The 72,089-nt window shown below is 38.4% G+C and overlaps 1 protein-coding gene across 1 annotated transcript; it reads right to left on the bottom strand.

Moving 5' to 3' along the window:
- Positions 1 to 51,511: 51,511 nt before the first annotated feature.
- On the bottom strand, positions 51,512 to 51,880 carry LOC308423395 (endogenous retrovirus group K member 7 Pro protein-like; the record flags this gene model as incomplete). The annotated part of the gene is made up of 1 exon (XM_080920110.1): positions 51,512 to 51,880. The coding sequence occupies one exon, from the start codon at positions 51,878 to 51,880 to the stop codon at positions 51,512 to 51,514; it is 369 nt and encodes a 122-aa protein (XP_080776236.1).
- Positions 51,881 to 72,089: the final 20,209 nt, after the last annotated feature.

Raw genomic sequence — 72,089 nt, 5'->3', positions numbered from 1 at the left:
CCTCTCTACCACTGCCCTATTCTGGGTCATCAAGCTTCCACAGGACCAAGGGCTTCTCCTCCCATTGATAACAGATAAGGCCGCCCTCTCCTACATATGTTGTTGGAGCTATGGATCTCTCCATGTATGTACTCTTTGGTTGGTAGTTTATTCCCTGGGAGTTCTAAAGGGTCTGGTTGGTTGGTATTGTTGTTTTCTTGTTGGGTTGCAAACTCCTTCAGCTCCTTCAGTCTCCCCTCCCCCCACTCCTCCATTGGGGGCCCAGGGCTCAGTCTGATGATTGGTTGTATCTGCATCTGTATTAGTCAGGTGCTGGCAGAGCCTCTCAGAGGACAGCTAGACCATCCTGTCAGCAAATGCTTCTTTGCATCAGCTATAGTGCTGGGGTTTGGTATCTGCAGATGGGATGGTAGGGTGGTGTCTGGATGGCCTTTCAGATTCAGCTCCTTTTTTTGTTTTGTTCCTGCATTTCCTTTAGACAGGAGTAATTCAGGGTTAAAAATTTTGAGATGTGTGGGTGGATCCAGGCTGTGCCTATGTACTGGATGTGGTCTCTATAGATTCTATCTCCCCTTTGTAGCTATGGGGGGGGGGGGGTTGGTTGAGGAAGTGGGAGTAGCCACTAAAAAGTCCCAAACTCCAGAGAAGAGAAAGGTTCCCAGGACCCAATTGGGATGACTTTAGGCAAAATACTGTGGTCACACTGTCTTGTCCTAAGCCTTTCTTTTTTTCTTGTCAGTGTGCTCACTAGTTATAGTAGCAGACTTTCTCCCAATTGCACAATCACTCTATCTCAGAGGCTGGTTGGTTCCTGATCTTTATCTACATGCTAGCTAATGACTGCCCTCAGTCTATCGAGCATACAATGTTATTGATTCAATTTCTTATCCTAGGGTTCTGGCATTTGTATTTGTTGTTTGTTTATGAAATAATTTATTTCTTAGGTAGAGTTATGCAACTGTCCCATGAATCCTGCTAGCCCTTCTTCTTCCTTCTGAGCTAATATTATTAAAATACAGAGCCAAATAAAGGGTTCTTTTTGACTTGCCTTCTTTGATGCATCTTCTTCAGAAATGGAAGATGCTCTCACTACTGTTTCCTGATAATCTTGTCTTTTATGAGATCACGAGGCATTGTCTGTACGTGGTTCTTGGTAGCACCACTTGAGTGGGTTGCTCTGGTGAGCCTGTTCTGTACCATGTACTTACCTGGTACACAGGTGGGACCCCTGGGACTTTGACTCTTACAGTAGTGTCTAAAAATGGACACAGACAGCAGAGGAGAAGCTCACCAAGTACCACTGAGATGCAATCAGTGTTGAACTTTGGGAAGGTAAAGACAGGAAGTAGCCTCAAAATGCTCATATAAGGGGAAGCAACAAGTTAATTGTTATAATTAGGGATGGAAAGTGTTTTAATTGACAGGTATAAAATTGCTAGGAAAGCAGATATTAGTGATTGATTGATTCTGCCTGAGGGGCACAGTGACATTTGCAATGCTTATAATCCTGAACGCAAAGCATTTAACAGAGAAACTTCGCTCTTCTGTGCAGGTCGCATCTCTGCAGAACTCTGTAGTCCTCTTTGAAAAGAGATAGTGCTCTGTCAAAATACGTAGATCTGGTTATTGATCGGCATGCATCTCAGAGTTAACTAAATATATCAGTGTCTGGGTGGCTCATGTGTAGTCTGCAGTTTGGCTTATAGGCCTTGAATTATTCACTTGGTTCATGTTTCAACTGGATTCATTTCTTTCTCCATGAATTTTCCAGAGAAAGACAAATGATGCTGTGCTGAGTGTGCATGAAAAAATGGCCCAGCTTCCTCAATTCATCTTGTCCGAGGCACATTGGTGGAAGGCTTGTCATCTGTTTTTAGCAAAATTATCTGTAAAACCATCGTTTGAAAATGTCCCCATCCTAACTATTTATGTGAAAAACCAGGTCCAGAAAAAAGAATGAAAATTCCACAGGGTGCTTTGTTAATGGATGATAATCTCTTGCACCTCTTAGAAGAATTCAAGTATCCTTTCATATATGATAAATAAAAATTGCTAGGTGTATACATATTAGAGAATAATATTATCATTTGAGGCAGTGCTAAATGTTCACAGTACTTTTAATGTCTGTGATAGTAAGCGATATTCATTCCTCCCAATATTCTGCCACATCCCCAAATGTAAGAAAAACAGCATAATAAATTGCAACCCTCAGAATCCACGATAAAGGCAATTTGATGCTGAATCCCACAATGTTGTCAAAAGCATAGATATGTCTCATTCCAGCTGTATTTTTATTACATGCATGTATTTGGATTTGTGCAGAATCGTACAAGTCAGATTGTTATAATTTTTTTTCATATGGCCTTTCGTGCACTCTATGGAGAACCAGACCAGATGGAGGACATTTGGTTCCCATCAACTCCCTTCTCCCCTTACTTCCACCCATTGATTTAAACTGATCTTTCATTCCTTTAACAATCTGCTGGTTTTATTTTGCTCAGAGAGAAAAGCCACTAAACCATTATGAGCTCTAAGTGATGGGCTGTAAGACAGGGTCTCTCAAAACCAAGCCTATAGGTTGCATGTTGATCTCATTCATCAGTGGCCTGCTGTACACCATGAAGCCAACTCTTGACAATCTGTTTCCTTTCATCGCATTTGTAGGGTACTTACAGCACGGGTTCTTTCTCTTGTGGTCTATAAAGAACAAATAGAAAGATTTTCTTTGCTGCCCTGTTATTAGGATGATTTTTTGCCCCCTAGCCTGGAATTTGCTTTTCAAAGAGTATGGATGTTTTATATGAGAAACGCTTGTTTGGAGATTTTCTGAGATTAAACTTCAGTGGATAGCCTTTTTAAAGTGATATCAAGAATTTCCTGTAAAGACTGTAGATAGGCCAACACGATTATGTACTAACCACTGAATGGGTGTGTGCATATCAGGGGGTTAAGGGACAGATATCAAAGACTTTCCATATTGAAGAATTTCAAGACTGGGAAAGGATATAATGACAGCTTCATCTGAGCTTCGAGTTTCCTGTTACTATAAATCTTTCTCCTTCCTTGTCTGGCCCATCTGGATTTCTTCAGAGAAAACACTGAAAGAAGCAATACAAATGTTATCCCTCTCTCTGCAGGAATGCTAATCAACATGTGTATTGTGACAGAGAGCCAGGCAAGCATCCGTTCTAACCAGGGGGTCAATTATCATTTGCTACAAGAATGGAAAATAACCTTGCACTGGAGAAATTTTATAACAGAGACAGAATCTGTCAAGCAAATGGGATTTTAATTTCAGTCAACATTCTGTCATTTAAAAGTGGAATTATGAGTAAATGCATAGTTAAAAGGTAGCTTCCACTTAAAGTGCCTTAAGTAATGTAGGTGACTTCTGTTAAATGACAGCTTCCTTCATAATGCAGTGAAAGGATTATATAAGGCTGTCAGTGCTTCTGTTTTTAAATGATTGCATAGTGATGCTTTCTTATAGCTCATTTATTTCTTTGATAGAACTTGGTAAGTTAGAACTTTTTTTTTTTTTTTTTTTTTTTTTTGTAAATTCTTATCTTGCCCAGGTTTAACATTCATGACAGCACTCCATCTCTTGCCTTGTACTTAAATCCAGGGCTCAAATTTTCTATGAAAACTACTTACAAAAGCTTCAGTTTGTGGAATTATAATTGGATCCAACCTCAATTTAGCCAACATTAATTGTAATATTTAAAGATCATGGAGCTACTTCTGGTGTTTTTTTTTAATACTCTTTCTTTTATGGTCGTAGAAAAGTGTTTTTAAGTGGTGTGCCCAAGTGTTTCTTCCTTCTGCATTCTCTGTCTTGTATTGTAGTAGAACAGGACACTACTCTTCTGCCTGGGTAAGTTCTAATTTATCTACACTATCTTGAACTGACCCAGGCTTCCTAATGTATGGTCCTCAACTCATCACTTTGATGAGCACCCTTGGCTTGAAGCCTGCATTCATTTCACAATGTGCAGTGGAATGTTTTGTTATTGGTAATTCTACATCCTGTCTCTGTACTTTAAAGTCATGAACAGCCCTCTATTAGGCTAACTGGAAATATGAACATTCAAGTAATTATACCTCACAGCAAAGATAATGTAGCTGGCATGTTTTGAATTACAGTTCTGCCCAATGTGTATGTGTATAATTTAATTGCTAACTGACCAGATTAATCTTGGAGTCTTAGAATGAGTATTTCAATTAAAATGGGAAATAACAAAAAGCCAGGGCACTTTTTTTTCCTTACTTGAAAATTCTTGGTTGTCAAGGGGGACTACCACAAATGATGCTCAACAGATGTCTAACTTAGGAAAGTTGCTCTGGCACTAGAGAGAGCCAATACAAATATATAAGTGCTTGTTATTGTAACTTTCTTTATAAATAAGACTATTTTCTTTTAATTACATCTTATTTCATTAAAAGATATACTGCTTTTAAAAAATATAAAAGACATAGTTAGGATCCAACACTTCTGGTCTCTGTGGGGCACCTGCACTTAAATGCCCATTCCCATCCCTCATACAGTACACATAATTAAAAATATAAATAAATATAAAAATTAAACCATTTTAATAGCACCAGCCACACAATTGGTATTAAGAAAATTAAGTGGTAAACTCAAGTGCATTAATTATATCATTAAATTAGCACGTGGTATATGACTGAGGTGCATTACTCTAGCAATGGCTTTTCTCTTTAATGGATTATAATAATAGCTTGTAATCCAGACACTGCATGTTATTCTGATATCTCACACTATTGCTCCATGGCATAAACCAAATCAATATAGTGAGACCAACAAAGGACAACCATTTCCATAAAAATGGAATCATGTCTCTATCTCTCTCTTTGTGTGTGTGTGTGTGTGTGTGTGTGTGTGTGTGTGTGTGTGTGTGTGTGTGTGTTTGGAATGTCACATTTGAAATCCAGATAAACTGCACTATAGAAAGCAGGGTTGCTTGGTTGCACGTGCTGAAAACAATCTGCAGTGTGTATGAGTGCTCATGTCAGCTTAGTAATTACCACAACTGAGATAAAGCCTGTGCTAAATGTCACCTGCCGCTGACGAGCACAGGAAGCCAAGCACAGCTAAATGAGTCGGTTACTCTGAGAGTGCCTGTCTCCCTTTGCAGGCTAAAAGCATTAAAAATAGACACAATGCATGAAAAACATCAGAAGCCTATTGATAATGAAAGCCTAACTGGAATTCTCCATCACCCGTTTGGAAGGACAGTGGGAAGATGGCTTGCAGATGCAGTCAGGTAGAAGAGGAGGCTGTAAAGCGTTAACAAACATTTCCAAGACTGGCAGTGTCTAGTTTCTGCCACAAATTGCTCATTAGTCAGTTCAGCGCAGCTTCCCACAGTCTAAAATGATACCCCAAAGATAGCTGAGCATTTTATTGACAACAACCAACCAATAACACTGCAGAAATGTTTTTCATTGTCTGCATATAAAGCCCATGGACACAAAATGAATTTTTAAACTCTTTTAATAGATAGGAATTTGCTGGTTTTGGTAAATGTTAAGGTGGAAGCTAGGTTAAAAATGCCAGCATAAAAAATTGCAATATTTTATTTTTTCCTCTTTAAAGGCTATTTCTCTTAGTCATAATTTGAACCATTTTTCTATAACAGTCTGATTACCAAGAGACTCCTCTCCTGCTTGCCAATTCTATCTCAACTCTTAGGTGGAGATGCCACTCAAACAAAAGGTTGGGGATGGTTGTGCATCTCTCTCAAAGTTGTTCATAGAGCTAGGAAAGTGTGCTTACCAGCCACAGGTATAACCACACGGAAGGAATGACATGGAACTGTCACATGCTTAAAGGGGAATCCCCTCCCCCAACTGCAGTGGACACTCTCATCCTCCTGATGAATTGTCAATGTTCAGCCTTTGTCCTGAGAATCTTTTCACACACCATAGGTGGCTTCAGCTATGGAGATGTGCTTCCCAGATCTCAGGTTAGGCTGTCAAAATGAATACTTCGAATTCTACATTAGGATTTTAAACCTAAAACTATTAAAGTCCTCAGACAGCAGGAGCAGCCACGTTGTTAGAAGATATCTGATAACAAGAATAACAAGCAAGAGACATATGTGAATTAAGAGTTTATCTTTAGTGCTCTCTCTGTTGAGCTGGTCTTGCCGGGGCCGTGGGGATATTGGAGACATGCTGGCGGTGGCTACATGCATCTGTTCTCACAGTAGGAGGACACTTAATAATTGAACAAAAGAATTATAAGCTATTAATAATCTGTCATTTATTGAACTATTATCAATCAGGTACTTGTTGGGGAGTCTATGTCTTTTGGTTCCTATCCCTGTCACCAGACGGCACCAGACCTTTGCCTCCAGGATTGAACTATAGACTTTATGTCTTCATCATGAAGACCTGTTGGGGAAAACTCAGTAATGATCCCAACCTAGCAAGTAAATTTATCCCAAGCAGCATGCATTTTCATTTTAATCAGTCACTTATGAATTGGTACACACAAGGACCATTAATTTTAGACAAGTTCTTTTTGGTTGGATGCTTAATGGAAGTGAGTTGTATATCTTCCAAAGTCGAGATCACAATCTATATTCACCTGGTTTTGTATACTCATGAGCTGAGAATGGCTTTAATTTTTTTATGTGATTGCAAAAATATTAAAGGGAATTCTGTCTGAACCCAAACATAATACAGATTCAAATTCCAGTGTTTATGAATGTAGTTTTTGAAGACACAGTCATTTCATTTACATATCATTTATAGTTGTGTCTGCGTCACAGTGGCGGATTGAATAGATGCGACATAGATCATATTATCTGTGAAGCATAAAATGATTTATTACTTCAATGTTTTAGGGAAAATTTCTGACAACTTCTTATATAAAGGGGTGGTATTTTTGAATGTTTTTTTCCCCCAAAGTACATTTATCGGGATCGATAGCAGTAAATAGAAACCTTCGATCATACTCTAAGTATAGGGTAGTTTATTTATTATGAAATTGGGATACTATATAGGAGGCCATTGAAATGGTTACATGTGTTTCATATTTCTAACTATAAATATTTTAATCACGAACTCAGAAGTTGCAATTGATTTTTACTGGAAACTATGTCTAGAATGTTCAGGTGTTTTAATAGGAAGAAATGGAAGGCTGATCTTGTTCTTTTTGAAGTGCCTGGACACCTTCTCTCAGCTTTGGTTATGACAAACTCTGAAGGATTATTTATTTCATCTTGTGACATTATTTAGATAGGTTTTTAAGACATTGCAATATATGGAACTAGAAAAGAGTATGTTGAGTGAGGTAACCCACATCCAGAAAGACAAAAGCTGTGTCTTCACACTCTTCTGTCATTCCTAGCTCCAAATCTTCAGATTTGGATATAGAATCTGGAGTAACCATGGAAACCAGTAAAATAAAAGTGGACCATCGGATAGAAGGAGCTTAGAGAGGTGAACATTTAGGATATGGTAATATGAAAGGGGAAATTGGATAATGCTGAGGAGTTTTAAACTGGAGAGAGAGGAGAGAAATAAATATAAAAGAAAGAAGAGATGAGGGTAAATAACACATTAGATATTTGAAAACCCTTAGAGTCATATTATTTTACATTCACCTAAAGATATACATTATATATATGTATATATTATGTGTATATATATGTGTGTACATATATATCTTTTATATCTTCTATATACCCATGTACTTAACATATACATCACATCTATTCATATGTAAAACATATCTCTCAGATATATATATATATATAAATGTATCTACATCTAACAATCTATCAAAATCTCTAGGATAAGGCATGAAAAACACTTTCTCTATGGATGAGCCCTATAATCGGTTATCCAATAGTAACTGGTTAACTCTGAAATTACATTATGTACAAGTCACATTAAACAGACTCAACCAAATGTATTTATGCATTTATGTATAAATGCATATAAAATACAAAATAAAATTCAAAGAGGCAATAAATTTGAATGGGAGTAAAGTAAAGGGGGAAGATTAGACAGGTTGTAGAAAAGGAATTGAAGGGGTGATAGCATCATATTTTAATAACTAAAAAGATCTTTTAAAATTTATAATATAAAACTTACCATAGATTTATTTTTCTATCATATTAAAAATAGAAAAGGTAAGTTCTTAGGGATTAAGCAACTAATAGGGCTATTGAGTCTTATTAAAAATTAAAGAAAATATTTATGTGTATGGGTGTTTGCTCGGCTTTGCCAATGTTCCTGTTGTATGCCTGGTGCTCTAAGAGGCCAGAAGAGTATGTCAGTAACTTTCAGTCTCTACATTCTATTACTAGTGAGGGCTGTGTATTGGTGATGGTAAATAACTGCATGTTATTTTTTCTTTCTATCTTCATTTTAAATTGAACAACTTTATTTTAAAAAACAAAGATAAATGTAAAGATTTTAAGCATTTATGCATAAAAGTATATGAATGCATTTTTGTCAGTACTTGATTTTTTAAAGGTTTGATAGTATGCATTAAAATCTTACTGGTTACAATGAGCATAAAGTACATGTAAAACAAGATGTAACCTAGAAATAGTCAAAGTTTTCTTGATGTGTAAAGCATAATGGTTTTTCATTTTCTTTCTTTTTTTTTTTAGCCTTTGTTTTTTTCTTGAACTTCATATAGTTTGTGAGTTGCTTCTGGAGTGTTCAAAGCTTTCTAAGGTTAGTATCTAATTATCAGTGACTGCATATTATGTCTGTTCTTTTGTGACTGGGTTACCTAACTCAGGATGATATTCTCTAGTTGCATCCATTTTCTTAAGAATTTCATAAAGTCATTGTTTCTGATAGCTGAGTAGTACTCCATTGTATAAATGTACCACAATTTTTGTATCCATTCATCTACTGAAGGACATCTGTATTCTTTTCAGCTTCTGACTATTATAAATAGTGTTGCTATGAAAATTGTGGTGCATGTATCTTTGTTGTATGTTGGAGCATCTCTGGGGTAAATGTCCAGAAGTGGAATAACTGGCTCTTCAGGTAGTACTATGTCCAATTTTCTGAGGAATCACCAGACTGATTTCCAGAGTGGTTGTACCAGTTCACAACCCCACCAACAGTGGAGAAGTATTCCCCTTTCTCCACATCCTCACTAGCATCTGCTGTCATCTGAATTTTTGATTTTAGCCATTCTGGTTGGTGTAAGGTGGAATCTCAGGGTTGTTTTGATTTGCATTTCCCAGATGGCTAAGGATGTCGAGCACTTCTTAGATGTGTCTCAGCCATTTCATATTCCTCAAATGAGAAGTTTTTGTTTAGCTCTGTACCCCATTTTTTAATAGGGTTGTTTGATTCTCTGGTGTCTAACTTCTTGAGTTCTTTGTATACCTTGGATATTACGCCTCTATCAGATGTGGGGTTGGTAAAGATCTTTTCCCAATCTGTTGGCTGCCTTTTTGTTTTCTTGAAAGTATCCTTAGCCTTACAGAAACTTAGCAATCTCACTATGTCCCATTTGTCAATATTTGACCTTAGAGCATGAGCCACTATTGTTTTGTTCAGAAAGTTTTCTCCTGTGCCTATGTGTTCTAAGGTTTTCCGTATTTTCTCATCTAATAGTTTCAGTGTATCTGGTTTAATGTAGAGATCTTTGATCCACTTACACTTGAGTTTTGTACAAGGAGAAAAGAAAGGGTCTATTTTCATTCTTTTGCATGCTGAGTGCCAGTTGGACCAACACCATTTGTTGAAGAGGCTGTGTTTTTTTCATTGAATGTTTACAGTTGTCAAAAATCAAGTGACCATATATGTGAGGGCTCATTTCTGGATCTTCTATTCGATTCCATTGATCCACATGGCTATTTCTGTACCAGTACCATGCAGTTTTTAGCACAGTTGCCTTGTAATATATCTTGAGGTCAAGGATGGTGAATCCCGCACATATTTTCTTTTTGTTTAGGATGGATTTTGCTATTCTAGGTCTATTGTTATTCCATATGAAATTGCACATTGCTCTTTCTAACTCTATGAAAATTGGGTTGAAATTTTGATGGGGATTGCATTGAATCTGTAGATTGCTTTTGGTAGGATGGCCATTTTTACAATGTTGATCCTTCCAATCTATGAGCATGGGAGATCTTTTCATTTTCTGAGATCTGCCTCTATTTCCTTCTTTAGATATTTGAAGTTCTTGTCATACAGGACCTTCACTTACTTAGTTAGAGTCACACCAAGGTATTTCATATTGTTTGTGACTATTGTGAAGGGTATCTTTTCCCTAATTTTTTTCTCTGCATGTTTGTCCTTTGAGTAGAGGAAGGCTACTGATTTGTTTGAGTTAATTTAATATTCAGCCACTTTGCTGAACTTGTTCATTATCTGTAGAAGTTCTCTGGTGGAATTTTTGGGGTAACTTACATACACTATCATGTCATCTGCAAACAATGATGTTTTTACTTCTTCCTTTCCAATTTGTATCCCTTTGATTTTCTTTTGCTGTCTAATTACTCCAGCCAGGACTTCCAGTACTATGTTGAATAGGTAGGGAGTGAGTGGGCAGCCTTTTCGAGTCCCTGATTTTTAGTGGGATTGCTTCAAGTTTTTCACTGTAAAGTTTGATGTTGGCTATTGGTTTGCTTTATATTGCTTTTATTACATTTAGGTATGGGCCTTGGATTCCTGTTCTTTCCAAGACTTTTAACATGAAGTGGTGCTGATTTTTGTCAAATGCTTTCTCAGCATCTAGTGAGATGACCATGTGGTATTTTTCTTTGAGTTTTTTTATATGGTGGATTACATTGATGGATTTCCTTATATTAAATTATCCCTGCATCCCAGGGATGAAGCCTACTTGATCATGGTGAATGATCATTTTGATGTGTTCTTGGATTCGGTTTGCAAGGACTTTGTTGAGTATTTTTGCATCAATATTCATAAGTGAGATTGGTCTGAGGTTCTCTTTCCTTGTAGGGTCTTTGTGTGGTTTAGGAACAAAGGTTATTGTGGCCTCAAAAAATGAGTTAGGTAGTGTTCCATCTGATTTTATTTTGTGGAATAGTTTGCAGAGTATTGGTATTAGATTGTCAATAAATATCTGATAGAATTCTACTCTGAACCCATCCTGACTTGGGCTTTTGATGGTTGGAAGGCATTTGATGACTGCTTCTATTTCTTTAGGTGTTTTGGGGTTATTTAGATTGTTTACCTGGTCCTGGTTCAACTTTAGTATCTGCTATCTGTCTAGGAATTCATCCATTTCCTCCAGATTTTCCAGCTTTGTTGAGTATAGGCTTTTGTTGTAGGATCTGATGATTTCTTGAATTTCTTCAGTTTCAGTCATTATTTCTTCACTTTTATTTCTGAATTTGTTAATTTGTATACTCTCTCTTTGCCATCTAGTTAGTCTGGCTAAGGGTTTATCAATCTTGTTAATTTTCTTAAAGAACAAAATCTTGTTTTTGTTGATTCTTTCAATGGTTCTTTTTGTTTCTATTTGGTCTATTTCTGCCATAAGTTTGATTATTTCTTGCCGTCTACTCCTCTTGGGTGTATCTGCTTCCTTTTGTTCTAAAGCTTTCAGCTCTGGTGTCAAGTTGCTGATGTATGCTCTCTCCAGTTTCTTTTTGGAAGCACTCAGATTTATGAGTCTTCCTCTCAGTACTGCTTTTATTGCATCCCATAGGTTTGGGTATGTTGTGTTTTCGTTTTCATTAAATTCTAGAAAGTCCTTAATTTCTGTCTTTATTTCTTCTTTGACCATGCTATTGTTTAATAGAGCATTGATTAGTTTCCATGTGTATATGGGCTTTTTGTTGTCTTTGTTGTTATTAAAGACCAGCCTTAGATCATGGTGATCTGATAGGATGCATGGGAGTATTTCAATCTTCATATATCTATTGATATATTGTTTTGTGACCGATTATATGTTCAATTTTGGTGATGGTGCGGTGAGGTGCTGAGAAGAAGGTGTATTTTTTTGTTTTAGGTGAAATGTTCTGTTGATGTCTATTAATTCCAATTGGTTCATAACCTCTGCTATTTTCACTGTGTCCTTGTTCAGTTTCTGTTTCCATGATCTGTGCATTGATGAGAGTGGGGTGTTGAGGTCTCCCCCTATTATTGTGTGGGGTGCAGTGTATTTTTTGAGCTTTAGTAGGTTTTTTTTTTATGAATATGGGTGCTCTCATATTCGGAGCATATATGTTAAGGTTTGAGAGTTCCTCCTGACAAATTTTACCTGTCATGAGTAAAAAGTGTCCTTCCTTATCTTTTTTGATAACTTTTGGTTGAAAATCTACTTTATTCAATATTAGAATGGCCACTCCAGCTTGCTTCTTGCGGCTGTTTGCTTGGAAGGTTTTTTCCCCAACCTTTTACTCTGAGATAGTGTCTGTCTTTATCTCTGAGATGAGTTTCCTGTATGCAGCAAAATGCTGGATTCTGTTTATGTATCTAGTCTGATAGCCTATATCTTTTTATTGGGCAATTGAGTCTATTTATGTTAACAGATATTAAGGAGTAGTGGTTGCTGTTTCCAACTATTTTTGCTTTTAGAGGTAGAATTGTGCCTGTGTGTCTTTCATCTTTTGGTTTTCTTGCTTAGGTATTTTCTTGTTTATACGAGGATGTAGTTTCCCTCTTTGTATTGGGTTTTCCATCTATAATTCATTGTAGTGATGGGTTTGTTTTCAGATATTGTGTAAATTTAGCTTTGTCTTGGAATATCTCAGTCTCTCCATCTATGGTGATTGAGAGTTTTGCTGGGTATAGCAACTTGGGCTGACACTTTGCATGATGTCTGTCCAGGATCTTCCAGCTTTCATATTCTTTGTTGAGAAGTCAGGTGTGATTCTGATTGGCCTGCCTGTATATGTTACATGACTGTTTTCCTTTACTGCTTTTAGTATTCTTTTATTGCTTTGGGCACTTGGTGTTTTGACGATTATGTGTTAGGAGGAATTTTTTTTCTGGTCCCCTCTGGAGTTCTGTAGCCTTCTTTTATTCTCATTGTCATCTCATCCTTAAGGGTAGGAAAGTTTTCTTTTATGATTTTTTGAAGATATTTACTGTGCCTCTTAGTTGATATTCTTTGCCCTCTTCTATTCCTATTATCCTTAGGTTTGGTCTTCTCATTTTGTCCTGCATCTTCTGGACATTTTGGATTAGGAGCTTTTTGCCTTTTGCATCTTCTCTGACTGTTTTGTCTGTTTTCAATGTTATCTTCAGCCCCCGAGATTCTTTCTTCCATCTCTTATAGTCTGTTGGAGATGCTTGCATCTATGACTTCTGATTTCTTTTTTAGGTTTTCTACCTCCAGGGTTGTCTCTTTTAGTGTTTTCTTAATTGTTTCCATTTCCATTTTAAATTCCTTCTTCAATTTCTTCATCTCTCTGGTTCCTTTTTCCTCTAGTTCTTTGATTTCTTTGTGTATTTTTCTTGTTTCCTCTTTAAAAGCTTCCATTTCTTTATGCTTTTCTTTCTGTTCTTGTTTAAGGATCTCTATCATCATCTTGAGGTATGATTTCGGGTCTGAGTCTTCTTTTTCTGTAGTGTTTGGCATTCTGCTGTTTGCTGTGATGGGAGAGCTGGATTCTGCTGTTGCCAGTTTGTCTTGGTTTCCCTTGGGTATGTTCTTTTGCTTTCCTCTTGCCATCTTGTTGTCTGTGATTATACGTGGTCTTGTTGTCAGTGATTGGTTCCCGTCTCTCCCATGTACCTGGCCTGTGTCCCTAAATCTCTGCTTTTCCTGGTGGCTAATGGCCTAAGCATTTATTCTGCATGCACGGACCCTCTGGTTAGAAACCAAGTCCCTAAGGCAGAGTTCCTGTTCCCCTGAACCAATAGTGGGGGGGGGTGTGCTTTTCCAGACCTCTCTGCTCCCTGGCTACTCGCAGTGCAGTCTCACCAGGCCTGTGTCCCCTGATCCCCATGTTATTTTTCCATATCCAGTTACTTAGTCTTTGTCTTTTAATTGGGGAATAAAGAGTGCTTATATTTAAGGTAGTAATTATAAGTAATTATGTGACTCTTTTCAAACTTTTAAATAGCTTCTTTACAATTAATCATCAAGAAAGTCATCTCTGGATTTAACATTACGTCAACTTGTATAGATTGTAGATGGATATGCTACCTCAAAAATACAAAAAATATAGAAATATATTTGTGTACACTTTTACTGCTACAGATAAGCCATGCTCTTTACTAGAGATAACGAATTTATCAGCTCTAGATAATTGATCAACCTCTTTCCTGGATCTTTGTGTCTTTTACAACTTTAATGTGAATATTGTAATATTCTATGCACTCTTTATAGCATGAAATTTTTGTTTCACTGCACATCTCACATTTAAGACAACTAATAAATGTTCTTAAATATATTTAATAATCTTTCTATACAAGGATGAAATTACTTTTATTTTTCTTATTACAAACATTTCAATAACATACACCTTTGCGTCTATCCCCTAGCATGTATCAATCATTGTTTCATTAGGAACATTGATTCATTATTTCATTCATCTCTGGAGGTAGAGGTGCAGGTAACACTCATTTTAATTTTAATATATACTTTGTATGGTTTTCAAAATATTAAAAATACTGTATTAGTGTGAAAGTAATTTATGAATGCTCATATTCTTCAGAGTATTTTAATTTATCCAAAGTAATATGTAAAAAATATCCACTGCTTGTTTCTAAAAGGCTAAATATACTCAGTATGCTTCATTAAAAATTGAGGTTTTCTTTCTGAATTATCTGATTATATAGGTTTGTCTATTTTTCTGTTGAGCTTATTTTTTTTCTACTGAAATTAATATACTTGTTATCACTGTGGTTCACAGTTGATTTTTGTGCCCTGGTACTTTGCTGAAATTGTTGATTGTTTTAGAAAGTTTCTGGTAGACATTTTGGGATCTCTTATGGCTTATATATTATCAAGAAATAGGGGTAATTCGACTTATTTTCCTGTTTGAAGCCCTATTAATTTCCTCTTTTTCCTTATTGTTCTGGCTATTGCTTTCGGCACTATATTGAAAAGTAGGCGGGACAGTGGACAGCTGTCTTGTTTCTGATTTTAACGGGTTTGCTTTGAGACTCTCTAAATTCAGAATAAGGTTAACTATGTTTTAAAAAATCTTATATAGTCTTTATTATGTTGAAGTATCCATTCAGTCTTATTTTCTCTTGGACTTTTATTATGAAGGCTTGTTGGGTTTGTTAAAGGGCTTGTTAGCATCTACTGACATTGTTCAAGCTTGATCTAGTCTGAAAGCCTCCTTGTGGTCTAAATTTTGTGTTGCTAGAAAATACTATGCCGTCTGCCAAAGGAATAAAGCAGTTAATAGTCATATCCAGCTACAATGCCTATGAACCACAGTGATATTCAGCATGGCAAGTATCTGCCAAGGTGACATAAATGGCACTCACATGTTGGTGGTATCTAATTTGACTTCAGTCCCAGTCAACAGTAGGGATTTTGTGCCTGATAGCAAATATTCCCAGGACTAGTGAGGCTATGAGCCTTAGAAAAAAATTGCTTTGCTAAGCACAATTCCTTATTGTATTCTAAATCACATCCTTATATCCAGTGATAGCTACTACTAAGGAAGCTTCTCTTTAAAGCAAGTTGAGAGAATTACAGAAAGTCACAGGTAAACCCAATGCAGGGATCAATGAATTGTGGGGATCTCAGCCCCAACAAGGAATACATCTACATCACAGTTCCTGCATCCATGGCTTAAGGAATATCATGAAAGACTGTAAGAGCTGGAATACCAGGAAGACTGCTGTGGTATTGGTCTGTCTTAAAAATGCCTGTGTAAACAAGCAGAAACAGTGGCCACAATATCATATCCATAGATATGATAAGAGGGATGTTTTTAAAGGGGGGTTAATCCCTAGAGAAGGAACTACATGTGACTAAAGACTATTGGGAAAAGGAGAATTTGCCTCTCCTTAGATGAGCAAGCACCCTTATTGATTATCCAACACAAAGTGGTCAGCCCTGAAACCATATACACAGAGCCAATAAAAATGGACTTAGCAGTTGGTATTTATACACATGTGTATACTAATACATGCATGTATGCACATAAGTATATGTGTATGTAACAATGAGGGTCACTAGACAGTAGGCTATGAATTTTGGAGTAAAGGTCTTGAGTAGGGTTGGGGAGAGGGTACTTGGAAGGGATTGGAGAAAAGAAAAAAAGGGACAAAATGTGATGATGCTATTTTAATTAAAATATGTTAAAAATAAAAATAAACACAATGAAATGGAAACAAAATGCATGATATTGCTGAAATACGTTCTTATTTGGACCAAAGCTTCACTAGGTCTGTTCTGTATTTGTTGGAGTACTAATTAAGTAAAAGTAGTTCTCATCAATACAGTAGGGTCAATTATGATATTGAAGGCTATTCATCTCTCATGTGTCTTTATTGACTGTTTAAGCCCACCTCTACCCCTAGTGCACCAAGGAAAAGAGCAATGTCTCCTCTTGCTTGAAGACAATAGACTTCCTTTCATCATAGGAAATCACTTTAAAATTCGGTGCTGTTCCCATTATTCCTAACCCTCTGTAAAGGAGAGGTAGATGTGAAGAGTTAGCTCCTTGCAGGACCCAGGAGCCCAAATGCAAAATCAAACCTGGAGAGAAGGGAAGGTCTGATAATGCAAACGAACTTTTGTTGGTTTACAAAAACAGAGATGCAAGAAACGTGTGTGAAAATAAATTCTTGAACTTCATATTCAAGAAGCAAGAAAAATCTATTTTAGATAAGGTTGAGTTTAATACTATACACAAACAACTAACAATTCCAGAAAATAGATGGAGGAGGTATTTGTTCTGCTTGGAGATTGGACCCTTGGCTCAACTGTCTTCACTCTGAAGGAGATTGTCAGGTATAGTTTTTTAAAATAAATATTTGACAACCTAATAGGATATTTTATATCATAATTAATATTTTGCTTAACTATTTGGCCATACACTTTTGAGTGTTTAATGAAAACACTTATTGAAGTTATGGACACAGTATTTTGAAAATGTAAGCCCCATTATTCTTGGTAAGGAAAGATTAAGAGATTGCTTGCATAATGGAGTTTAAGTTTAAGGACTGGAGGGATCTCAGCAGTTAAGAACAAGTCCTGCTCTTGCATAGGGCCTGAGTTCATTTCCCAGCATCCACACTGCATAAAATACAACTGCCTGTACCTCCAAAGGGAACAGATCCCTGTACGTCTATGGTTACCCTCACTCATGTGCACACATTCACACTTGTATAAGTGTAGTTTAAAGTCAGATTAAATCTATAAAAAAATGTAAGTGTAAGGCATACCCACTCTTCAGTTATCATTCATTAGGTTACATTTTCTTCATGTTCTGACAAAAATAAATAAAACTGTTTTAGTGTTCAGGGGTTTGTCTTAACAGTTACTTTCTAAGACTTATGCTGTACTGCTTTATGTATTATATTTGGTAAATAAATTACATTTATTAGAATAGCTGATAAAAATTCCGTCATGGATGGGGGAAGGGCTCAGAAGTCTTTACTCTTGGCCCAGGACCTATTGGCACTTGGCAGCTGCTTGGGAGAGAAAGTCGGTTTACTTCAGGGATGTGAACTCTGGTAATTAACCAGGCTCTAATGGAAGGCTCTTCACTCATAGGCAGAGCACCAGTTGGGTTCATGTGGGGCAACACATATATGGAATGAAAGCAGTAGGGCAATATATATATATATATATATGGGATCTGGGAGAAGTTGGGTGGGAGCAGTAGAGAATGGATGAGATCAAAATTCAATTTATACATAAAGGAAATTCTCAGCAAATAAATAAAAATTGTGTATTATGAAAGAATCTTTAGATTCAAACAAAATACTAATGTTTCTTTTATTCTCAAAGTAGGTTAAATTTGTTTTTTTACCAACTTTGTGAAAGCCGACTTCCTTGACTATATATACTCGTAGTGTGTTCATTTTGAAAATAAATTGATATATGATTGTAACAGTTTAATTTTGAAACATCACCGAAATGTCTTTCTTCCACTTTGCTATATTGAAGAAGCAAGAACTGCTTGTGGGATGTATCATGTTTCCCCTCTCACCTCCAAGAAGGCCTTGTTAATTATACATGGACAAGGTCACAGACATTTGTGTAAAGAGCCATGCTGGCTTTCTTCATTGTGGACATACTGGGGAGAAACACCAGGACTTACATGGGCTGCATGATTTGATAGAAATTGAATATTCAGGGTATGGCAAAGATCAAGGAGCATATTAGTTAATAGTTAATTTAACAATGTAACTTTTAAAAACAAAGAAGACAAGTTACTATGAATGGCAAAACCAACCTAGTAAATTGCAGGAACTGAATCCCTAATTGCACCTAATGGGAACCATAGATGAATTGAGAAACAATAAAGTAGCTGCTGCATCCTACTCTTCAGATTATGATTTACACAAAATAGACTTTTGTGTTAAGCCCATTTCCAGAAGACATAGCTAGAGCCCCAATTTTGTATGTTTCTTTGGTGTCTGAAGACAGAGCTAGAGTCATGTCTGAAGGGTCTTGGGTGTTTTACATCACATTCTAATGGCCTCATCAAGGACTTAAGACATATATTTATCTTTCTATTTTCATCTCGTAGAAGACTAAATAAAGTCTAATGTATCTATGAAAGAACTGGCCTTTTGACAGATCCTATGCAGTTAATAAAGGTGGCATATAGTACCTAAATTCAGGAGTGGATAGATATACTGGAAGACTTTGTCTCACTTCCAGTGACTTTCCCTTGGTGAATTGGGATCTAAATTCAATATGAAAAATTATAAAGGAAATATTTAAGAAATCAAAAAATCAAATAGCAAATAGAACCATCTACATGAGTGGGGAGAGTGAATGATCTTGGAAAATAAATTCAAGTTGTTCTGCAGTGTAATGAGCCTATTTGGTGTGCTTACAAGTTTCAACTTAGCCTACTTGTAGTAGTTTTGTGGTGTGTGTGTGTGTGTGTGTGTGTGTGTGTGTGTGTATGTGTGTGTGTGTGACATTTTTTTAAACTAATTCAAGTAGTTGGGTACAGGTACAAAGGAGGCAGAAAATATAAACTTACTTAAGGTTTTCGTTTATTTGATACAATAAGAAGAAAAGTAGGAGAAACAAAGAACTGAGGGTACATTTAGTCGACACATTTTGATCTCTGGTTAGGAAATTTAAGTTTCATGTGCAGGGAAATAAGTACATAAGGAAGTGAGAGAAAAAGATTAGGTAGCAGTAACTGTAATTCTTAGACAGTAATGATTGGTGTGGTTGGAAATACCATGAGTATGACTTGGAAAAAGGAGAGAGTTAAGAGATTGAAATGGCAGTTTGAGAGAAGAGGGGTTAATGTTTGATAGTGACAGTGATCCAGGTTGTGATTGCTGGCTATAGAAAAATGACATTAGATCCAAAATACATATAAAAGAAGGTCAATGATTATAAGGAGCACTTGTTTGCTTTTAGAAACACCAGTAATTGTGGGAAAATTGATTTATTATCTAAACTGGAATACTTTTGAGTGTATACTACAGACCTACACAAAGTGATCATGAAGCAAGTAACATTGGGACTACAGCTATGTAAGAAGGTGGCGGTGCTCATGAGGAGCAGATGGTATGATATTAATGAGAAGAGAGGCCTTCAGGTGAGCAGAGGAACCAAATGCAAAGCCCAACATTGGCTTTTGATCTGGTGAGCAGACTGGCTTGAGATTCGAAAGAGAAGCAAGGAGGATGGCCACTTTATTTCTGAGATCAGTAATGCAAAGCTTTTTAGAAACAGTGAGTAGCTGCCATTTGAAAGGGTGAACGGAAGGCACTGACCTTATATATAAGCTAGATTTTGCAAGAAGTCATTGTGAATGTTTGGAGGAGCTACAGATAGAGCAAGGCTTTTAGTTATATTCATTGGAGTGTTCTTGGAAGTGGGAAGAGAAGAGATGAGGGCAGAGAATCACTGGGGATTTTGAGCACTGGAAGAAACCCTCAGACATTTGTTTGATTGATGATGGAAATGAACAGTGATGCAGTATTTGTTGTGTGCAATAGTGGAAATGATTTGGTAATGAACTAAAAGGACCATGCTGAATGGTGAGGCTTCTGCATAACTTTGGATTATGTAGTGGCAGTCCTTGGGGATTTAGTATACACTGTGTCCATCTACCCTGTCCCGGGTAGCCCACAGCCACTAACTGGTATTTTATTTTCCAGATTTGGTGATTTAAAATGTGATAATGTCAAATATAAGGGGAAATGAAAAATGCATGACAGTGTAGTTTGATAGTGATTTGTCTTTAAGACTCATGACATGACCCTTCCGTACCTATTCAATATAGTACTAGAAGTCCTAGACAGAGCAATTAGACAACAAAAGAAGGTCAAAGGGAGAGAAATTTGGAAAGGATAAAGTCAAATATATCACTATTTGCAGATAATATGATAGAATACTTAAGTGAATGCAAAAATTTCACCACCGAAACCCTACAGGGGATAAACGACTTCAGCAAAGTGGCTGGATATAAAATTAACTCAAACAAATCAGTAGCCTGACAGGAGATTCTATATAACTATTTCCTTTTGTGTCTTCTGTCATTAACTGTAACAAAGTACGGAGGCAGATGAAACTTCTAGGTGCATTATGGGAAACACCTTGCTGCCTTACACAGAAGGTTGACTCAGGTTATTGTTTGACTCAGAAGGAGACCTCATTCTTTTATGGGAAAAAAGGAGCCTAGGGCTAGTTGCATGCTAAAGATCCTGAAGCAAATCCTTTTATAATATGTAAATAAATGAAAATCATTTGCTCTCTGTCACTTGTTTCTCTCCATTTTTCATATCTACCCATGAGGTTCCTGGCATACATTAAAACAACCTAAATAACTGGAACTGCAATTAAGTGTACCTGGGGGAAAATCTTGCATATCTGTGGCAAGCATCCCCCAATAGGATATTTATGTATTTATTTAAATGTAAACCCCATGCCAAATTATGAGGAAGCTCAAATTTATAAAAGAATTTTATTTTTTCATTTTTTTCCCTGTTTGTTTTGAAAAACAAATCAAGTAAAAATAATGAGATTTTGAGTGATGTGTAAGATTTTTCTTTTTCTTGAAGAATGTTTAACGCCTTAGCAAGGTGTATGGTGAACACACACCCAATGTCATTTTGAAGTACCACTGTTTCTGCCTTTGCTAGGCTAGGATCTAATTGTCCTTCAAAGTCAGGTATTTATCATTCTTTCAAAGTTCCAGGAATGAGTTCCTTTTTGGTCAAAGCTTTTCATGGCTCCCACTTCACAGTGTTCCCTCTCATACACATTGAAATTAGGTCCTAGTTCTCCTTTATGTAGTAAATGCTATTCATTTTATGTGATCTGTGAGGGATGCTCGAAACTGTTAGTTTAATTAAAATGTACAGAACACAGCTTCACTCTTTCTCTCCTTATCAGTTCTTTGTTGCATAGATACAATTGTCCATTGCAGTGGCAATTTTACCTGTGCAAATCCTGTTTCATATTGCAAAACTCTTCTTAGAAGTAGAGGTAACTTAAGTGCAGAGAGAAGAACACATTGCTACAATATACATGAGCTAATGTTCAAATGTATCCTGGGTAAAACAAAGGGAACCAGAAGGCTTTGAAAGTCTCAGTAAAGCTGCAAGTAGTGGACCACAGATAATGGTGTCCTCATTACCCTCCTTAAATGCCCTCAATTGCTACTTCTCTTTCAAGTCCATACAAAAAGGCATCTCCCTCTAAAATAACTCTATACCTAGCATTACACTGTTTTCACAATGACTTTTATCAAGACCAGCCACTACTTCATTTTGATTCCTAATGATGTCTTCACAGGTTATCTTCAAGTGGCAGCCCAACAATGATACCCCCCCCCCGTGTATTCATGTCTATGCAAAACTAATATACTCTATAGGTAAGATCTAGCTATCACAGGCACATCTCCAACTGACCTCCATTGACATTTGCTTCTAGAGAAAGAATAGGGATAAGGAATCCAGGCGAAAAGCTCTGCCTGAAATGTCAAGGATAACAGGCTAAGATGTGACAAAACAATCATGAACGTTTTTCACAAATTTACAAATGAACCAAGTAATCCTCCTTTTCTCAACTCTGTGTTTATAACTGAGTGAGATCATATGACTGAGGAATCACGTTAGGAAAGTGAATAGGTTCTTATTTCAGATCAAGACAGTCTTGACTGGGTCTTCACGTTGTCTGATGGTTTTACTTAATTCCTCTAAAACTCAGGGCTTGAGAAAAAGATCCATATTTCTTTTTAATGATGATGAGCAAGTCTGGAGGGGATGATAGTGAGAGGCAAGACGCAGATGTAAAAATGAGTACTACGTGATGAGTTGTCATGCTGTGTACTTGCTTCATGATCAGCTGTGAGATGGTGCAGTAGGTCACTCAGCAGACAATCATTCAAGCCAGTTTTGATGGCTGTATACTAATATCTGTAGCTCAAGGAGCTGTGAAATGAAAGGGGGTGGAATGTTGCAATAAGTTCTTTGTTTCCAAATTTCTGTGCATGGGGGGTACATTTTCTTCTCATTTTATACATATTTTCATATATACGCATGTAGATGTGTATGTGTACACAGAACTGTTGAAGTTGTTTATATGATATTTACTTTGGCAAGTCATATACCGCTGGAAATTTAACTACTTTTTCTAGATTTTTAGGAATATAAAAATTCAAGCTATTTCCTCATAATTTTCTGGACTTAATTGCTATTTGTTATCATGTTCTTCTTTCATGTCTAACTTTATTAATTTAGATCTTCTCTCATTTGCTTTATTTAGCTAAGGCTTTGTCCAAGCTTATTAATCTTTCCAAAGAACATTGCTTTATTTAATTCATTTTTCTTGTATCATTCTTCCAATCTTCATTTTATTAATTTATCCCATGACTATCCTTTTTTTTTTCCATACTGACTTTGGGTTTTACTTATTCATATTTTATAATACTTTTTGTGTGTTATCAGTAAGTCATTGAAATAACTTTGCTTTTTTAATGGAAGCACACATAGCTATAAATGTTGTCTTAACTTCCTTTAGTGCTCTGATAAGACATGCTCATGTCTTTCTTTGATTCTAGGAATATTTAGTTCCTTCAACGGTATCTTCTCATTCAAGTCTTACAAGATCCATGAATATATATAATTTTTGTAGATTCTTCAAGTTTTATTCTACTATGACATGATTAGATACAAGGGGTTATTTATTTTCTTTATATATATCTTGAGGGATTTGATTTTCACCCTAACATATGACCTGCTTTTTAGGAAATTTTTATGAACTGCTGTGAAGACTATTTACTCCACTGCTGTTAGATGGAATATTCTATAGATTTACATTAATTCCCTTTGATCTGTGACATAGTTTGGCTCTAAAATTTATTTTCATTTAAATCTAGATGATCTCTGTTGTTGAGAGGAGGGTATTTGAGCCACACACAAATGTTGCACAGACATAAATGCTGTATCTCAGCCTCTGCTGTTTGTGTCTAACAGTCTTTCATGAAACTGAGTGTCCCAACATTTAGTGCATTTTTATATTTATACTTACAATCCTAGTTTCGATGACTTCTTTTCTTTATTAATATGTAGTGACTTTTCATATGTTGGCTTGAATGATACATTATCAGTTGTGAGTATAGCTATTTCTGCTTGGTTTTGGCTCCTACTTGCTTGGTTTATCTTTTTGCCTTTGTGTCTGTTCATGTTGTTAGGGAGATGGATTTTTATAGACCACAAATGTGGTCTTGCTTTAGAAACCAAAGCAAAACAACAATAACAACAGCAAAACTCAGGAAGTGAATCTGTCTTGATCAGAGTGAACGTGTCACTTACATGGCACATTATTATTGACAGGGGTTTTCTGATTCCTGTGAGTTCTATTTTTGTGGTGGTTCAGCACTTGTTTATTCAGGGGTTTAAAGGTTTATTGAACAACCATCTCAGGAGTCCAACCTGCTATCAGTGGGAACTGCTACAAGCTGTCAGAGTACTGTACACAGCAAAAGAAGCCAAACAATAATTTATATCGCAATTGTTCTGAAATATACAAGAGTTGATTCCCAACTGACAGCTTCCTTTTCATAAAAAAATAGAGGAAGTTCCTAAATGTGCAGGTTTTTCTGTCCCACCTAGAGATGCTGGGCTTCCAGTTATCGTCCCCGTGCCCTGACTCTTCAGCACTTTCATGCTGAAGTCCCCAGCTATTTCCTGTGAAGTCACCCAGTTTCTGTACCTGCTGGAGTTACTGCAAATGAAAATAATGTTTGCAACTTTTTCTCTCACCCTCCTGAATCATTTTCATCTTTTATAAATATAAGGCATGTCCTTAATATTTCAGTAACATTTTTGAATTTTATACAATTCAAATTTTATTTTATACAATTCAAATTTTATACAATTCAAATTTTATACAATTCAAATTTTATTTATACAATTCAAATTTTATTCAATTCAATTTGTACAGTTATGGGTTTTGCTTTTTAATATCCATGCTTCTCCACACTTATTCAGGACATGGTGGTGTGTTGTTATTATGCCCCGTGGTTTTTGATGTAAACCTATAGAATTTCTTCATTTTCTTGAACTTTGGTTGTGTTTTAGATTTGTTAACTCTAGATAAATAGAAGTAATTGTTTAATAAATGTTAAATGAATTCCTTGAGTTGGTGAATGGTCCTATGAATGAGAGAGATGTTCTTTCACGGAGTTTCTTTCTCACATTTAGATACAACATAATGAGCACAGTAATGGCCTGAACCCCTTAACTGTTCATCTTGTTTCAGATTCTGTCTGAAGCACACCTGATGGAGAGAGAACCCAGAAGTCCATGAGGGAGTGAGAGTAGAATGGGTGGGTTGGTCTTCCACAGTGGCGGTTGTTGAAGAGGATGTGTTTAATGGTGCTACTTGACACTCAACATATAGTACCTTTGAAAACTGTCTACCATGGGTCCATTGATATGCATAATATGTTATATGTATAATGAGCAACAGAGATTGTCAAATCCAATTGTGATTTTTGACACAATGATATTGCTATAAGGGGCTCATAAGAGGAAAAAATGTCTTGCAATATAAACCAAATTAGGATTAAAATAATTTATTTGCTTCCTCTGTTTCACAATTATTATTAGTAGACATTGTTATTAACCCCTTTTTCTTTTAAGAAGATTAAAATGGGACTAGAGAGATGGTTTGGCACTTAAGAGTGCTCACTCATCTTGCAAAGGATTTGAATTTGGGTCCCAGAACATAAGTAAGGCCCATCACAACGATCTTTAAGTTCTATTCCACTGGACCTAGCATCCTTTTCTGGCCTTCACAGGTACCCATATAAAAGTGCATACAGATGCACACTTAAGCGGGTGTGCATGTGCACATACACACACACGCACACACACACACACACACACACACACAAAGAAAGAGAGAGAGAGACAGATAGAGAGACAGAACATAAAATAAATCTTTAACAACGAATTAAAATAATATCGTGTTTCTTTTAGGAAATTACTTTTTTAAAAACCTGTTTCCCTACCACAAACTATTTAAGAAACTATTTTTTCTCAGATTTGAGGAAACTCTTAGGAATATTAATTTAAATATAGCAATACTATAGGAGCAACCTTGATTTTGCACTAATGTATTTTTAAAAGTAAATCAAGTTTGAGTCAAATGAATTTGCAATATGTAACAATTTTAAATTAATTTAAATTTAATGATTTATAAATTATTTAAGTTTATTAAATTAGATAACTTATGAGTTATTTAAAATGTAATTAAAGTTTTAAGCATTGCAGTTATAAAATTAAATGTGTTTTATCACTTTATTATTACTATTAAGAGTTAATTAACCATAATGATTATTTTTATATCACTTTACCAAAGAAATCCCTTTTGGTGATATTCTTATCATATTTAAAAGTTACAGAAGTTGGATGGGGTAATTAATGCCCACCTGAATGGCATTCCACATTTTGGGAATCTACAGCAGGAGAATTATGACTTTGAGGCCAGCCTGGGTTATACAGTCAGGTGATGTAATGTCCCAATAAATCAAAACCAGGAAAAAGAGCAGAGTCTTAACAAATAGTAATTTTGATGACACTGGTTCACAGTATTACTCTCCCCAATACACACAGATGTAGTTTAAGATCTACCACCAGTGGTTGTCTTTACTCTATGTCTTTCATGTTAGAGGCAAGTCAATTTCAAAACTATTAATCAATCGGGGAATTAGTATGTTTCTTCAATGGGAAAGACACCATTAGCTTTTCATTCTAGGCCTTACACACAGGGATCAGGCTGAACTTTAGACATTGTTCATTTCAGATTCTCTCTCTGTTTTTATAGGTAGATTACCTTTTATGGTCCAATGGTTCTTTAAAAGACTATAAACACTCTGTATATTTGCAGCTTTCTTGATAACAAAGCCAAAAGAGCTATGACAGACCTCTGACTGAAGCTTCTAATAACCCTAGTAATCTGTAAGTCATTAGAAGAACTGAATTTTGTTGCCGTCACTTTGAAATGTTATTTTTGGTTAGTATTACATGCAAATATAATGAGATTCTTTGATAATCATTTTATGAAAACAAGACTTACTGGAAATTTGACCTGAATAGGCTAAAGAGACTTTGCACATACTATTATGGGTAAAATTCTTACAGAGCGTCCTTTCTTGCTCTGACTAACTACTGGCTTTTGCCTTAAAATCATTCTTCTGGGACATTTCATTATAAGATTGATTTTAACTACAGTCACCATGCCACACTCTTTTTGATTTCATAGGGCCTCTGACTCTATTTACTTTCAGGAGTGGAATTTGAACCAGATGTGTGGACTGCTGATGGAGAATGTTTTATAGGCCACTTAGAACCTCCATTAATATTTCATTGTTTGTCATTAGTATCCTTATGGCCTTTAGGGAAGGAATAGGAGGAGGCACTGACCGTGGAGCATCTTTATGTTGGGTAGAGACTTTGGGAATGTTCCTTGGCTTGTGTGTGTGCATGTGTGGATGTGTGTGTATGTAAAACCTCAGATCTATACATTTCTCGGTGAGTAATAAGAGATTAGCAAGTTAAATCGAAATCAATGTGTTGCATTGCAGCAGAATCTGGAGAGGAAACTACTGATTCAGCACAAATACCACTTTTGGAATCTGCCGAGAAGAGAATTTGCAATGACCACTTCAGTGTTACAGTCCCATTAGCATAGATCTGTCCTGGAAGAATTGGAGTCCAAGTACATTGCCTGTGGGCTGATCTGCTGTTACCACGAGTCTCACTTTTCTGGGCAGCTGGCTGGTTGCTTTGTGGATGTCGGCTGGGATGTCAGCCAGCTGGAACACAAAGCCATGGTTCTGTGTGCTTGTCTGGATAATAGACGCAAAGCACCCTCTCATTCCCTCTGAAAGCAATTCCATAGTAAATGAAATAATGCTCAATTCATTTGCCCCCACCCCATTGCTCATCAGCAAACAGCAATAATGTGTGAAAATGATGTTGCTCCATTGATGCTCTGGAAAAATACTTTCGTGAATTAGAATTCAGTCAGCATTTGGATTTTCTCTCCTCCTGTGCTTTAAAATCCAGCCAGCTGCAAGAACTTTGCATAACACTCCCGTGGACCATTCACAGGTGGTAACTGATGCTGTATGTCACCCTCATATGTCGAGGTTTGTCTGTCCAAGTCAGCTTGAATTTGATAATATCCTGTCAATTAAACTAAACCCTGCTCCCAACGCCAAATATCACAAGTGCCTCAGGCACCTGTGAAAAAACCCCCGGCACACAGCCTGGGACGGATAGTTAGGTGTTCAATTGCTTGATTTATACACATGCGTGTTTCTGAAATTACAGCTGCAGGGTTTTGTGGTCTCTGCGGGGTGTGAACAGCCTTGCTGGCAAGCCCATTATGCCTTTACTTTGGAAATTTGGCTCCCAACACAAAGTCCCCCTCCCATTACTGATGCTGAACAAAGTCCGTGGAGTCACTATTCCATTTGCCTGCCGCAATGGTTCCTAAAGACAATTAATTCACTTTGCTCTCCTAATTGGGAATCGCTGATTCATCTCACAAATCCAGCCATCTTCAAATCTCACTATACAAATGGCAGCCAATGACACTGCGGATGAGGTTCAAATTGGCATGAGGAAGTCAGACTCTTGGGCCCCATCACCGACTCTACTTCTTGTAAACTTGCTCCAGGGAACACGTTTCTTTCCACAGAATCCTACTTTCTCTGTGGGAGGGTTGGAAATGGAGGAATTCATTCCAAAGGAGGTTCTGTTTCACTTTTGGCTTTTCAGCTTTTCTAAAAACAACGCTTTTCTTGAAATTTCGTGTATACTTTTACCCTTTTGGCTTATCTGTGGAAAAGCTTATTATTGTAGCAGCAACACCAGAGACCTTAGCACCAGGCTGTCTGTGTGAGTAATTAAATGTAAGGTGGATTTGCAGTTCAGGGGATTTGCCTATGGGAGGGTGGCAGCCACGGTCCTCTTCCCTTTGACTCACTTCCGCTTCAGACATGAAGCTTTGTATCAGGGTGAAGAGAACATGTAAAGTCAAATATTTATAAGCAAACATGGACTGAGAAGGTTGGTGGATTGGGAAAAGACAGGACATTGAAGAATTCTGCTGTCCAAGAGGAGGAAAATGTTTCGAACATGTGTAATTTTGTAGCTTTGCTACTATTAGATGCTGCTATTATTAGATATCCTGTTCCGGAGGAAATTAAGCAAGGTCATTTCAGTAACACTTAGAGAACTCACACTTTCTACAGAGCCCCCATTTTCTCCGGGGACTAATAGAAACTCAATGTGGGAAGAAAACCCGCTCTTTTCCTCTCTCCTCGGAATCATTTCAGAGGCTCATAATGGCTGGAGATTGAAAAGGCCCATTCAGCTTTCAGCTGCAGCCTCTGGGGACCAGGATAGCAGTTTCTCCTCACACTGGAAATTTCCCACTGTTTTGTAGGGTCGCATTTTAATGGCCTCAACATTTTTCTCCACTGTGTTGAAAAACATTTTCTAGGTTGCAGCCAATCTTGCCAAAAGAATTACATTTTTTAAAATAAAAAAATTATTAGATATCTCCCTTTGTATAGTAACTTATTAGACATTTAATTTAGACTGAATGATTTAGCAGGTCTGAATTAATGAAAGACTCTTAGGGTTATGGAACTCCTATTTTTTGAGCTAAGATCTTACAATGTAGCTCAGGCTAGCCTTGAACTTGAGATGGTCTTTCTCACTCTCACTAGTTCTGAAATTATAGGTTTGTGCTGCCATGCCTCACACAAAAGTCCTTTGCTTTTATGTCCCAGTTGAAATAGTTAAATACTTAACAGACTTTTATAATAGCATTATACAGTACTGTTCTCTCTCTCTCTCTCTCTCTCTCTCTCTCTCTCTCTCTCTCTGTGTGTGTGTGTGTGTGTGTGTGTGTGTGTGTGCATGTGTATTCACTTGTGTGTAAATGTCTTTTGATCAATGATGATTAGAACAAAACATTGCTATACCAAAGAGAGCAAAGGCTCATTTAACCTCTGTTTTCGTTCACTTTTCTGTCATAAACACCATGATCAAAAGTAAACTGGTCAGCAGAAAGGGTTGCTTAGAATTACAGGTCCATGGTTGAGGGTGAATATTGTCCACCACCCAAGGCAGGAACACAAGGGAGAAACTTGAAGCAGAAACCATAGAGAAATGATGCTTAATGTTCTCTTGTTTTCTCCCTGGCTCATTTCTAGCTATCTTGTTTGATAGTCTAGATTCACCTGCCTGGGCATGGTACCACCCACACTGAGCTGAGTCCTCCTGCATAGGACTACGTAGGACTAACGTAAACCAGAAATCAATACAATGTTCTACAGGCATGCTCACAGGCTAACCTGATGCAGGCAGTTATTGTGGTTTTCCTTGTCCCAGTTGGTTCTAGTTTGTAGCCATTAAGATAATGCCTTCATGGGGCTGGAGAGGTGACTGGGAGGTTAACAGTGTTAACATGGGGCTGGCTGCCTATTGTTTCTTGCTTCTGAGGTGATGTAGATGGGTCTGTACTACTCAGACTGATCCCAGTATTCAGGCTTTTTTATCATGACACATACTATATCTACTATATCTTCTATTTAGAAAGATACAGGTAAATGGACAAAACTGATCTACAGTCACGGTATTACATTTTCTTTTCCATGTTCCAGGGAAGAATACTTTGTTCCAGATACTCATTCTTATACCAGTGAGGACTTGCCATAAAAATTACTTGGCCTTGCTTGAAAGTCTTTATCTCCTACATTATTTTTCTAATGAGCTGATGATGGGAACAACAATTCATAGTTTGTATTGTGACAAATAGTTTCTAATATTATTGACCAGAATAAAAAAAAAAAAAGGTGGTTGCTATTTAAAGACCCGATCCCTTTGCTCATTACACAGACAAATGCAATCCCCAGTCTTAACCAGAGAGCCTTTCCTTGGTAATAAATGGTGATAAATGCTCAGATACATGACTTTTTAAAATGCTGAGAATAAATGAGAGATGGTTGCTGAGCTTTAAATAAGACACTTATACCGACATTCTAAAGATCGGGATCATTTTGGAATAGGAAGGAGAAAGTGCAGAAGCTGAAAGATGAGAAGAGATATGGATTGTTTTCTAGTTAAAGCCAAATGCAACCATGAAATTATAGCTATTGCAGATGGTGCCTGCAATGGCCCTATGGGGCATCTCCCTTCTAATGAACTACTGCCCATTGGTAAAGTAAAGGGGGGAGGAGTCTTCATCTTGAGTCATATACTCACTGGAAAGGTTACAATGCATAGTTACACATAAGATTGTAGTTAAACTCAATAGGTATAAAAAAGAGACATGAATGTAAGAAAAGTTGTAGGAGAGGTAATAGAGGTAAGAAGGAGATTACAGAAAGGGAGGATACTTAGTAATCAGAAAGTTTTATATATATATATATATGTGTGTGTGTGTGTGTGTGTGTGTATGAATATATATATATATATGAATTTATTATGAATACAATAAAAATTTTTAAAGGTACTCTATCTACAGAACTTTTATTCTCTTTGTAACATAAATGGTAATTGAGGAGTGGAATAGAACTGTAGATAATTACATTATCAACCCATATATGAATATGGAATTCCATAATAATTTTTACACATTAATTTTTATTTGTTAATGTGCATATTAATTTATCAATTATCCATCATATATAATATTCATATATTAATATAGAAGTCACTTTTCTATTTGTTCATAAACCATTACAACAATCTATTTTAATTTTCAAAAATCTGATTTTTAAAAATAGTAATAACAGAGAATTAAGATACTTTGAGAACCAAGGGACTAGAGGTGATCTGTACTAAATAGATTCTTTGTAGAAGTCGTTCTGTTATTTCAGAGATAGGTCTATTTCTCCTCTAGGGTCAAAATCTTTCTCTAAATTGCTAACCATTTTTGAGCAGTTGCTTTTATTTAACTCTGGTACAAATTTTCTTTATTAAATATTCTGTGTCTGTATTTCATAATCAGAGTTAAATAAAATGTTTAGATATAAAAATAATTCTGGCTTAATGTTTTCTTTCAACAACAAAATAAAGGTCCACAGTCTTCTTAAATAGAATATTATACTTAGGAAGTTTACTATCAATGTCATTCTAACACTTGTATGATTGGATTTCCTTCATTGGAGCCCTCAGGGATTATTATTATTATTATTAGTAGTAGTAGTAGTAGTAGTATTAGTATTATTTGGTGTGCTTGCATGCTAACATGTCTCAGTATGGAATTCTTCTTATCTGTCTAGTTTATAATTATGCATTATTTTCGTGTAAGCTCTTAAATTTTTCTTTAGTTCTAACAAATTTAAATTATTACTTATTCTACAACCTCTTGCCCTTGTTTGAGAATTTTTCTACTATAAAATTTTATGTATTGTTGAATTTTTTTTTATTCTTCTTATCCCTTGGTTTCCTAACTATAATCTTGGGGACAGTGCTCTTTTTTAAATCTAGATATAGGTAAAATTGCTGTTTCATAAAACAGCTACTTCCATGTCTTTCTTACTTGCATTGAATGCAATGTACACACTTACAGAATCTATCAATATTGATCTAAAGAATTCGAGACAATTTAATTGAGCCCTTGGAAGCCTCAACAGAGGTCAGAGGGGAAGGATGAAAGATGGACTTGTCTGACAGTGCTTTATTGGTATTTACTGAATAGAACTTCAATGCATACCTGTTGGCTAAGCAGGTGCAATGAGAGAAACTCAGAGATGCAAACCACTGTCATTGTACCAATTTAACTTTCAGACCTTCTTTCACAGGATTGAAGACTATGATGCAGCTCTCCTAAGGGATGAAAGAGTGCACATTCATTTGTAATGATGACTTTGTTTAGTCTTGTTACATTGAAGTTATTGTTAATATAGAGAAATTATGTGGCCTTATGGACAATGTTATCATCATAAAGAAATGTGTTCCTTAACTGAGGCTACCTTATTTGTTTGTGTGTACGAATACATTGTGCTATGCGTGCATGTGTGCATGTGTGTGTGTGTGATGTTAGTAAATTTCAAGTCTGTAATTCACAATCCAGTAAAAAGGTATCTATCCTTATTTTCATTTTACTATTATTTTCATTTTCTAATATTGATTCCAATAAGGGGAGATTTTTAAATTTTATATTTTCACATATTTAAATTTCTAGCATTTTGTTACTGGGTGTTCTATGGGAGGGACACACACACACACACTGATTAATCAATATCATCTTAGACTACTATTTTTGGATAACACTTTCAGGAAGTACCCTAAATACTTTGCAGATTTCTCTAGGAAAGAATGCAGCTCAATGCTAGTTTGCCAGGGCTCAATAGCTAGTTGAAGACAAAGAAGTTGGCAATTGCTTCACTTTTAACTAGTACTTATGCTACTGAATTATTGTGATAATAAATTTAAATATTAAAATTACTTGTTACTTGCTATTTTTTCTTTTGAGACAGGGTGTTACTATGTAGCTCTAGCTGGTCTGTAACTCTCTGGCTGCACCAGACTATCTAAAACCCAGAGCTCCTGCCTCTGCCTTCTGAGTGATGAGGTTTAAGGCCCCACTACACCTGACTACTTGTGTTTTCAAATGTGTATCTGCCCATCTTTCTTTATTGTTGGAAGCATAATGATTTTATTAAATCAGTGCATTTTGAGGGGTAGGAAAAGGTATGTCTTAGTCTTATAGTTTTGGAATTTTGTGTGACATTACACCCCAACCATGACTTCATGTTTATCTCTAAAATATATAGCAGCAATATAGCATTTGTGTTCATACACTGCCTGGAGGCATACTTCATGCTAGAAGCTGCACAAGTGAATTCCTTTCAATTAGGGATATGAGCCCAGTGCTCAACTTTCACGGATGGTGATTAATGCACGAGGCAGTGTTCAAGCTCTTTCAGTGAATGTATTTGAAATAAGCAGCTTGATTTCCTATCATATTTAGCTCATTAAAAAGTCTACCTAATGAAAATACTCTGCCTGCTGCAGGACAGCACTGTAGATGGTTTTCTTAGTTAATCTTCTATTACTCATAATGTGTGGACAATCCTAATGACTCCATTAGAGTTTAAATAACAGAATTCAGCACAAATACATTTTTACTGAGCAGGAGAAGCATCATTTCTCTGCAACTGCAGCTGCTGTAGTGGAAGATGAGGCTCTTACTATCCCTTGGGGAGATTACTGTCTCTGCCAGCTGACTTAGTTTTTATACAGCCAGCGATTTATTAGATTGCTTTGCTCTTAAGTGTGATAATAGGCCTTATGCTTAGCATGGTTTAGAGACTTCCAGCGCATTAATATTTTATGGCAATGACAGGCAAGGCACATTTTGTTTACCTAACAAGACAAGTCAAGCCAGAGCTGATGTGTACCAGAGATTAGCACTTTTAACTTACAGGAGCCCTGCCAATTATATATTTCGAACTTCACAATGACTCCTGAGACTATTATTCAATCAGTTTCTTATTTATCTCATAGCCACTGTGAGCAAAGAAATCCTCACAGCCTCACAGTCTGGCCCTGACCATTTAGTTGACTAACATCAGCCATATAACAACTAGTAGCTTTGGTTTCCATTAAAGATTGTATTTACTTGGAAATCACTCAACCATGGGCTAAGGCTTAGATAGATGAATGTGCTTCTCATTTCATTCAGAATAAAGTATCAATTCATTTAAAGTACCTGTTAGCAAAAAATATGCGCTCTTGTTTTCTGGAATTTTGTTGTTTCCTGGGTCTCTAGAGAATACAGATGCAAATAAATCATCAACAATTAAAAAAAGTTGGAATGCACAGAAGATGGACCACTTTGGCTCTCTCATTAGCAAGTGCTTCAACTTCTCTTATTGAGCAGGTATCATGGATCCGTGAATAGGAAAGGTTAGAATATTGATTCTCTTTAATTCCACATCTTTCACTATATCAAGGTTAAGTCCATGTTTTTGAATTATACTTGCAACATTTCTTTAATGTTGGTATGAACTGTGAGTTTTGCAGATGACATTTTGAATCTTTACTTGAGAGCTAAAGTTTGTATATTGGTAAAATTGTAGAATTGATTCTAAATACTCTACATCTAGTTTAGGTATGCATTTGAGTTTAAAAATTCTCAGGGTATCTTCAGAACCTTCTTGGTGATCTGAAAAACAAAACAAAACAAAAGACATGCTGCAGGTCAGAGACTTCATTTAGATGGGAGCAAAAAAATAGGTCTAGGAAACTGCTTCTAATCCAACTTTGGAGAAAGATGTGTGGGGAGGCAGATGCAGATTTAGACCATGGAGACTGAACAATTAAAGGGGAAGAAGCTGGGATACACTGAGAAGTAAGTGGTGATGTGTGCAGATCCCAAAGACACATTGACTTAGCAAAGTTGCTACCACATAGCATTGCGGTGAGGCCTAAGGAAGAGCTCAGTGTGTCCTGTGGGGTCTATCTGTGTGCTCAATGCTTTCCCAGCATTGCAAGCCTCAGAGGAAAAGAATTAGCTTCCACATCTTGGGGTCCAAGTGGTTTCTCTGTGGCTGGCACTGAGCCTGCACTGGATGAAATCTGCTGATGTTTCAGAGAGTGGAATCAATCTGTAAAACATTAGATATGGGTTTGCAGACTGCTTTCTTCCTTTGAGGTGGAGTGGGGAAGCTAAGAAGGGTATGAATGCAAAGTTTCAACTGGATTAAAACCTGGATAGTTATAAACATACAATAAAATAAAAACAATCATTTGTGTCACATGAACTTTTGCTGGTTTCCTTTTTAAAAAATATTTGGGAAGGGTACGACAGAATGACACCCAGTTTCTGATGATCAGAAAGGGTGACTTCACCTCCTTCAGGGTTTCTTTGCTCTCTTTATGAGTATCTGGAGAATGTTTGTTCAAATGCTAGTTAACTGAATTGTAGTAACGACCAGTGCAATCAGATTTACCTCAGTCTCTTCTGTTCCTAATTTAGATTCCATCCCACACTTTCTGTTTGCAAACCCTGTAGAAGAAAAATCAGAAGGTGATGAAAGATGCCAACAGAGATCGAGCTGAGCTTCATCAGCCAGGAAATAAGGCAAGAACGGAGTAGCGACACACAGTCATGTGCTGTGCCCAAGCATAACAGTGTCGCTATGTTCTCTGCTTTATTAATGTGCTCAAGCAATATTTTTCCGTCTTTCTCTTCTCCCCAGGGCTCTAAGCTTCTCCAAGCCTGAGAGAAAGCTCAAAATACCACATTGTTGGGAAAGAGCTGACTCTGGCTTTCTTCAGGGAATTTAGAGACCCAGTGATTTGGAGAAAATTGCATGGCTAGTGATTGGCTGTGCCTCTGTTTTTATAAGTGATTAAAACGAAAACCACTTCAATAATCCTCAGACCCTTGCTCTCTGACTGGGAGCTCTTCCAACTAGGCCTGGTTGGTGGAGCCCTTGGGAGGAGGAACGCACATGAACTGTGGGCCAAAAAATTAGAAAAAGCAACAATGACATTGGATCCAGAAACATCAATGTGGGCCCAGAATTCAAGGGCAATAACTTTTTTTTTTCCCAACTGGTTAGAGCCTTATTCAGGACACCCTTTCAGTTTGTACATCATGAATGCTCAGCTTTCAGGGACTCCAGCACACCTTGAAGCATTCATGGTATGCAGGCTTGCTTTGAAAATGAAGACAGTTTGGCTCTGCCTTCTTGCTAGAAAGCATTGCAATGGTAAAAATGAAGTAAGCACAAGGGCACAGGATTTACGGAGCAGGGATGCTGAGTGTTGAGAAGTCAGGGTATGGTTCCATTCAGAGTGAGTGCCCATAAATCAATTTTAATATGAATTTCTCACATAAGTACAGATTAATTTTCAATGAAGCAACACTACACAGGTTGTTAAAGTCAAAAATCAATGGCCCATAAGTGGGAAGGGTGGCCTCAACCATCTTTAGAAGCTCAGATGCCTGCAGTAGAGAACTTGTTCCTCTAGCTCCTCGCCAGATTTCTTTGTTTATGATCTGAAGTGGACAGCTTTCTTGACTCTCTTTCTTTATCCAGAATGATTCTCCCTCCAAGCAACTGTCCATTGCCAAGAGTTCCTTTGGAGTGCAATGGGGCCTGGAGATCATCTATCCCACTGATATTGGTATTTTCGTCTGATTTGCTCTGATGCTGGTAACCACCAATGCTACAAGTTCATGAGTACAATTGTTATGTCTTGTCCGGAAGGCAAAATTGCACAGGACCCCTCCCATCCTCTGCTTCTTAAGTTCTTTGTACGTCTTCTGCAGTTCCTTGAGCATTGGTGGCTGTGGGACTCATAAAGATGCTTCACTTAGGGCTGTGTACATTTCCATGCCCTGATCAGTACCATATCTCTTCATTGACTGCTGTCCACTGCAAAAAGAAGCTTCTCAACAAAGACTGAGAGCATCCCAGATCTATGGTTTTATGCATAAATATTTTGAAGGGTATGTTATAGGATGATCATTTGAGAATCTATATAAATATTTTAATACAATGTCTGCAACATAGAGAGAATTTGATAAAATTACTGTTACAACAAGAAAATTGCCTTACATATTTTAAAGAAATTTTATTTTTAATTTTCTTTTTTTGAAGAGAAGAACTGAACCTAGGGGCTGCAGAGATGGCTCAGTGGTCAAAAGCACTGGCTGTTCTTTCAGAGGATCGGGGTTTCAATTATCAGCGTCCACATGTTAGTTCACAGCTGTCTGTGACTTCATCTCTAGGGGATCTGATGTCTTCACACAGACATATGTGCAGACAAAACACCAATGTGCATACAATTAAAGTAAATAAATCACCCGAGGGAAGACATGGGGAGAGAGAGAGAGAGAAAGGGAAAGCTAGTACCTATAAAATGGGATGATTTTTGAACATTTTCTCTATATTTTGTTTTACTTTAGAGGTAGAGATTAAAATTACTGAGTCATTTTATAAACTGGGTTGAGAAGACTGTTTCCTTTAGGATATGGTAGCATGATTTTCTTTCTACAAGTCATTAAAGTTCCAGGCAACTGTCCACCCTAGAATACTATGGGCCTTAAGGACTAGAATCCTTTATTTTGTTTATGGCCATATAGCTGCAAGCAACTGTAAACAAGATCAGTTAAAGTACCACGCATGTGTAGACTCAGTTCATTTAATAATAATGCCTTAGGTTGCCTTAAATATATAGTGCATTATTATTTGGTTTTCATTGATCATATATCTTGGTAAAAAGAAAATTCAACAGTAATTACATAAGTTCTTTCCCTAAAACTTGCTACTTTGTTTTATGCTGTTAGCTACTTAATCCTACATGTATTTATATAATGGTCAAAACATTAGAAATAATTAGTCTAAATGTGTTTTATACTCGACAGAAACCACTTGAACTCTAAAAGATCTAAATATTTAATGAGCTTTTTGAAAACCACAATTACAGCTTTTTATAGAAAAGAAACTTTACCTCTGAGACCTGAAAAAAAATACCTACTTACTGTATCAAGAAAGAGTTTTTACATTTTTAACATATAATTTAATACGAATTATATCATTCCACTCCCACAATCTAGATCTTGAGAAGAAAAACAGAAAAAGTCATGCCAGGAAAATATTTTTGAAGGGTAACACCCATTTAATTTTAGGAACAGGTCCAAAGTATACAGAAGGCAGAAATCTTACTCAGACCCTTTTAGTTTATTGATTTTTCTGTGCCTTGGAAATCATAGCCTGATTCTCCAGAGACACCCACTGGGATGTATTACATCATAAAGTACACCACGGATGGTAACCTGTGTTATTAAACTGTCAACATACATTATAATACAATTTGTCCTCAGTCCAAGGCAACTAAAAGGCACATTGTTGGCAGGAAGTTTAAAACATAAGACTCTACGGTAATCATCTAAAGCCTAAGGTACTTTGGGGGAAAAGGCTGTAATTGTCGCTCTGCTGCTCCCAAGCAGTGGTTATGAATTTCATTGGTTTCATACAGCAAATACACTGCTCTTGCAAGAAGGGCTTTGGAAGGATTACCCCTTAAAGGCCTTTTGCTAAGTATCCTGGAGACGTCTCGTTCCATAGCATATTAATAATGGTTTTGTGTAATATCAGGGAGAAACACATCTGAAGAGCTGGAATGGAAATCATGTTTAATTTCCCCACAGATATTTAACATGATTTCTGACACTGTAGTATCTTCGACAATATTACCTTTACAGTGATGGGAAGTCAGTGCCAGTTTTTAAGCCTAGCTTGACGGTAGGCAGTTCCACAGGAGCCAGGACAAATGACAGATAATTTTCTGAAACACTTTGATTTCGAAGAATGGAAGTGCCAGGTGGCAGTGGTGGTGGCAGCATGAATCTTTAATCCCAAGACTTGAGAAGCAGAGGCAGGTAGATCTCTAAGATCAAGGCCAGCCTACCCTATAGAGCTAGCTTCAGGACAGGAATGCCCAAAGAAACCCTGTCTAGAAACAAACAGACAGAACAAGCAAAAGCAAATAGAGCTTCATTTGGAAAAAAAAAAAAAAAAACAGAAGTAGAGAAGTGACATTAAGTGAAGAATTAGCCAATGGAGGGAAAAGCTCCTGGCTAGAGGGAGTAAGAGTTTTCATCCTCATACATGACCTATGTCAGCTCATGCAATTTTAAGATGCTTGCTCCCTGGAAGTGTTCAAAGGTGGAGTTAAACACACTATTTGTTGTTGTTGTTTAAAATACCATTTGGAGGTGAATAGGTGAGCACTGGAACAGAGACAGACTTTCTGTAGCCTGTGCCATGTCTGTCCAGGAGGGTGTGGGACTACCAAGTGCATGTGCTCTTTCTCGAACTATTGGGAAGCATCAGGTTACTTACAAAAGAGATGCCCCATCTCTGATGTGAGGCCGTCTAATAACAAGAATCTCTGGGTCATATGAAACGATATTAAAAACATTGATTTGCATAATTAAACCGAAAGGAAAACCTATCTTAGAGAGGGCAAATGGTCTCCGTGTGGTTTAATGGAAATTCTCCATTTTTTGTGCATTTCTATCATGGGTGCCGCATGAGAACTATGTGAGCTTACGCAAGTCAAAATCCGGTGAAGTCTGTATCCTGTCATAGCTTTTCCCTTGCAGATGGAAATGCATAAAGTAGTTTAGAGGCATTGTGTAATCAGACTTCTGTCAGTGGATCTAATGTCATTTCATTTTAAACCACCTATGCCTGGCTTTCTTTTTAAAATTTATTGTTTCATGTTTTATTGGTTATTTTATTTATTTATATTTCAAACGTTATCCCTGTTTCCAGTTTCTCCTCCACAACCCCCCAATCCATTTCCCCTCTCCAGGCTTCTATAAAGGTGTTCGCCCACATACCCACCCACTCCCGCCTCAGCACCCTAGCATTCCTCTAACCTAGGTCATCAAGCATCCACAGGACTGAAGGCCTCTGCTTCTATTGATGTCCAACAAGGCCATCCTATGCTTCATATCCAGCTGGAGCCATAGGTCCCTCCATGTGTGCTCTTTGGTTGAAGGTTTAGTTCCTGGAAGTGCTGGGGGGTCCAGGTTGGTTGATATTGTTATTCTTCCTATGGGGTTGCAAACCCTTTCAGCTCCTTCTCCATTGGGGTCCCCATACTCAGTGCAATGTTTGACTGCATGCATCTGCATCTGTATTTGTCAGGTTCTGACAGAGCCTTTCAGGGGATAGTCATAACAGGTTCCTATCAGGAAGCACTTCTTGGTATCAGAAATAATGTCTGGGTTTGGTGACTGCAGATGGGGTGGATCCTTGGGTAGGGCAGTCTGTGGATGGCCTTTCCCTCAGTCTCTGCTCCATCCTTTGTCTCCATATTTCCTTTAGACAGCAGCAATTCTGGGTTAAAAATTTGGAGATGATTGACCTCATCCCCCAACTGAAGGCCTTGCCTAACCTCTGTATACGGTCTCTACAGGTTCTCCCTCCTTTTGATTGGGCGTTTCAGTTAATCTTATCTCCATTGGGTCTCTATCCCTGCATTTAATTTTGACAGAAGGAATTCTGGATTAGTATTTTTGAGTAGGATGGGTAGCCCCATCCCTCAACTGGAAGCCCATACCTGTCCACTGGATATGGCCTCTACAGGTTCTGTCTCCCCTTTGTTGGATATTTTGACTAATGGCCTTCCTGTTGGGTCTTGGGAACCTCTTGGGTTCTTGGCATCTGGGACTTTCTAGTGGCTATTCCAGTTCCCCCTTCCCCACTGCTACATACCTACTTTCCAATTCCTGACCATCTGTACTTCTCCCCAGCTCCTCCCTGTCTGAACCAGACCTTGTTTTCCCTCCCGCTCTTCTCTCCCTTCCAGATACCTCTCTTCCTTTACTTCCCGAGATTATTTTCTTTCTTTTTCTGAGTAGGATAACAGCATCCAAACTTTGGTGTGATCTTTCTTCTTGAGTTTCATATGGTCTGTGATTTGTATTGTGGGTATTCCAAGCTCCTTTTTTTGGCTAATATCCACTTATCAGTGAGTACATACCATGTGTGGGTTTTTGTTGTTGTTGTTGGGTTTTTTTTTTTTTTTTTTTTTTTTTTTTGGTGTGTGTGACTGGGTCACCTTACTCAAGATGATCATTTTCAAGTTCTATCTATTTGCCTAAGAATGTTATGAAGTCATTGTTTTTAATAGTTAAGTAGTACTCCATTGTGTAAATATACTGCAATTTTTGTATCCATTCATCTACTGAAGAACATCTGGGTTCTTTCCAGGTTCTGGCCATTATAAATAAGACTGCTCTGAAAGTAGTGGTACATGTAGCCTTGTTATATGTTGGAGCATCTTTTGGGTATATGCCCAGAAGTTGTATAGCTGGGTCTTTGCTTTCTGTATACCCACTGTGCCCTTTGTTTCTAGTCTCAGGGACTAGTTCATTCTGACATTAACTTTAAGACATGAACTAAAACCACTAACCTAGGAAGCTCTTTCTTTACCAGCACAGTAGTGTCCCAAAGCTGCGCGTTCATCACAAGGACTTCCTCTTTATGTGTTTATGCTAGCATGTGTTGATCTGTTTCTGGGACCCAAACTATCAATACAGTGAAGGCTTGGATTTTGTTGAGAGTTTGTTTTGTTTTGTTTTTGCTTTCAAATATTATCTCCCTGGCATATAGCATTGTCTGACTTACAGTGGCACCAGTTAAATGCTTTTTAAATAATGGAGTTGTAAGCAGTTCTTCATAAGTTAAATTTGAAAATCTGGATGAGTCAGCATTTTGGGTTTTTCCTAGTGGTATACAGGAAAGAACTGCTGATCTAATGCATGCCAGCTTCCCGTATGTAAGATGTGGAATGACTTGGAATCTGGGCAAGGCATAGTAATAAGAAGATGGGAGAATCTGAAGGTCCCTGGTTTTGCCGTCATGGGAGTTTGCCATGGAACAGATCTCCTTGCTCAGGAGATACATTTAAATTTTATTTTGTAGAGCAAAGCCTCCTTGCTCGGAGCCTGCCTTTGGGATGATGTCAGAGTTTTGTCCCCAGCATTAGCGTCATCTGTCTACATGATGCTATTGGGAAAAGGGTCAATTACTGCTCTGATCCTTGTCTCTAATTAGTGATGTTCATCTTCAGCTATCTCCAGTCTCGTGGCTTGAAAACATATTATATAATGTTGGAAAAGATTTAAGAGGAAGATCAGAATGTGTCGGAGTGCCTGCTGCACAAGTGCCACAGTCCCACAATTGATCTGCATGTCACTTACGGTGGTCGAGCTCATCTTTGTCACCTGGATAAATGATCCATGTCCTAGGATGTTTTTAGATTGCATCAAAATGTTTGTGGTCTATAAAAGCAATGTCATGATTGGCCCTTTTCTGTATTTAATGTGTTTTCTTTTGCCATGGTTTTCTGGAGTATCACAGACACAGGAGTAGGACTCTGAATGTATCTTCATTTGTGTGTGAAAGTTCCACCCTACAGTCACCTTTACATCTCATTTTATTATGATCTGAGGAGTTAAATGTGCAAATGTTCATGGAATGAGGTTTTCCAAAGAGTATGACTTCCTAAAGATGCTCCTTCTCCGAGATGACAACTCCTATCCCAGGTGTGTCTAGGTCTTGCCAAACTGACTATCAATACAAACCATCACAGGTCCTTAGATTGCAATGTTTATGTATTTTTAAAATAAACTCCCACTTGAGTTTAGCCATCTTGTATCAGTCTACTATAGTAGTCAAAAATCATACACAGTTTTATTACTTACATACAATATTTATTTATTTAAGCAGTAAAATAGAATTTTTCATTTTACTTTTTTCAAATAAATACAATTTTAGTGTATTTGTTAATTTTCTTACTTCATATTTGTGTGTATATATATCTATATCATATATATTTATGTATATACATCAACTATATATGATATAAAATTATGATATATAAGTACATATAACTATATAACTATAACTATATATACATGTAAGTTAATAAGAAACAATGTGAAATTCTATGCCACTGTGGCTTAGAACCCTGGCCAATCCTTTGGTGGATTATGGAGTGTGTCTTCCTTCTTCAGTACTCACAGCTGACTTAGCTTCCAGTCTGTTGTTAAGGATGTGTTTTTTCTTTGCTATGAAATTTTACTTCTTATTTGTGAATGTGAGGATTATGTCTAAGCTATTCATTTTTATATTCAAAATAACTCACTCAGTCATGTTATCCAGTGCATGCCCTTAAAAGGGATGAGAGCCAGTCTTGTGTGTTAATGGCATCTCTCCTTGAAGCACAATTTGGTCTTTGCACATGTGGTACATAGCTGTCTCTTCACAGGCTTTCTCTCTGTGGAGGCAGAAGCTGATTTTTATTCCCAGGTTACATCGCTCACTTGAAAAGGACTTTTAAATTGTCTTCCAAGTATGTGGGTTTTATTGGGTATTCAAGTTGTGATGAATGAATATCTGTTCATTTACAATTAGATTGCCCTTGTGAGAACTTGGTTTTTTTAAAAGTAGTGATAACTATTGTATTTATTTATATCCCAAATGTTGATTACCTTTCTGGTCTCTCCTCAAAGGCCTTCCCCCCATCACCCTCTCTTTTACCTCTGAAAGTGCCCCCTGAGACATCAAGTGCTCCTTGAGGCATCAAGTCTTCACAGGATTAAACATATCTTCTCCCACTGAGGCCAGACAAGGAAGTTCTCTTCTACATATGTGCCAAGAACCTCATATCAACCCCCGTATGCTCTTTGGTTGGTGGCTCTTCCTCTGAGAGCTCCCATGGGTCCAGGTTATTTGACACTGTTGGTCTTCCTATGAGATTGACGTCCCCTTCAGTTTCTTCAATCCTTCCCCTAACTTTTTGATCGAGGTCTTCAACATGATTGAGGTCTTGATTTTTTTGAAGATAGGTTTAGTTTCAACATGAGTCCATTTCCATTTCTGCATGCAGACCACTTAAGAATTAATAAATATATAGATTTATTTTTATTTCTCTTTTTGAATTTCATTAATTAGTTGTACTTGGAAACTAAAAAAAAATATTAACAAGGACATTGAGGTGTGAAATGGGTATATTTGAAGTTAGACACACTATCTGCAAAGCAGAGAACACACTGGAAAGTACAGTCTAGACTGGTGTGTGAAGGATAGGTCTAGATGACCATGTTTGAGAAATACTTGCACATTAATTAGTATTCAATGCCATGATTCCTATTAATGATTGTATTATATTTATATAGTTAAAGATGGTATATTTGTTTGTAATCCCTAATAAATTAGTCTAGATATAGTAATACAAAACACACCTTAATAAAATAAATTTTAGTGCTCAGTTGAAGATCCTTATTCTTTTGGCCTTTGCTTGGGTGGAGTAAATTTAATGACTTGGAGTTGGGTACTTACAGGACTCAAGAGGGCCTCACAAGTTATTCTTTTAGCTCAAAATACTGGTGTAACTTAATTTTGGCTTGTATACAATGTTTCACATAGGTTCATGCTATTCTGGATACTTATATGTATTCAGATTCAGAGTTTTAGAAAACAAAAAGTCTTTGTTCCTTCTTATTAACATCTAACTATTTGGAAACACTCTGGGTTTCCTTATTAGATGCTCAACATACCACTGAAGGAGAATATCATTAATAACTGTCAAAATAGATAATCTAAAATATGAGATGTAATGACCAACATGATCTAGTGAGAAAGTGGATGAGTCAAGCCTTGAATTCAGAACCCTGAATTCAGGATTTAAACTTATTCCTCTGAGAGTTTATTTCTCACACTAGATTGAGAAAGATTGATAGTTGTATTAGCTGCTAACACTGCTATATGTATTCACTTTAAACATGTATTTTAAGATATCATCCATCTGTTTTATTGCTTAGAAATGTAAAGTGGAATGCAGTGTTTGACAAGGTCATGGGTAGTGTATTTACTCAAAGTATTTGTTAGCATATAAAATTTGAGGTCCAGAATACAGACTGCATGTTAATCTGTATTATAATTGATTATAAAATGATATCAGCCCCAGTTGAAATGAAAATGAACATGTGCCACTTTATGTCTAACTTGTAATACTTATAAATTATTTACTAAAACATAGCTAAAATGCTAGTAGTACATGTGACTGTGTCTTTAAATCTTCAGTTATGTAGAGAGATAAAATATCACTTGAGTTAGTTCCTTGAATATTATTCTTTTCTTTATTACTTTTAGAATTTATTTGTTTATTTATGAGAGACGGCTTATCAGTTAAGAGCACTGTCTATTCTTCTGGAGGATTCAGGTCTGATTCTCAGCATCCACAGTGCAGCTTACAACTGTCTAAACTCCAGTTCCAGGGAATCTAATGTCCGATTACAGACACACATGCAGGGAAAATACCAAGGAATGTATCTTTTTCAAAGATGTACTATAACCCATAGTTGCAATGGCTTGCTGTAAAGTGTGCTACCAGGAACTCAAGCAAAGAAACCAATTGTCATCATCAGCGCAGAGCTTCATGAGCTTCATGAGCAGTTCAGGCTCTTAGTGAACCATCGATGGAAAACAGATGAAGCCAGAGAAGTCAATTCTATTCCCTGCACTGTGCATTTTCCCTTCATATAACCAAGCAACCCAGTACCCAGGCATGAAAGTTGAACTGATTCAGAGTCTTCACATAGTGAGCTTTAAAACAGTGGCATCTTCCAGAGGTGAAAAAATGACATGGGTGTAAAATGTCGTTTTCAGTCTGAAGTTTTAAAGATGCTGTTGACTCGGAAGAGTTTGAAAAAACTAAGTCATAACCCACTTGTCTGGCTCAGGGAGGCAGCCAATGAAAACTATCCATAGGTAACAATTTTCACATTGTCAGTGTCTACTGAGTGAAATACCTTTCTATAACTTCATTTGCATGTTCAGACTTCCAATTCTTTGTTTTTAATTTAGTTGAATACCACGTTTGTCATCAAAACTGAGTTTCAGTATTTAATTGCAAATGAAGAACATTCATGTTTGAAAAGATCACTGATCTTTTTGAACCTATGATACAAATTGCAAAGAAGGAGGCTATTTAATAAGACATCTTAAATTTGTGTGTGGACATAGGTTAAGGCTTTATTCTGCTGTATTATATACAGAAGTAAGCACCATTGACTGCTGTCTTCATGTATAGGAAGTACCATTACATATTTACTGAACAGGATAAGTTTTTAAAATGCTATATACTGTGTCTTGGTTTTTTGTTTTTCAATATTGATAGTCCTTCACAATATTTTCATGCATCTTTTACATGGAAGAAAAATTAAGACTACAAGATGTACTTAAACCTTTAAAATGTTAAAAACAGAACATGAAGCAAATTAGAATGGAACTCTACATACACCTACTTGGCAGCCTGAAGAATGGCAAAGAAACAATCAGGTAACACTCAGCCTGGGCTCTATGAGCTGCCATAGTAAGGACTCCAGAGCAGCTGTGGGCTGAGTCTCACACTGCCACAGATTAGCTATGGTACTTGGATAGGTCACCAGCCCCTCTCTCTGTGCGACAGGAAGCTGTTCACTCCGTCCCATTATGAGGATACAGAGAGCCCTGATGGGGAGAAGGGCCTTCCCTTCAGTTTCTGTTTACTTTTATATCTAGTGTACAATTGTGGACTCTGGACTCTGTACACTTGAAAGAAATGAACGATTAGATGTAGAAAGTTTAAACTTATACCTTGAAATAAGCTATTTATAGGCTTGTGAACTGTTAACATCAAAAAGGCATATCTATTTATATCATATCAATATATGTGAGTGTGAACTCACACAAGTATGCACATATATGCATATGAATGACACATGATATACAAATAGGTAAATAGCTTTTAAATGCACCAGCAGCACAACTTTGGGCTCTTAATACATTCCATGATGTCTGCCAGGTCAGACTTTTCTCCTAATAGTGCCTGTTGACTTTTTCTCTGATCCACAAAGCATTTCCCAGAGAACATGTGACATAGTTTTGTAGGGCACTGGATAAGGAGCAGACCCAATGATCCAACTGTCTTCTTGAAAGTTTCTGAAGTTGCAAAGTAGAAAGCTTGTCACTGTACCCACTGAATTTTTTGTGAAGATCTACAAGGCATCCTTTTTTAAGTTTCTTTTTAAAAAAATTTTTATTGGTTATTTTATTTATTTACATTTCAAATGTTATTCTTCTTCTCGGTTTCATCTCCTCAAATCTGAAACCCTATCTCCCCTCCTCCTGCTTTTATGTGGGTGCTCCCCCAACTCCCGCCTCACTGCCCTAGCATTCCTCTATGCTGGAGCATTGAGCCTTTACAGGACCAGGGGGGTCCCCTCCCATTGATGCCAGATAAGTCTATCCTCTGCTACATATGTAGCTGAAACCATAGGTCCCTCCATGTGTACTCTTTGGCTTGTGGTTTAGTCCCTGGGAGCTCTGGAGGTTCTGGTTGGTTGATACTGTTGTTCTTCTTATGGGGTTACAAACCCCTTCAGCTCCTTCAGTTCTTCCCCTGGCTTCTCCACTGGAGACACCTTGCTCAGTCCACTGGTTGGCTACAAGAACTTTATCTGTATTAGTCAGGCTCTAGCAGAGCCTCTGAAGAGACATCCATATTAGGCTCCTGTCAGCAAACACTTCTTGGCATCAACAATAGTGTCAAGGTTTTGTGGCTATATGTGGGATGGATGCCCAGGTGGGGCAGTCTCTAGATGGCCTTTCCTTCAGTCTCTGCTTTACTCTTTGTCCCTGTATTTCCTTTAGACAGGAGCAATTCTGGGTTAATGTCACTTCTGTCTCCGACCAGCAGAAAAGGAGCAACTATACTGCATTCTTCTCAAAGTGGTTTATTCAGGAACCTTACAGCATGCCAGTGAAAATCTTTCTGTTCCCTCTCTGTCTCCTTTTCTGTCTCCCTCCTAGTTTCTATTTCTGTTTCTCCTTTTGTTCCCCTTTCGGTTTCTCTTTTTCATTTTCCCCGCCTCCAAGCGCAGTCCTATTTTCCTGATCTCGAATCATGGGTGCACCTGCGCAGCTCGCACGGTGGGACTGGCTAATCTCGGGGGCAGGAGGAAGTCAGGTGCTAGTCACAAGACGAGGCCTGAGTCCCAAGCATCACGTTGGGACTGCCACCACACCCGGTCTCCACATCTCTCCCTTCTTTATTATTTTGGTGAGAGAATGTCTGCCTTAGGTTGCCCCCTGTGGCAGTGCCCCACACCCATCGTTGGGAGAACGAACTGCATTGGTTCAATCCCTGTCTTAGGTTGGTGACACGCCCAGGGAGTCTTACCTGTCAGTGACTACTTCTCTAGCATGCCAAGTCACACTTGATGAGACTTCCCAGTCTCCACCACTGCAAAAACCTGTATCATTAAGGCTTGAGTTCTATGCTGTCGAAATTGTATACAGCACATGCACCAGAATGCCAGGACACTTATGAGGACCAAGCAAAGGGCTATTCCAGCTAGTCCAGCCCATACTTTCAGCTTTGAGGCATTGGTGATGATCCAAAATTGCTATTAGGCCTGAATAAGGTCATAGCTGAGGGGGCCTGTACAGCCCAGGGAACAAACTGAGAAACAGAGGTCTCAAATCCCACAGACCCATTCCAATGAAAGCTTGCATAACCCTAACCCCTCTCAAATAGCATACTTAAATCAGATAAATCTTGTGCAACTACCATTAACACCACACAGCAACCATACATTAAAGGGATTGCTGGCAATTGCCTGAGCAGGACTTTGGTATGTCCAATTATATCCTGAAAATGATAATCATCTGAAAACATAACAATCTTGGAAACACTGATAGGAGATCGCAGATCTTCAGTTTTCACCACCGGGAGCATCAGCAGCATCAGGCTCATCCACAGGGTCGTTGCTCTGCTCATCCTGGACCACTCTGGTCAACCTCTCTGGGACCCACAGTGACTGTCAATGTTCCTGAGGAAACATACAAGCAGACCCTCTCGCTCAAACCAACACTGGATCGGGACCCTGCCAGTTGCCAGTCAGGACATCTTTCCACATAACCTGGCCTTTGGGAGAAACATCAGGATTGGCATGACGCTCAGCAGCGACCTGCCCGTGCTTGTCTTCATTTAAAAAATTTAAGGTAAAAAGAGCAATAGCCAGTCTCTCCCTAGGTGAAAAACCTGTGGAGGCAATTCCCCCTTTTGTTTAACTAGACACTCTTTGAGGGTGTGGTGAGCACTCTCAATGATTCCTTGTCCTTGAGGATTATAGGGCAATCTGTGAGTTACTCGAATGCCCATCATTTTGCAGAAGGACACAAAAGAAGCCGAAGTATAGGCAGGCCCATTATCTGTTTTTAATTCTTTGGGCTGCCCCCAGGTGCTCCATGCTTCAAAACAATGTGCAATTACATGATGTGCCGTTTCCCCTGTATGTAGAGATGCAAAAATGATCCCAGAGGCTGTATCAACAGAAACATGGAGATACTTTAATTTTCCAAATTCAAGGAAATGAGTGACATCCATTTGTCAGAGGTGTAGAGGGCGCAACTCACGTGGGTTAACCCCAAACCCAATCTGGGGTAGCATACAGGCACACTTCTGACACCCTTTTACAATATCCTTTGCCTCATTGTGTGTGATCTTAAAGCATGAGGACAGGGTTTTGGAATTAACATGGAACTGTGAATGAAATTCTTGAACCAATGAAATAGGTGATGTATCAAAAAAAAATCAAGCAAGCCCTGGTGGCTTTATCTGCAATATCATTTCCCTCCGCTAGGGGACTAGGTAAGTTAGTTTGGGCACAGATATGCTGTACAAAAAAGGGTGAAGTTCTTTTTAAAATCAAGTCACGCAAGGTGACAATGAGATGTCCAATAGTAGATTTTGAATTGATTTTACTCACTACTTCCAAGCAGAGCAACATGTTAACAACATACTGACTATCAGAAATCAAATTAAAAGGACCTGGAAACAACTCAAATACCTTAATCACAATTTGCAATTCAATAACTTGGGGTGATGCAGGGGGAAATTGTATGGTAACTGGAGAGGAACCTACCACCACATATGCTCCTTGTCCTATCTTGGAACCATCTGTAAAGATAAGTGGGGCATCTGGAAAAGGATCCTTTGAAGTGATGTGAGGAAAAACTACAGGATGAGTGGTAATCAGCTATAGGATAGGATCCTTAGGGAAATGATTATCAAAGTTACCTTGAAAACTTTTTTTTTTGGGTTTGGCATTTCAGAATAGCCCAGTCATCTATAGTACATGACAATACTTCTAGTTGTCTCACATTATAAGGGATTATAAGATCCTTAAGTGGGATGCCAAAATACTGTATGCATTGTTGAATGCCTAGCAAAACCAATTGTGCAACTGAAGTGGGATAATGCACAAGCGTCTTGGCCGGGTAAATCTTGGGATGTATCCAAAGCAAAGGAGCTCCTTGCCATAGAACTCCTGTATGCTGTGCCTCTGTGGGCAGACTACACAGCAAAATGGGTTGTGACTCATCCTGGCATTTTAAGGCCGCAGTCTGCATGCCCTGCTCTACCAGTTGTAATGCCGCTTGGGCAGCATCAGTGAGTTGTCTGGGAGAATGAAGAGCAGAATCACCTGGCAGAATATCATAGAGTGGTTGCAGCTGTCTATTGGTTAGAGATAAATAGGGTCGAACCCATTGAATATCTCCTAATAATTTTTGAAAATCATTTAGCATTTGTAACTTATCAGTACAAATTTGGGTTTTCTAGGGAGTCACTGAATTCACAGTTATTTTAGTCCCCAAGTAGTTTACCACCATATCCTTCTGAACCTTTTCTGGAGCCACAACCAAATTCCATTTTTGTAGTTGAGATACTACACAGCTATATGCCTCACCAAGCATACCTTCCTTTGGGGCTGCAATATGGATGTCATCTATGTAATGATAACATTTCACCTTTGGAAAGGCCAGTCTAACTTCTTTTAGGGCTGCATCAACATATAATTGACACATGGTGGGACTATTAGCCATACCTTGTGGCAAAACTGTCCATTCAAACCTCTTATCTGGCAGTAAAAGCAAATCTAACCATGTCTTTAGGATGTAAAGGTATCGAGAAAAAGCAATCTTTAATATCTAGAACTATAAGAGGCCAATTTTGGGGCAAGGCAGAAGGCAATGGGAGCCCCCTCTGCACCAACCCCATTATCACCATTTGTTTATTAATTTCTCTTAAATCATGTAATAATCTCCACTTTCCTGATTTCTTTTTAATAACAAATATGGGGTATTCCATGGGGAAGTAGAGGGGTATATATGGCCTTGGGTTAGTTGCTCCTGTACCAACACGTGAGTGGCAATCAACTTTTCTGAGGTGAGTGGCCACTGAGGAACCAAAACTGGATCCTCAGTCCTTCATGTTATGGGTAAGGCTCCCTCAGTGGCCCCTAGGAAAAACCCAGCCCGCCGTGATCCATTTTCTTGTGGACAGTTACAGGAGAGGTTTTGCCTTGTAGGGCGCGGCCCAGCCCTTTTCCAGGGATGTAACCCATGTCCATCATTATCTCTCGGGCTTGTGAGCTGTAACACCCTTCATTAGTCAGCACATAGCCCATCTCTCTCATTAAGTCATGGCCCCACAAGGATATTGGAACAGCCAACACATAGGGTTGGAAGTCACCAGAATGGCCTTCGTCATCCTTCCAGTGTAACATGCGAGAGCTCATTTCTGGCATCTGGGCATATCCCAGCCCTCTTAAGGTCTGCTCTGACTCTTGTTTCGGCCACCCGGTAGGCCAGTCTCTGGTCCTAATCATGCTATGATCAGCACCTGTATCTAAAAGGCCCAATATGGAATTTCTATCAATTGTTAATTTCAGTAGCGGCTGGGTGTCAAGATTAAGGGAGCAGAAAACATTAGAGGCGCCAGTGGTCCCGAAGTCCTTACTTCCTCACTCCTGATTATTGGCAGGAAATCGTGCATGAAGGCTGGGCAGAAGGACCAATTGAGCTACTCTATCCCCTGGTGAAATCGCAGATACACCTCGAGTGAATGAGACCATAATTTTTACCTGCCCAGTATAATCTGGATCTATCACCCCATGATGGATTACCAATCCCTGCATCGTGACAGAACTCCTCCCCAAAATTAATCCCACAGTATCAAGAGGTAAAGGGCCCTTAAAGTCTGTATCTACTAATTGAGTTCCCATTCGGGGGATTAATATGAGTCTGGTGGTGGAACAGAGGTCAAGTCCTGCACTGCCTTTGGTTGCTCGCCTGGCCAGCCCCAATGCATCGGAGGGTTCAGGTTTGGCCATCCCTCTGACATTTCCTCATATATTTGAGGGCTCTGGGGAGACCCCGCCTCCAGTTTTTTGGCTGGACACCAGGGTTCAAGGGCTGCCCATGGATGTCCTTCACTGAATGGCACTCATTGGCCCAGTGATTCCCCTTTCTGCACTTCGGACACAGCCCAGGTGCCCCCTGTTGGTGAGTGTGTTGCCTGTCACATCTGCCTCGCTGTGGGCATTGATGCTTCATGTGGCTAGGCTGTCTACATGCAAAACAAGTCCCACTCTTTTGACCATTTTTTCCTTGTGACATCTGCATAACTGCAGCTGCTAGGCCTGCATTAGTTAGTGGCCCTCCCAGGTCCCTGCACAACTTCATCCAGGCTTCTAACCCTTTGCTCTTATATGGGGTGATCGCTTGCCTACACTCCTTAGTACACTTTTCAAATATAAGCTGTTTCAGTAGAGGCATGGCAGTATCGGGATCTCCAAAAACACATCCCCCCCCCCACCCCCCCGCTTTCATCATCCTTGCCACAAAGTCTGCAAATGGCTCTGTGGGTCTTTGGAGAATCTTAGTCAGATTTCCACTTACTTCCCCTCTTTTTGGGAGTGATTTTCAAACTCTAGTGCCTAGGATATTGATCTGATTTTATACCTGAGGTGGATAATTAGTCTGAGCTGCTGCAAACCTTCCTTGTCCCATCAGCATGTCCTGATCCCAGGCGGGCTGACTATTGCGAGCGTTAAGAATGGCCTGTTCCAAGGCAAATTCAATATAGTATGCCTTCCAATCTAAATATTGACCAGAGGTCAGGCAAGCACGAGTCAAATTTTGTCAGTCACTAGGGGTCATGTAATAGCGGTGTAAGTGTTCTAATTCCGCCACAACATACACAGCACTAACTCCATAGGTGCGCACTCCCTCGGCTAGCCTCTGAATGATTTTCCAGTCTAGCACCTCATGGTAATGATTACTCTGCGCATCCTGAAATACAGGAAAGCACTGGGCTCTTATCTCTCTCCAAGTTTCAGGATGCAAACTATGCCCTTCCACTCCGCCTGGGGCATAAGGAGGCAGAGTTGGCGGCCCTGGAGCTGACGGTTCAACCCGTACTTTCATTTTCTCCAAACTGTCAGCTTTGCTCTCTAGATCGTCTTCTGACATTTCTCCCTCACTAGACACTTCTCCTGCCTCTGAATTCTGGGAGCGCTCTTCTCTAACCTGATTCAGAGTCTCATTTTCCTTCTCCAGCTCCACACTACACCGTTCCTCATCTCCTATACAGTTTTTCACCAATTTCCATACTGGCAGCACTCCTTTAGCTAGTACTCCTTGCTCTTCAGCAAATTGCGAATGCTTTCCTAATTTTTTTTCAACTAGACATTGTAAGAAGTCCAGATACTGGGAACCAGGGAGCTACCTGGTCCACTGCTTTTAAAAAATTCTCTACAGTCTCCTGTTTTAGCCTGATTCCTTTTGCTTTCAGCAAATCCTTCAGAGCTTGGCGAACTGTCTGAAATGATGTTGTGTTTCCCAGAGTGCTGGGTGCAACTTGTTCCTGTACCGGGGAGCTTTATAGTCTCAAACCGAGAACTTTCACTGTCCCACTTACCTGGGAGCTTACCAACTAGTCACCCTGACCGCGACAAGTTCTGAACGTGGAGGCGTAGTTTTCACATGAGCCACCACTTGTAGCTTCCATCTCCAACTAGCAGAAAAGGAGCAAACTACAAAGTGTTCTTCTCAAAGCGGTTTATAGTATGCCAGTGAAAATCTTTCTGTCCCTTTGTCTCTTTTTCCATCTCCCTCCTAGTTTCTATTTCTGTTTCTCCTTTTGTTCCCCTTTCGGTTTCTCTTTTTCATTTTCCCCGCCTCCAAGCGCAGTCCTATTGTCCTGATCTGGAATCATGGGTGCACGGTGGGAGTGGCTAATCTGGGGGGAGGGGGGCAGGAGGAAGTCAGGTGCTAGTCACAAGACCAGGCCTGAGTCCCAAGCATCATGTTGGGACTGCCACCACACCCGCCCCTTCCCTCAAGCTGGGGCTGTGCCTAACCTCTGGATGTGGTCTCTACAGTTTCTCTTTCCCCTTTGTTGGGTATTTCAGCTAATGTTATCCCTGTTGCATCCTGGAGCCTCTCGCTTTCCTGGAATCTGGGACTTTCTAGTGGCTACTCCCAGTTCCTTATCCTCCACTGGTACACACCTCTGTTCAATTTTCTGACCTTCTGTATATCTCCTTCATCTCCTCCCATATGTGATCCTGCGCCCCTTTTCCTTTCCCCCTCCTTTCTTCCTGTCATGTCCCTCCCACCCTGTACCTCCCATGATTATTTTGTTCCTATGCACCTCAGTATACAGGGTCCGTGCAAACAAAAATGTTTTGAGGATTTTAAATCTTTTTGTTGGAGTTGCTGCTGTTTTGAGACAGGGTCTCAATATGTAGTCCTGGATGTTCTAGAACTCACTATGTAGGCTGGCCTTGAACTCACAGAGAGCTGTGTGCCTCTAGCTTCTCACTGCTAGAATTAAAGGTGTGTGCTAACCCCAGCACACATGGATAGTAGATATTATTATGATAATTTTTCATTCAAAATACTTTGATCCTGTTCTCCCACTTCAAATCCTCCCAGATCCTTCCCCATCTACCTCCCTACCCAACTTCATGTTCTTTTTCCTCTTTCAATGACAAACAAAACTCCAAGAAAACAACAAACAAAACAACAGAAAGAGGTAAAACCCACCAAACTGTAACAAAACACATAAACTGTGAGAGTCAGGTTTGTGCTGGCCAACTACTCCTGAGTGAGAAGCCTGCCCAAGCTCTAGCATCCAGAGACATCATTGGAGAAGACTAATTTCATCTCTCCCTGTAGGTATCAGTTGAGGATAGCTTCTTGGTTAGGGGAGCACTTGGTATCCACATTCCCTTCTCCATGCTTTTGCCTGGTTTGAACCTGTGGAGGTTTGGTGTGTGCTGTCACAGTTTCTGTGAGTTTATCTTTGTCCTGATGCATCTAGAAGACTTTCTACTTGGAGTTATCCATCACCCCTGGATCTTACAACTTTTCTGCTTCCTCTTCTGCATTGATCACAGTGGCGTGCAGGGAGAAGAGCGGTGAAAACCTTCCACTTAAGGCAGGGTTCTCCAAGGTCTCACAGTCTCTGCATGTTGTGGGTGTCTGTTAATTAGCATGCTTTGCAAGAAGAAGCTTCTCTGGTGAGGCCAGTGCACTGATTTATGGGTACAGCAATGTCATTAGGGGCTGAGGATCTTAATTATTTTTAAAAGGTATAAAGCTTTTGAGAATGAAGCTTAAAACCTGAGTCTGTTTATAGTTTGTTCTTAACAAGAGGGAGAAAAATTAAATTTCTGGTTATGAGTGTTTGCTTTCTACTCTGGTGTGGAACACTACTATAGTCCTGTATGGAGCACCACTATAGCCCTGTGTGGAGCACCACTGTAGTCCTGTGTGGAGCACCACTATTGTCTTGTGTGGAGCACCACCATAATCTTGTGGAGAATTCTATTATAGTCCTGTCTGGAGTATCACTATAGTGATTCTACATTATCTTTAGATGTTTTGAGCATCATTTTGAACTGTGTTGGCAGTGCTGACCTCTTCTTACTGGAATGTCCTAGAAATATAGAATGTTTTAGTTAGAAAATTGAGAATTGGTCTTACAAAGTGTGTGTGTGTGTGTGTGTGTGTGTGTGTGTGTGTGTGTGTGTGTGTACATGCATGTATGTATGAATGCTGGTGTGTTGCCTGTCTGTATGTCTAAGTTGTATGTGCATAGTGTTTGTGCATGTGTAAGGTGTTTCTGCATGTACTTGTGTACAAGTGTCTCAAGGCCAGAGGAGGACGTCTGATGTTCTGTGTCACTCTGTCTTTTCCCTTGAGGCAGGTTCTCTCAATGAATCTACAGCTATGTTGGAGCCTCATGTTCTCCAACTATTCACTCTCCCCCCAGCAGGAAAGTGTAGAGCCATGTTCATCATTTTTAAACTATGTATTTATTACTTCCAATTGTATGTATGCATGTGTGTACATGAGTGTAGGAGCCAACAGAAGCCAATGCTCTTGATTCTTTGGAACTGAAGTTACAGTCAGTTGTGAACAGCTTAACATGGGGTACTGGGAATCAAACTTTGGTCTCCTACAAAAACAATGGGTACTATTAATCACTGAGCCATCTCTCCCAATGCTTCATATTTTAGAAATGTGGTACTAGGTCTTCAGGCTTCCACAGCAAAAGCTTTTACCCTCTGAACCGTCTCTCCAGCTCGCATTAAAAAAAAACTTCAGGTTTGAAGATTCGGTGTAACTTTGAAATATGTTTAACAGCACAAGGAAATTTTTAGCAAATGGAAGAGACAGTTTATGATATGATGAAAAGCCTGAGAAAAAAATGGTTCAATTTAATACCTTTCTGAATTTGCATCTCAAATGGAAAGCTTCCTTGTCTGTCTCCTGCAGAGCAGTGATCTTCAATGACAAATGCTTCTTGAAAAATATCTGGCTGTGAATCATTTTAGGAGACTGGCTATGTGGCAGAGCAGACCACACTTGAGCACACATGGCCTCCACGACCCAGGAAAACAAATATCTCATTTCTTTTCCTATTCATTTAGTTCATTGCTGTCTCTTCCAAACTTCCTGCGGCTAAAAATGGGAGCTTTAGAGCCATGAAATGGGCAGAATATAGAGGCATGAACACACGGACGCAATATAGAGCTGACGTTACATCTTAAACATGTTTGAGCAGCCTTGGCTCCCCAGGTACACACAAGGCAAATGTGCTATGTGAAGAAATGGTACTTGAAGATAGTCTCAAAGGACAGATCGAAAGGAAACTACTGCAGTCTTTTCTAAGTAGCTCTGGGGAATGAACTTATCCCAAAGAGCTCACCCAGCCATCCCAATGACTTCTCTTGAGTACCCATCAGTTATTTAAAGTTATGGCTGTGTTTTCATGCAGAACTAACTTCTAGATTTGTAGCTGTTCTTAGGAGAAAGTTCTGAGTTTTTCAGATCCCTGAGTAGAAAACTGTGTTAAAAACATGTTTTATTGGAAATTGGAACTATGAGTCAACCAGTTCTTATAGTATACCACAAATTTAACAGGCTGAACTTGATTACTTCTCTGGTTGAATCTGGTACTTTTTTCAGGGACTGTGCCCAAAACAATCTCATCTTTTTCCTATTTTAAATGAGATGCTGAAATATTACTTTTATTTTAAAAAAATAATCAGTCATATAAAATATACTCCAAATGTAGTTTTTAAAATGTAGTTTTATGTGGTGTTCATATGTGTATATAAATACATGTATATGTGTGTATAGGTCACAGATTTACCTTGGATAGAGTTCCTTAGGCACTGTACATATAAATTTTTGAGCTAGGGTCCCTTACTGGTTTGGAGCTCAAGTTGGAAGTGTTCTAGTTTGCTCTTGGTTGCTGTGATTAAAAGCATGATTGAGAAGGAAGGGAGTTCTGTCTTACACTTGCAAGTCACAATCTATCATGGAGAGAGATATCAGGTCAGAAACTCTGCAAGGGAACCGTGGATGGACAGTGCTTACTGGGTTGCTGTCTGGCTCATTTTTAACTAGCTTTCATACATGTCTCAGGAACACCTGACCAGGAAATGACACTGCCTATGGTGGCTTGGGCTTTCCTACATCCATTAAACAATCAAGACAGGTCTTCCCAAATGTACCCATAGACCCACATGATGAAGTGTATTACTCAAGTATGACTCTTTTCCAGTGATTCTTCCTGTGCCAAGTTGACAGTTCTGGGAAGCTAAGATGGACAGGCCAGCGGGCCAGCAGGCCAGGGATCTGCTGGAATTTGACATTATTTCTGGGGACTGGACTCAGATCCTCCTGCTTTATATAATAAGCACTTGCTGATTGAACTATTTCTCCACTCCTAAATGCAGTATTTCATACCAAAACCCCTTTATTTCTCTCCCCTCTCCCTTTCTCTTTTTCTTCCCTCCCTTCTTCTCTTCCTCTCTCCATCCTTGTCTTTTTCTCCATTCCCTTCTTTCCTCTTCCATTTGTATGGATTCCATCTATCTAAATTTAAATGTATACACTCTAGGAGTTCTAATGCCTTACATTTTTAAAACATATAAACAGCTGGCTTATAATAAACATTTGTTAAAATTAATAGTAACATTTTAAAGGACTTTCTTTAGTGGTGACACTGTAGGAAACTATTTGCCCTGTACATTTTTCCTTTCATGGATCTTACTGGGTAAAGCTCCTTAGAATTAAACACATAGATGTGTGGATATATACAACTTGCTTACCTCCAGGGAGCTTCATAGAACTGTGACACAAAACAAGAATTCACAGCTCCTTGGGGATTCCATTTATATATGGTCTCTATTCCAGTTCTTCTTACAGAGTAGATTTGTGTTGAGCATGTTTTAATTCATGTCCCTATTTCAGGCATGTGTCCTCTTTTGCAACAAGCCTAGAATTAATTTATAGTCACTTAATCAGTTTCTTTTCGGGAAGATATTTATTCCCTTTTGAGATACCCTTGATAAGTTCAAAAAAAAGAACCTGTACGTGCAGTGCACCCATACTCTTTACCAGAAGATCATTAGGCATGCATGTGGAAAAAAAAAACCACTGTAATGAAACAAATCGCTTTGTTCTGCAAACATCTTGAACTCTTTATTATGCTTTTAGGTCATGAAAACTCCAAACATATTTTGTCAAACATTCTTTCTCTAACTTTGAAACCCATGTGGATAGCCAGGGAGAAACAATGCATATGTTTCTAATTACTTTATACTTAACTCATCCCAATGTTCTTTTTCGAGAGCTATTTGATGTGCAAGACCCCTTATAAGCCTTTCAAATATGGCTTCTAAGCATTTTTTCTTTGAACCAGAAAGCATTTTTTTTTTTTCCTGAAGCAAATGGAATTTAAGTCTCAAAGGCTTAGCTTGGTTCAAAAAATTGTCAGACTCACACAATCTGACAAAACATGTTCTCTTATTTAAATGGATTATCTCATGCAGCAAGCAGTAGGAATTATGGGGTATTTCATATCATTAAGTAAAGATTTACTTAAAGTGACCATGGTGTTAATGAAACTTTTGTTTACCAAGGTTCTTAGAGAAAATAATATCAATTACACACATGTGAGTGGGCATAGGCACTGCTGCATGATAAAGCAGAGGAATTAAACTGTTTTATCTGACATGTGCACAGAAGTCTTTACAGTGGTCATGCAAAAGCTTTATTCTAGTGTTATCTCCATGGTTTCCGTATTGAAGTCAGTGCTGTACACAGGAGACTCCTAGATTGGCATCATGTATAATTGCTTTCCCGCCCTTTATACAGGGATCCCGAAGGCAGTGATTATTGCTGAAAAGCCCAGTGACAACGCAGAGCTTAGCCTAACCCCTGAAAATATCCGAGGCATGTCATGCTTTGTTATGCTTGCACAGCCCTAGCATGTATGCAATTATCATCTCACATAAATTCTATCCCGACATTCTTATACAAAGTCATCTTTGCTTTTTCCATATAATAGACATATAGTTTGAAAAATCCATGATGATTTTCAAACCCACTGTCTCATGATTGTCTGACTTTTTACCTATTTATTGATCCTCATTTTTGCTGAGATGCTCAATGTCAGCTTCAATACCACAGGAAAAAAATTGATTTAGCTTTTCCTTAACAACATTTCTATCTTTAATAGGCATAAATTTTTAGGGATGCCTTTGTGAGACCTTCTATGATTTATATACCGATTTCTTTTCCTCAACCCAGGTGTATACTCATTTAACATTCCCTTATACACCCTGGGTACTGCTCACTTATATGGCTATTTAAAAGATTATCTTCATTTAAATATTTTGATGTGTTTATTTTTTCCACATGTATGTTTGTGCACCATGTATATGTTCTGTGAAGGTTCTCCGAAGGTCTTGGATCTCTTAAAGCTGCAGATATGGATGGTTAGGGGTCAGCATGTGTGTGCAGCAACTTAACCTACATCCTCTGCTAGAATAGCAGGCAAGAGTGTTTTCCTGGAAAATCCATTTGTTTTCAAACACGAATATGTGAAGAATTGTCTGTTGCTGCCATGGAATAGCTCAGGTGACTCTTCTCACAGTGGTATAGCTAACTGTGGATCCATCCATTGTTTATATATTGTCTAAATATCACCAGGACAATTTTCCTTTAGTGCCCTTTCCAGGTTGAGTTTTTGCTGACAGGATCATGGAAACTAGGTCACTATGAGAAGAAGCTACAGAGAAACACAACTTCCCTTAATTAAAAATGCTGCTGTGTAGAGGATGGAATTTTGTAATTTCTGCAGCTTTGACACACTAATTAGAGCTCAAGAGCCATTAACAAAATACGGTAATTCGGATTTCAACATAGGCATATACTTTTAAGGATTTATTTCATGTGTTTGTGTGTGCACAAACATGTGTATCTGTTTGTATGCATATAAGAGTGTATATGCACATGTGTGTATGTGTGTGCATGTGCACACGTGTGCACTTGTGTTGGGGGCCATGTCTTTGGAGGCCAAGAGAGTGCACAGAATCCCTTGCCATCTAAGTTGCAGGATTTCGTGAGCTGCCTGATATGGATGCTCCAGTTCTTATAACTGAGCAGCAAATACTCTTAACCACTGAGCCATCTCTCCAGATTCAACATCAATATTTTAAAATGGAAAACCTTTGAGTTCGTTGTTGTTTCTTCTTCAAGACATTGGGTATCTCTGTAGAGATATTCAAAAAGAGGTTGGGTGGTGAGTGTACTCCACCCTTGATGACTTTATAACCCAAATGCAAATTCAATTTCTTCCTTAACAGGACCATAGTCATTTCTCAATTTCATGATTCCTGTTCAACATCTCATCTCTGAAATGAAGTTAGAAATGACATCACGATACTCCTCCAGTTGGATGTTCCTTAATTTCTGGATGCCAGTATGTGTCTCTCATTAGAAGAAGTTGCTACAAAAGCAGACACTTTAAAGATATCACAGCAATTTGCAGGTAGCTTCAGTAGAGAGAGATGAGGTGTCTGTGGCAACATTGTCACAAAGCTGAAGGACTTTGAAATCTATGAGCACATTCCCTGATGGGAACCACAAAAGACACCTTCAGGGAACCTCTGTGGTAACAAGTTACAGTTAGGGACTCTCCAAGTCATTTCTGTGTTTTAAACACATCAGTTAGAACCAGTTCTCCAAGAAGATAAAATGCCAAGCATCATCAAGGAACAAAGAAGTATTAAGTTAGATAAGCCTTCTACTTGGTTTAGTAGAACTGTAGTTTTAGAATTAAGTTGCATCAGACATTGGCGACTTAAGCCAAGGTGGGTAGAAAGTGACTTTCCAACACAATGTAGGGAAAGGAAAACCTTTTTCTTAGTGACTTCTAAGAGATTTCTTAGTTAATTTCCTGGCCATGAGAGTTGTCAAGCTTTAAAAGGCAAGGGGATGATCCAAATAAGTTTGAAATTCATGTAGCTCATGCACAAACATGCTAAATGTGTGCTAAAGATAGATTTATTCTACATGAGGATTAAAAACCCATTTGCTGAGGAGATAATCTATTTGTGATAGGATCAATCCAGAATTCTCTGTGATTTTGAAATGAAAAGGATACGATTTCAGAAGACCAGAACATCAGAGAAATCTTATTTTTTAAGGCCACGTGTGACTTACATGTGGGCAGTGACAGCAGATGCAGGCTGGAAGGATATATTTTTGTGATGCTTTGGTCCTGTTGCCCTTTCTCTGAACCCAAGGATAGACAGGAGAGCTTTGCTAGCTACAGGTCAGTGATGTCATCAGATGAAATAGCGGAGTTCACACTATTTTTCTCATGTCGTAAAAGAGTTGCACTTGGCCAAGAATGCTAACTGGCTTGGCATCATTTAAATGTAAAGTGTTACATCCCAAAATATAATGTACTACAGTTTATTTTAACGTTGGAATACTTTCAAACATGAGAGTAGCTTCAAAAGTTTCTTGGCATAAATATTTAATAATATATTTTATTAAATACATTTATTTAAGATAAATATTTTAAATTATCTGGTGTTTGCTTTAACTAAAGGTAAGGATGATTCCATGCAGGATGGCAATTTAGTGTCCCAAACTGAAAAAGTAAATTGCTGTTTTATCATATAAGTGACTTTTGTAGGTTGGAAGTGAAGAATCTTTTTAATTTAAAAGTGAATTTGGAGATCTGGACATGCCCACTGTACATCACTTTAGAATTATTAAAGTGGCCTGATTCAATAGAGTGTGTCATCCGGGGCTGGGAAGTACTTCACAGTTTCATGTTATAAGCTCAGATGTTAGAACCTGATCACTTCCCAGCTGAAGAGCTTATAAAAAATGTGAAGTACTCTAATAATTTTAAATTACTCTATATTGCACATTTTCAGGTCTCTGATCACCTCCAAATTCAAGTGCTTATAAAACTGCTCCCATAATTTTAAATTGCTATGTGCATGGTGATTGAAAAATTGTGAGAGTGCTTCAAAGTTTTTTAATAAATGTTTTAATTTAGAAGCAAGTTGAGCAACACCCTAGGATAACCTCAAGAAATTATTAAACTGATAGGAATATGTATCCTCTAGAAGGAAAATTACATTGTATATAAAGGGTTATGGGCTCTGAGTGAGTGTGTCTGGGTCAATGGAACCAAGGACTCAGGCATGATCAGTCAGAGAATATAATAGGTCCCAGGAGATAGTAGTCATGTATACTTCCTGAAACTCTATCTGGTCTATCAGTTCCTTGAAAGTCAAAGAGAAATCACATTCAGAGGTCTCATTAGGGTGGTCAGGACATTTGTCTTACAATTTTTGGGAGGAGACATTCTTAGGTGGATGTACTGTATGCTTGAGAAAGGGGGAGATGCAGGAAAGGAAGGAGGGCATGCTGGCTAGTTTTAGTTAACTTGAGACAAGCTAGATTCATCACAGAGAGGAAATGCCTTCATAAGATCAAGCTGTGGCTAAACCTGTAGGGCTTTTTCTTAATTAGTGATTGATGGGGGTAGGGCCCATTCCATTGTAGGGTGGGGCCATCCATCCCTGAGCTCATGGTCCTTAAATCTTTAAGAAAGCAGGCTAAGCAAGCCATAGGAGCAAGCCATTAAGCAGCTCTCAGACATGGCCTCTGCATCAGCTCCTACCTCTAGTCCAGATTCCTGTACTACTTGAGTTTGAGTTCCTGCCCTGACTTCCTTCAGTGATGAACGGTGCTTTGGAAACTTAAGCCAAATCAACCCTTTCCTTTCCAAGTTGCTTTGGTCATGGTGCTTCATTACAGCAATAGTAACTCTAACTAGGGCAGAGGTGTCCTGTGAAGAGGCTTTTCTCCATATCCTTTTAATAAGAAAGAAAGCTGGGCATCCCTGTCTAGCTAGTTTCTGTTTCCAGGGATAAGTGTGGTATCTGTCAGTGCTCCCAGGATGAATGAACTTGTTTATATTCACAAGCACTTTAAAGGCTCTCCCAGGGAACACTGGTGTTATTTTCTGACATCATTTTCAATACAATACACTAGTCAGTTTGATTCTAAACATCTTGTCAGTCCACAATGCTAGAGGAACAAAGTACCCTGTGAAGTATGGCTGCCACCTCTTTTCTCCAGGTTGCTGTCCCTTGTCTTTTTTAAGTTACCATGGATGTTTGCTTAGACAGTCAGTTGGTTGGTGTAGGCACACTCCCTAATACACCCACAGAATACTACAGTTTGATAAGAACAAGGCCTCTGATTGGCTGAGATAGCTTAATTGCACCAACTGGATGGAGATTTAATGATTCATAGTACTCGGGGATTCTTTCCTCAGTTTTGAGTTCTCCCTCACTGTTTACAGCCTTGCAACTACAGAAAAGACATTTACATGGTGCCAAGGTGCAAAGGAAGTAAAGGGAAATTGATGGTTTGTTGTGGCAGTTTATGTTTCAGTGTGGGAAATGATACATATCATGGAATTCTAAGCCCCAATACATGAATGCAAGTTGCTATTAAATTCTTGGCTACAAATGTTATCCCTGTGCTGAAACATTCAAAATAGTTTTTACCTCTGTTTTTTTGGCTTATACAAATATTCTTTGAATATATCCTGTCTTCCTATATTTCCCAAATGTGAGAGATAGATTATTATTATTGTATGAAAATAAAGCTTCTGAAACATAACACCAATGCATATACAATGTAAAACGCAGAGGAGACGTAGGCTTAGGACTATTTATTACTGCTTTCTAGAATTTTCTTAGAACTTTTGTAATGAATGGCTTTTTTTTGGCCTCAGAGCAATCATTTATGAACTGGAAATGTGGTGGCTCCATGGTAAAGGCCCAGGGCAAGACAGGATTCCTAGGTTCCCTTCAGTGTGGTTGCTTCCATCACTGGCAGAGTCTAGTGTAATTTCAGGCTACAATTTTTCCAATCTGCCTGACATGACTTGTTTCCACTTCTCTGATCTTAACAGACACTCTTTAACTCCCCTGCCTGCAAGAGTCATTTTGCTCTGGCAACTTAGCAGGAGTCTCTCTCTCTCTCTCTTTCTTTGTGTGTGTGTGTGTGTGTGTGTGTGTGTGTGTGTGTGTGTGTGTGTGTGTGTGTGTTGTGATGTCAGGGGAGGGGAAAGAAAGAAGGAATCTCTGAGTCATATTGGGCAGTGAATAAGATATCGCTGCCTTGCTGTAGTCAGTGAGAGGCATCTCTACCTGACCACCTTATTAGTCATCTGCATTGCCTTAAGACATGGCCCCCAAATCAATACCCTGATTTCTTTTCCATCTGCTTAGACCTAAGATAATTAGGCTCTTTACTTTGTTTTGTATATAATGAGGGAGGCGACATGGCGCTAGCAGGGAAAAAAGGCTGTCTCCCTGTGGTAAATATATTGACATTCTCAGACACCAACAGAGCACAACATGGAGAGAGTAATGAGAAATTTGCCTGCTTCCCCCTCTTCTCTTCTCTTCTGGAGTTGCACATCCCATAGTGAATTACTAGCTACAAAGAGAAGGAACTGCTTAGGGACTGACAATTGAGAGCATTTACAATTAGCTGAATTGATTAACCTTTACAAATGCTGTTACTTTATGAGGTGTTTTTTTTTTCAGCCTTGGTCGAGCAGTATGCCTTATTGATTCAACATACTCCATAACGGAAGCCCTGATTTGTCTGTGACTCCGACAGTCATAACGGCTGCCTATAATCACTTCTGCACGTTCTTGGGAAAACAGCACTGGAGTCTGATTGACATTATGGAAATAGGAATACTTCTCCCTCTAGGTATGGGGTGGGGCCAGCAGAAGTCAGGGAACAGGCCTGCCTCCCTGCAGCCCACAAAGCAGGCTGGCCTCTGTGATTGCAAACTGTTTTGCACTAAACTTACACTTGTCATTGTTCCTTTAAAGTGTGTGTGAGTGTGTGTGTTTGTGTGTGTTTTCGGGTGCGCAAAAGGATTATGTGGTACAAAATGGTAGCAAATAAATCCTGTTCTTAAAAATAGTGACTCACACCTAGAAATGGCTGCCTTCCACCCCTTCCCCTAAAGCAACATAAACTCAAGCAAATACTATTTATGATCTTCCTAAGTTTTTCTTTCTGTCTTTTCTGCACGTCAAGTGGTAAATTTTTGTGACTGTAAATATAAAATAAGTGACAAATTAAATATTTGAGCACACCCATTGCTGTCCCACCCATATCCCTCAGAGTCTGTGTCCCCAGGGCCTTTGTGAGCACTAGGCACTGGCTTTCCGTCTATCTTTGATGCTGTTTTTTTTTTTTTTTTTTTAATGAAAAGGAGGGAGGCACAGCCCCACACAGAAGTTATTTGTTTTCTTTTCCAGTTCGGGTTTAAACTTCCTTAATATTGAGACTGGTTTATCCTGGATCATGCTGAAGGGCATATGTTTCTTCCTCGAACTGTGGCTTAGATAAGGCGGAACCTCGCTGACATCTTTTGCATAGCAAGCAAACCCACACCAGATCCGGGTGACTTCGAGAGCACTGTATCCATGCCAGAGCTGTGAGACTGGATATGCATCTTTATGAATCCGGCGACGGCTGAAGGAGGTTTGTAGAGGTTTATAGGATTGAACTGAATATTTGGCTCGACATACATGCAAATATATGTGCATTTAGACTAATATACATATACATATTCAAAGGCATGAGGTCTTTTTTTATATGTGTGTACATAAAAATTGAGTTTATGGTATTCTCAGGCACAGTCGAATAATCATGGAAGACAGCAATGACTTTTTTTTTTTTTTGAATTAAGTTTTTATTTTTCTTTTAAGAATAATCCACGAAGCTTCTCTGATGTCTGCGGCATTCACTGCATGCCAAACAAACCAGAAAACAGCAGATGTAGCACAAATTAAGATGTATTTAGCACAGCAGCCCATCAGATGCGTGGATGTCTTTTGTAACTCAGCATTGCAAGGTTGATGCATTGCATTTCAGACAGCTGATGATGAACCCTCCCAGCAATTAGAAGTGGAAATCCCGAGGAGTCAAAATTACTCTGTTCCCAGTAGGCTTAAAAATAAAAAAAAGGCAGGCAGGAAGAGAATGGGGGGGGGGAACCTCTGCATAAAACTTACTTTTTTGTGAGTGCTTGGGAAACAAAGAAAATGTTTCAATTTATATACTGGTGTGCTTGGCTTTGGCTTTTAAAAATTCCTACTTCATTTTAATTACCCTCCAATTTCTAAAGCATCATTAAATAAGTATGAATTCTTCCGCAGTTACACACATTTTATGGCCAATGCAATGCCTTCCTTTTATGGGGTGCATTATTTAGTAATTTTACATTAACACAATAACTTCAATCACCATGCCTTCGAATACAGTGAGCATGGTGGTGGCTTTGTTGAGCTGCTTCCTGGCTCCATCTTGGTTGTTGTTCCGTCTTTGCTCTTGGTTTTGTTCAGAGTTTATGTCTATGTAGCGCTTCTCACAGATTCATGATTTCCATTTTCTGAGACTGGAGTCACCTGAGCTCATGAAAGTCCATGTCTTCAGGCAGTGGTTCTCAACCTTCCTAATTTTAATATAATTTTTCATGCTGTGGGGTAGGCCCACAGCCATAAAATCACTACCTTGCTACTTCATAACTATAATTTTGCTTCTGTTATGTATTGAAATGTAAATATCAGAAATGCAGGATATCTGATAGCCAATCCCAAAGGGGTCATGACCCACAGGTTGAGAATAGCCCAACCACACTTCCAATGCAACCTGCTGTGGAGAACTTGTGTGCTGTTATTATTTGACACAAAACTTCTTTTTAGGATAGATACTCAATTTAATCAAATCTATCCTTTCCTTCCTTTAAGCTTGTCCACTTTTCCTCCACAAAGAAGTACATGTTAGTAGAACGTTGTTACTGTAGAACCACCAGATGTCCAGCAAGTATGGCCTTTAACAACGAGACCTGAAAACTTTCATGGGGAACCACATAAAGAATGGAGAATAGCAAGAGATAAGATGAGGAGATCTGATGAGTTCATTTGGCTCAGGAAAGCAAGGTTTCACAGGTAGTACATAGCTTAACTCTCCGAGGAGAATGCCAGCTCAGGCGTTTGAGGTACCAGAGGCATCATTTCTACTTGCATAAGTTTCCTGCCATCCAGCATCCTCAATCCCAGCCTTCCGAAGATAACCTCATCCTGGAGTTCTTGGTAAATTGAGAAGATCACAGGAATGAATTCAAATGTCACACTCCAATTCTGTGGGGTAAATAAAAGTGTGCATGTAGCAGTCAGATACTTTATGAACCCAAAGAGCAAAATTTATTTCACAGGGTCAGTCTTTTCAGTCTATCCAGATAGGAGTCCATGCAGTGGTGTCTCAACATCTGAGGTCTCTGTTTGCTTCAGTATGAAAGAATTCCCTCCCATTTCTGGCAGCAATGACCATTTCTGCTTTCAAATGGCTTGAATTTTCTATATTAACCCAGTCTTCCAGTCTCTCTGGACTCTTCCTTGAATGGTCTACTAGCTACTGCTTCTCATCCTCTATACAGAGTTTCCTTGCAGAGGCAAGCAGACCGTACACTACTGATAAGTAAGGACTTACGGGGCCATTTGTGCTAATGTCCCCAGACATTCTTAGCATTACTATTTATGAAGTCAAAGGGATAAGCCAGGGAATCTTTTTCAAATCAAACATTCTGTTATTCATTATCTATTCGTGTTTGTATAACCAGATGCAAAGATTAAAAATCATGAGAGGAGATTTGTGGTGGAAATGTGTAAGAACAGCTAGAAGGAAGGAGAGAACAATTGGACTCTATTTTTTACTGGAGTCTCTGAATTTTCTTAATCCTTACTATGAGAATGCTAATCCACCACATCTGCCCAGTGCCTGAGTGAATGATAGACTCTTGCCACATAAAATTTTGAGTCCATTTTATAAAGCCAGTCTATAGGAAAGTACATGAACAAGAGGTGATAGACAATTCCATTGTCTTACCTTAATTTAATGTTTTTTTTTTCTAATGGCTACATGATTCCATTTTCAATCAAGGGTCTGGGCCTTTTCTAGGGTAAAAAAAAACCCCATTCTTTATCTGTTGGGATCTGTTTCAAGCTTCCATTGAGTTAGAGACACTCTAGATATTAAGCCTCACATGCACTTCCTCCCACTCATATACACATACTCAAGGTGAGATCTAATTAGGGAATTAGGCAGGGTAAAAGATTCAGAACAGTAACATAATAGAACTACCTGACAATGCACTATAAAAGCAATGTGAACATGGTTGCTTTCAGAACATCTTATTGTGCTGAATTCATGTTTTTGTAATGGTGTGACATACAGCGGCTGCAGGAGATGAAGATTTGAACGACAGCTTTGAGACACAGTTTCACAACTACACAGGATCACTTGAGCATAAGCACTGTGATGCCCTAATGAGTGACCATGTTGTCACAGGGACAGTGTCCATTTCCTTAATGAGTGACCATGTTGTCACAGGGAGTGTCCATTTCCTCTGATCTTTCTTGAGTTGATATGAGTGGTAGATTTGATGCTTTAGCTCTTGAAAGATGAGAGTTCAGAAAAGGCATGCTGTTTCCTTGTAGCCATCACTGCCTTTGGCTCTTATGTTCTCTCTGCATCCTCTTCTGCAATGACCCTGATCACAATGGCCAGCTGAGGGTCTGTATGTAATTGCATCTAATCAAAATAGATGCTTCCCTGATGAGGGTTGAGAGATGCATTACTCTATGAGATAACAACAAGTCTCTAGGAGTCAGCTTAATACTGTGTCCAATTAGTGAAATGCTTGTACTAGTTTTTCCCCTAATGCAGTGGGTGTCAACACTTCTAATGCTGTGACTCTTTAGTTCTTTATATTGTGATGACCCCAGCCATAAGATTATTTTTGTTGCTATTTTAGAACGGTAATTTTGCTACTCTTATGAATCATAAAAAGATATCTGATATGTGACACCTGTGAAGGATTGGTTGACTCCCAGAGGGGTCATGATCAACAGGTCGAGAGCCACTGCTGTAAGGCCTACACCTTCTCTAGACAAAGGTCCTTGGCCCAGAAAATGGTGCCAGGTATGTGTTCTGTCTTGTGAAGCAGTTCTTTTTGAATATGCAAAAATGTCGAGTGTTAGGTAATTTAACCATTGTGGAAGTCCTCATCTGCTGTGGAAAAGTCTTTGATGAGATGAAAGTAGTTGTTTCAGGATTGTTTTTATGATGGTCCATTGTGTACCAAGCCCAACAGCATGTACACTGGAAAGAAAGAAGCCCAACAAGGACTGAAATATCATGTTATTGAAGTCTAGAACACACACGCACTGCAGCCTGCTGTGTGGTTGGGCAACATGCTTTTAAAGTGATTTTTTTTACGCAAGCAAATTTTTCTCTGTTAAAAGCTAGTCTAGTTCTTTGCCTTACTTAACATTCAGACTATAGAATTTGACCTTCCTTTTCATGCTGGGTAATATTGGTAGTTATTAACAGTTATCATCTGATGTGATAGTTTTTAAATTAGACAAGATTGTCAGCCCCAGTACTCTGATTGCCTCTAATCAGGAGAAAGGCAAGGTTTTCTCTGAGCAGATGAGGTTGCCTTTTAGACTTCTCAAAGGCAAAGGGAAGCTGGATGCTTTGTTATCTTAGGTTTTGTTTGGGTTTCCGGTGATTTTTCTTTCCTAGCACCTCTCTGGTTTAAGAAATTATTAGCAAATAGTGTCCAATAAAACGGAACATAAAATACAGCTGCATTTTGTTTAATGGGAAAGGTCTGTTAGACATGGAATCATTTCTAGATAAAGGCCACATATTATTTCTTTGTCATAATAACCCTCCACATTCAGCTCATTCTGTGTTTTGCTTTTTCTTCTAAATTCATTGGCAATTACATGCTTGCTAACATATGGTGGCAAAAGTGTGATTCCAGGTCAGTGGTGTTCAACCTTCATACTGCAGTGAGCCTTTAATATAGTCCTCCTGTTGTAGTGACCCCCAATGATAAAATTATTTTTGTTGCTATTTAATTACTGCAATTTTGCTATGGCTATGAATCATAATGCAAAGATCTGTGTTTTCTGATGTTCTTAGGTGATCTGTGTGAAAAGGTCCTTTGATTAACAAAAGGGATAGGTTGAGAACGACTATTCTAGGTTGAACAGACAATGGTTTTGACAGAGAACACTTGTTAAGATTTTAGAGCATCTCTTCTTTCTCTGGAATGCTGGGATAATTTTAAATGGGGATTCACAATGTCAGTTTCATATTATGATAATTAAAAAAAATAAATGGTTATTTTTTCTATGCCTACAGATAGATCTTCTACAATAATTATTTCTAGTATTTGCATAACATTTTAACGTTCATGAAAAATGAATAAATTATTTCATTATCACAGTGGCCCTGTGAATTGAATATTATTATCCCTATTTTATAGGTAGAAACCCAAGGGTTAGGAATATTGCATAATTTATTATTAAACATCTAGTTAGTGGTGAATCTAATATCTGAATGTCAAATGCCAAGGCCGAAGTACTTGTGGCTGGGTGTGATTTCTTTGAATCTTTATATTAAAGCCTGTTATTTACTTTTAATTCAAACTTAGTTTTTGTATGTACCTCTCATTTGTTTAAAAAGACCACCATAATTCTAAAATTTCTTTTGTTCAGTTTTCTCTTCCCAAACTGCCTTTACTTGATTTTATGCAAGAAAGGCATAATTCTGGAGACTCAGATCTGTTTGTATGTGGTAAAAATCCCATTTCCTGTTCATAATACAGTTCTTTCTAATATATATACACGTTCTTTGAGAAAAAGGTTCACACTAGCAAGGCAATGAGAATTGAGCGGACCTTTGAAAGAGGGAAGGCCTCATTTCACCCAGACAATAAAATCACATTATGGAGGCTTTGTCAACTATTGTTGAAAGCTAGAAGCTGTTGCCTAAAAAGCCTGCAGGTGTTATAATGCTGAAGAACATTACAAGGAGTCAGACTGTAGAGGAGTCTCTGCCATCCTCTTATTTGTCTAAGACTAAGATGTAGATTTACTGAGACAAAAGTTATCTAATTCATCCTCATGTTCAGAAAAAAATGAAGATTTAGTACGGAAGACAGTTGTCAACCTTCACCAACCTAGAGATGTCTCTGGAGGGATTGACAGGAAGCTTTACAGTGTCACTATTTCCACTGATTGTACC

The sequence above is a fragment of the Micromys minutus genome (assembly GCF_963924665.1).
Source record: "Micromys minutus genome assembly, chromosome: 8".
In the NCBI taxonomy this organism is placed as follows: Eukaryota; Metazoa; Chordata; class Mammalia; order Rodentia; family Muridae; genus Micromys; species Micromys minutus.
The sequence above is the reverse complement of the archived record's forward strand: the minus strand, read 5'-3'. Positions and strand labels throughout refer to the sequence as shown.